Below are 71,790 nucleotides of genomic sequence, written 5' to 3' on the forward strand. Positions count from 1 at the left end.
CTCAAAACGACCCTCTGAGCAAACCGGAAATCACTTCTGATTTGCTCAGAGGGTCATTTTAAGCGCTCCGAAGACTTCAGGGACCGTCAAGAGGCTTCCCTGAAACCTTTGGAGCGCTCAAAACGACCCTCCGAGCAAACCGGAAGTGCCAGTTTTTTGCACTCCGGAGGCTTCAGGGAAGCTCATGAAGCCTCCAGAGGGCCTCCGGAGGCGGGGGGCCTCTTTTCACCCTCCCTAGGCTCCTATAAAGCCTCTGGAGCCTGGGGAGGGCACAAAAATGGCTTTAAAAAGGGTGAACTTAGCTGGCCAGTGCATACATGCACGCTGGCCAACTAACAGGGCAGCACCTAGCGTGCCCTGACAAATGGCTCCGCGTGCCACCTGTGGCAGGTGTGCCATAGGTTTGCCATCACTGAGCTAGAGCCTGTTCCCAATGTGCGCATCTGCAGAGCTGCCAGAAGAAAAGAACAACTCAGAAATCAGGGTCAACTTGGGAGTAAAGTCACTGGTGGAAGGTGACTGGCCCCTCCCATAGGAAATAAAAGAGGAGCAAAAGGAGAATGGGATTTAGCAGGAAACAATTCGTTCGTTCGGTTGTTAGATTCGTTTCAGGAGTGTGAAAATCTGTCCATTAATCTCAGAGACTCTGTGCCCAATCTATCCTTGCACAGCACCCCATTTGGAAAATATTTGCATGGCAGCTTTCCAAGATAGATGAGGTCTGTAGTCATAATTACTCCTTTGAAAGACTGTTTGCCAGGCCTTGCTGAATGTGAATGAGAGGAATTCACATTTGTTTAATAAAAGGGGTTTTGTCGGGACTAGGATTCTGCTTTGTGCTTTTTGGGGAAGCCTAGGTCGGAACACAGTTGTAGACTTGCTCTTGGCGAATAGGCTCCAAACTTGCCCTTCATCATCCCATTCCTGACAACAGTGTAGAAGAGGATAGGCGGAGAGCAATGAAAGTTGCAAGCAGACCCCAAAGAAGTAAGTGTAAAATGAATTTCTTTATATCTATTTCTTTGAATGTTCAGGAACAGAGATTCAAAACAAATACAGCCTCCAGCCGAAGATTCAGACTGTGAAACCACAATTCAAACTATAATTTCAGCTAAAAAGGTGGACTGACCGCAGCAAATCAAACTCAAAGTTCTTTGTATCTTCTCCTCCACCCACAGTCAAGTCTCACTGCCCACCTCAGCTAAGGAGGTTTAGGTAGTCCATTTGCCTTCCAGCTGACATTCTTTTGAAGGAATGGCACAGAGTCTAATTGTGGGATGAATTCTTCCAAGACTTCCATTCTTTGAGGAGTTTTATAGGCCTGAGCAGAAAGTCCAGGAGGAGAGTTACTTTGTCCTTTTGCTCCCAATAGATAGCAAAAGTAATATTTTGCAGTTCCTCAACAGGCAAACTCAAAACAATTCAGGCAGTTTCAAAATCTCTGTTAATATTTTTTTAAGCAATTTAATACTGTTACTTTTAATGTCCCATTAGTCTGTGAGGATGTGAGTCAATCTGAGCAGTCTTCTCAAGGACCCATAACTGAGACCAAATGGGTATTTTCATCCCTCAACTCGAGTTGGATCTGATACCTCGGTAAACATTTGCAGCATGAGATTTAATAGCCATAGGCATGCCTGCTGTTTCTCAGGTGGCTCTTAAATAAACAAGGTCAGCTAATCTCAAATGCTAAATTCAAAAACTGTCAGTCAATCCAGGAGGTCTTGTTACAGGGTCAGCTATGTTCTAAAAACTTTCAAGGTTGGGTTTGACATGTCAGTCTTTTAACATACAACAAAGCATTGTTTTTATGTCAGTGTCAAATATCCAACATTAGGGATTAGTAGCCAAGAGCCATAATATGTTTGTTTTTTTGTTATTCCTTATGTCTTACCGAAAAATAAATAAGAAGGCATGATACAATTCATCTTATTATGACACAGTAATGCAAAAGGATATATTCTGATTACAAATTGTCCAGCAAAATATAAATAAATTCTGGCTAGAAGCAGATGTGCAAGTACAATCTATAAAGTTATATTTAAACATTACTGAATTCAGCAGATCTTATTTGTTCCCAATAAGAAGTGTATAGAATTAGAATCTTAATATTCTTGACACTTTCCTCTCTGAATTATAATTATTTAGGGCCATTTGGAAACTTCTAGAGGTGATTTAATTTGAAGGAATTCGATTGAAATACCCCTTTCAACTGAATGTTCAGATTTATATAATATGCCAATTTGAATCAGGGGATTCAATAGCAATGTGCAATCTATTTTTTAATTTTTTTTCTCCAGTCTCAAATAGTGCTTCATTTTTGTTTCCATATATTGACAGAGTTGTGTGTATTGAGGGGGGGGGCAATTCTGTGATGCTCTGATAATTTAAATGAGTACTTAGCCAATTCTCATTCACAAAACCAATTAGTAGAGGACATGGAAGAGTGTTGCTCTGCTATTTGTCCCTTGCTCTTCTACTAGTCTGTTTAGGTAGGTTCAGAGATAAACATACAAATATGCAGAATGAAAGCGATCCCATTGCTGCTCTTTTATTACCTGGTCTGTGTCTTTCTGTGTGTTTTTATGAGCCCGTATACATGGGATCTTCTGCTACCCCCAAATCCATATGATCTTCTGCCTTTAAATACTTTCTTAGCTATTTATATAACCTATGGCATAGTTCCTGTTAATCTTTGAGTCCAATCTGTCTGCAGTTCCTCAACTCTTTTCAAAAACTTTCTTTCATGCTCATTCCCACAAGTATTCATCTGGTGATACTGAGTTTGGATTATCATTTCTGTCATAGCCCACTTAGAATTTTGTTTAAAAAAAAATCACACAAATGCATTGGAATTTTTCATGGCGGTTTATGGAAAACATTAACTTCTAATATTTAAAAAATGGTAAATCATTGTGTATGTACTGTGTATATATACACAGTATATACATACATACATACATACATACATATGTGTGTATGTATTGTGTCACAACCCCTGGTATGCCCAAATATGGGAGGGAACACACTGCTTCCTTTTTCTGTCTTTCGGCTCACTCCAGGAGACCATCCAGGCAGAAAACCATATTTTTAATGTTGCCTTTGTTACATTTGTGTTGTATTTGTGCTGATAAATAAATAAAGGGAGACTAGCATAGATCTATTTCAAGCTATTTAGCTCTCATCAGCTAGCCATACCCTTACTGAGATTTGAACCTGGGCTGTATTACATATTAGGCAGATGTATTAGCCACTAAGCCACAAGCTCTCCTCCTTTATCAGCTAAACCAGGGAAATAGGTATGTATTGTGTCACAACCCCTGGTATGCCCAAATATGGGAGGGAACACCTGTGGCTTAGTGGCTAATACATCTGCGTAATATGTAATACAGCCCCTGGTATGCCCAAATATGGGAGGGAACACCTGTGGCTTAGTGGCTAATACATCTGCCTAATATGTAATACAGCCCAGGTTCAAATCCCAGTAAGGTATGGCTAGCTGATGAGAGCTAAATAGCTTGAAATAGATCTATACTAGTCTCCCTCTATTTATTTATCAGCACAAATACAACACACACACACACACACACACATACACACACACACACATTACATTACATTACATTACAATGTATGTATGTATGTATGTATGTATGTATGTATGTATGTATGTATGTATGTATGTATGTATGTATAAATGGCTATGTGTGTGTGTGTTCAAGCATAACTCTGGAACTCCTCAAGCCATTTCAACCAAGCTTGGTACACAAATGACTTACTCTCTGGAAAAAAAATATTGTGGGGGTAAGACACACCTAAAACCCCTCGAGTTGTGTGTTCTGTTAAGATACAGCCTGTTATGCCTTAAAATGGCATCTACTGAACTGCCTTAAAATGGCTTTTACTATACAGTGCAGTAGAATGGCCATGGTAATGGCTTCACAGTACTCTACAAGGGGGCTCCCTCTGGCAGTTGGGGGATTCAGCCAGTTCCCGCCACTTCCGGAGAATCCGTTGTTAACTTTCTGAGCAGTTTGGTGAACTGATTGTTGGAAGAAATCATTAGGGCAGAGAACCAGTTGTTAAATTATTTGAATCCCACCACTGCCCTCTGGTAAGGGGGAAAATAAAACATTAGAAATTACGTTTGGTCCAGACATTTTCCACCCATAAATAAATACCCGGGCAACGTCAGGTTATCGTATGTATGTATGTATGTATGTATGTATGTATGTATGTATGTATGTATGTATAATTTGCATAATGTAGCTAGCATTGTTTCTCCAATAGGAATGTGGATATCCTGTTTTACTGATATATGCCAAATGTATGCAATAAGGCAAACTCCGACATCCCATTTCCATCAATGGAATGTTTTCCATCACCAACTAGAAAATGAGAAAAAGAATAATTCTGCCTCAGTCATTCATGCATCCTCAAAATCTGCTCTGAAAACGTTCCAAAGCAGTTATAGAGGGTGCCTAAGTGGATAGCAAGAATGATATTGCCAGGATAAAGTATTTCTATTTCTTAAATGAAAGAAAACTAATGGTTCCATCTTTTTGAAAACAGACCTGCCGTTTTAGAATTTCCTACATTTTGGTTTTTAAAATCAGAAATACTTTTCTGAAAATATTTAAATTATTTTGCAATGGCTGCTGAAATAATTAAATCATTCCTTTTAATTTGTATTTGGTACTGTGAAACTTACTGAAGGGTTAGTTTTCTAATATGCCATAATTATTCTATCATAAAAACACTTATTCCAAACAACATGGGTCTATCTGTATATGAGTTTTCCCAACTGTGCGATGTACTTCCCTTGGGAATGTACAAGCAGAATCTGGGAGGAAGTATGAAGAATATTGTTTTCCAAGTTTCACTTGTATTGTTTTCATCGTTCATTTGTGTTTATTTTGGAGTTTGGATTTTTAGGGGAGGAGTGTACATTGAGATTACTTTAAAGGGAGGTATGATGACAAAAATTTAGGAATCCCTGATCTACATGGAATGATGTATTTAGATACCAATAGTGCAGCTGAAATGCAAACCACTAGGTATTCTCCAGAGGAAATACCTGGAAATGAGGAATATTCCCACAAATATATAGTACCTACAAATGACCTGTAGAACTCAGTTTGATATCCACATCACATTTTGAATACCCAATTTTAGCTCGTGAAGATAAGAAACAGCAGTCATGTGTGTCCTTCCACAATTGAACAATGGACCTGTAATTCATTGTTGATTGTAACAGTATGATTGGGACTACCCATGTTCCATCAACTTCATGATTGAACAGAGCTTTGTTGAGCCTCTATTTCAAAAGTATACAAGGCTCAAAAAAGAAAAGCTGGTATCTTTAAATGGCTGAAATGATTGTCTTCACCAGGGGTGGGTTCCTGCCAGTTCTAACTTCTTCTATAGAAGAGGTTCCACAAATCTATAGTGCTGTTTAGAACCGGTTCCAGCTCCCTCCCTCCACCCGTCCGCACATCATCAAGATGAAGAGCGAGAGGAGGAATTCTGGGAGTTGAAGTCCACAAATCTTAAAGCTATCAAGTTTGAACACCCCTGGGGTTTTTTTTCTAAAGGTTTAGGGGTGCAAGGGTCTTGTAACTTGACAGCTTTAAGACTTGCAAACTTCAATGCCAGAGTTCCTGAGCCAACATAACTGGAGGAGGAATTCTGGGAGTTGAAGTCCACAAGTCTTAAAGCTGTCAAGTTTGAACACCCCTGGGGATTTTTTTCTAAAGGGTTAGGAGTGCAAGGGTCTTGTAACTTGACAGCTTTAAGACTTGTGTGCTTCAAATGCCAGAGTTTCTGAGCCAACATTTTGGTTGCTAAGCAAGAGCGTTGTTAAGTGAGTTTCACCACATTTTACAAGTTGGCCATGCCCACCCAGTCACATGACTGCCAAGCCACTCCCACCTGGTCACATGGCTGGCAAGCCACTCCCACAAAGCAGGCCACACCTACGGAAGAGGTTCTAAAAAAATTTGAAATCCACCACTGGTCTTCCCCCTTAAGGTGGGTATTAGATTTTGCAAAACGAATGTTTAGCAGGCTATATGCAACTTCTAGTAGGTGATACTTTTTATACCCCTAAATTAGATTTTCTTCATCCTGTCCTCAAGGCACAAAAAAACCCTATACCGAATTATAAGGTTAGGTTTAAGACAGATAAACCTGGAAAAGTCTTTCTGTATGGCCACTAAATGCTGACACTAATACATTACTACTGTAACAAACTATAATATATAACCAAAGAAATGAAAATATTATAACAAATAATATTTTATAGCATAGACATGTGTCCTGTTATTATTTTTTCTGTAAGGACAGTTTATTATTTGCTAAACTGATACTGTCCTTTCAATGCAGGCTTACAATGTGATTTTAGCATAAAACCGATCAACAATATCAAAGGAAGTTGAAATTAAAAATTAAACCAGTAATATATAAAGCTGAAAATCAAACAAAATAGTCCTCTACAAATGTGCAGAGGGAAAAACTCGGAGAGATACATTGCCAGTATCTAACTTATTCTGAAACACAGGAGACTCACTTTGTTTTATTCTGCTTTGTTTTCTCCTCAAAAATGCTGTTTTTCACAAATTTGGTTAGGCACAAGCAGCAGTCCTGGGCAAACAGTGAAAGGGGAAGAATCTGACAGTGACCGGTGACCGGAATGCACAGTCTCCTTCGCCCCCCGCCCCCACTTCCCCGCAGCCATCTTTTATTAAACGAGAGAGAGAACAAGTATTGAGGAAGACTTAAAAGATTCTGGGATGTGATGACAGCTTTTATTCAGGAGAAGAAAGAAGCAAGGTGATGGGATTTGGGTCCAGACTAAATCTTTAGGGCAGATAAGTCTTCAATATAAACCGAAAGGCCAGAAATAGAGAGCAGCTCATTTTAGAATAATAAAAAGCTTTTGACTTTATTAGACTTTTATGACATCTTTCTTCCCAGAGACATGAGGAGTGCACTTGGATAGCTTTCTTTATGGAATTTGGCCTGCAGCAGCTTGTGACACCACACCTGAGAGACAGTATCAGTTCTGCACACCAAGGACCAATTTCTGGTTCCGTACTGCCCACTTAGCCCCACCCTACCTTTAAACATGCACTCTTTAAATCACAGCAGTACATTGCTGAACTCCTAGCGCATCTCAGAGGCTGTGTTTCATGCTTATCATGTTATGTCAAACAACTTTTCTTCAGAGAAATAGGTACTTATACAATTAATATTTAGCATTTCCTTCAGACAGTTCCAGAGATCAAATCAGAAAAACTGCAAAATAACTTGTAAGTGTAAAATACATCAACGGAGGTACTGAAAGTGCAGTTGGATCATGGCCACATGATCTGAGAATGATGATTCCAGCGGGTTTTCTGGGATTCAAGAGCCACAACTGGATTAGAGGAAAAAGAAAGCCAGAGGCAAAAGCCTTAGTAATAACATTTTGTGCCAACGTCTCAGATTACCAAACTCAAGAACTGCAGAGAGAGAATCCCAGAGCCTTAGTGACATAGACTAGACTACTAGTATTTCTGGAGATAGATAATGAGTACATATTAAGCCTATTTAAGGCTGAATAAAGTTCATAGCACAGGCAAGAAATTTGCCAATGAAGTGGCAGATTGTCTGTTAGACATGAAACTATAGCAATTTCTATGTTTTTCACACTGCATTTATAGTTGCCTGGTGCAAATTACATCTTCAAATGATGCAATTCATTTCTGAAAATGCAGTCTGATATCCTTTGGATGACTGCTTAAAATGAAATGATTATAAATGCTGTAAGGTTCAGCTACCAGGGCCAGTTGGTGATTTCAGTTCTCACCATTCATCATCTGGATGCAGCCAATCAAAAAGCCATCCAATCCCAGAAGTGTAACACATTTCTTGCTTATGAAGTTCCTGTTTTAAATTATATTACTTTTATGGGATAGTGAGCATTAACATGTTATTTCCGTGGGACATGAGCACTAAGAACCTAAGGTTTTTCCTTTATCAGCTTAGTCCTTTCAATACAAAGCAAGTACTCCTCCTTGTGGCCAACTGTAGCAAGGAAAGAGCACCTACATTTTAATCAGGTTTGCAATATTCATGCCTTTTTTTAAATGGCAGCATGCTGTTCTACAAACTAATATTTTTTCCCCACAAGGCTATCATACAGGAGTGGATTCTCTTTTCCTAGAGATATTTTAGTATATTTCCTTAAAATGTTCATTGACTAATACCTAGAGATGGATTATGAGCCATCAAGTCATTTTCAGCTACTAGTGACCATATAGGTAGACTTTCTCCATGAAGATCTATCCCCTAATCTGTTCTTTCATGTGTCCTAATGATGCACTCATTGCCACATAACTGAGTCCATCCACCTTACCGCTGCTTCTCTTTCCTTCCACTTTTCCAGCATTAGAGCTTTTTCAAGACAGCTGGGTCTTTGCATAATGTGTCTGAAGTAGGATATATTTATACCCCTAAAAATCAAAAACAGCAGCTTAAATTGTGCCTGAAAGACAATTGGTAGCCAATGCAGATCTGCACATTGAGAAGTGACAACTGGCTTGATTTGTTCAATCTATTGGCGTGTTTGAAAGGAACCTAAATATAAAAAGTTATGGGGAAAAAATATCCCTCCCCCAAAATATTCAGTTGTGTCTTCTCACACAGAAATTTTAAACTTTAAGGGCGCAATCTCACATGAAATGAGGAAAGATACAAATTGTATGTTTTATACCCAATTATTTATTTAAAATTCGTTTCTCCTACCAGTACAGCATTAAACACATACGTTGAATTAAAAAATAAAAGGAATCATTTACATTGGTCAAATTATATCAAAAGTATAATTGAACAAAACCTTCAAGTGATGCAAAATTATTAGGATAAAACAGTCACAAGAATATTACCTACAGCCAATCTCAAATACTTTAACTTACAGAATAAATAAGCAATTTTGTTACAAAATTCCTCATTATTTCCCATGAAGCAAAATAGGTGGCAGAAGAATGTTGGTGTAGTAGCTGCCGTCAAACATCAGATTGCAAAATTCTACCTAGTCTTTGAGTATCACAAATACTCAATGCCCATATAACCAGTAAATACGTGTACAAATAAATGGCACCTACATAATCTGCAAATTCAATCTTAAACGCATTTAAACACACTGGTTTGTAGTAGCCTATCTCAGAAAATGACATTTATACTCCACTGAAATAATGAGACTTCAAATACCTATGTCTCCCTGTGATCTGTATGAACCATTTCTGTTAAACCCAACCCAAGTATTGGGTCTGGGCTGTCTATTAGTCTCTATGATCCTCATATTGCAGCATCCCAATAAGTTTGGCAAAAGAGCCACTCCCGAAACACACAGGAAGTTTCCATTCTGTGGGTTGAATGACCACTTTTTGGGAGGTCTTTAGCTAATTCTTTTTCATTTCCTAGCAATCCTTTAAGCAAAAAGTATGACATCAGAAAGTATGCTATGTCTAAACTGAAACTTCCTTCTTGAAAACAGCAAATATGTATTAATTTTTAAGCAGTACAAAATAAAACTTCCTCATACAACTTCCTATATTTGGTACAAAACTATCAAGAAACTAAAAGGGTCCTCTCATTCATATTTACAATTTCAGTTTGTGGGATTCTAAAAAACAGCATGGCTTTTGGCAACAAGGAAAAAAACATGCTTTCCAGAAATAATGTGTTTGCTATTTGATTATTATTATTATTTTCCTAAAATTAAAATACTTTCCTAACTTCAAGTCAGTGTCAATGTTGGTATTTTAATGAGCCACTTCCAAGTCATATTCAAAGGCTGTTTGAAATATTTTTTAAAATTATTTTAAACACACATATTTTAAGAGGCATATTTCATTACTATTATAAAATGGACTATAGTAGCAGCTCTTAAAGCAAGATTCAAGCATTCTAGAAGGGTGTTCAAGGAAAAGGCTAGCCTTCTTTTTCAAAGATGTTGACCACTTTTCCAAAAACCTGAAAGAGATATTATGAAACAATGTTTGTATATAATATCAATAAGAACACAGGATACATTGTGAAAAATGAGCAGCATATCAGAGTTTACAGAGAAATTCTGCATTCAGTTCTTCAATTCTTCTAATCACTCTGCACATTGCACTTTTCTATTATGCAGTAGTACACCGGCATAACAACCAGCATAAGATAGTTTAAAGCAATGGTGAGTTTAGTTTGGAAGCCCTGTCCCGACTTGTTCAAATAAAGAAAAATTGATTGCCGCTGTTGGATATTATATTGTACATTGGGTAAAGAAATGCATTTCATGAAGTGTTTATTAAAATAAAATAATGCATTCAACTTCAGAGCAATTTGTATTTTAAAAATACTTTAATTCTTTTTTTAAAATTCTTAATGTGAAGAAGAGACACTTTATAGAAGCATGTTTTTTATTTACTATGTTTCTGTAAGCCAATAACTGAAACTCTCTGGTCAGATTTAAAAATACACATAAATTGCAATGTTTGTAAACATGTAAAAAAGTAGACAACACATACACAGATAAATATATACATACACATACATCCCTAATGTGTTTAAAATAGTCAGTTGGGTATAATGTTAAAGGAACAAGACTAAAACCAGGAGATTATGAATTCTAATCCTGTCTTAGGCACAAAGCCTGCTGCGTATCCTTGGACCAATCACTATCTCTCAGCCCTAGGAAGCAGGCAGTGGCAAAACTATTCTGAAAAAGTTGCCAAGAAAACTTTCAGTTTGACTCAAAGTCAAAGAAAAAAGTGGACAATTTTTAAATATAGGTGAAACAAAACTTACTGGTAAAGTAGCCTTTTATTCATCAATATTTGCATCTGTCAATCACAGAGAGATAGAATCTCCATCTTCACCCTTATCAATTGTCTTCTCTGTTAATTATTTGTTTACCATTTTGAATTTAGACTGTAAAAGCTATGATTTTTTTGAATCAAATAGTGTGATCTCTTTCCAACTGTTAGCTACAGAATAATATACCAAAGCTCTTTGTTTAGATATTAGGAGCAATTTGTTCTTCTCCTGTATATCATCATTTATAGTGATCCCAGAATTTTCAATAATGATGATGAATTCCACACATCTGAAGGCTAAATTTTACTTGGTATACAAGAGAAGCAGGTATTTGAAATATACAAAACCCCAGGAGCAATTATATATAAAGCATTAAGCAATTTGATCCCAAACTTTTTCTTTTTGCAACTTACGTCATCAACAGATTTGGAGGCATCCACTTTCCTAACTTTTCCCATTGTCTCATAAAGGTCTATTATGGGCTTAGTAGACTCAAGATATGTATGAATTCTAAGATAAAAATAAATAAAATAAGAAATCATTTAATTGAAAAACATCGGAAAACCAAAACAGTAAAATTCTGAATGCATGCTCTACCTTTTCTCCAAACTTTCCCTGTTATCATCACTTCGGCCACTGCTTTTTCCTCTTTCAAGACAACGATTAATACATATCTGTAAAAAAAGTAAAAATAGAGATTAAAATTCTATTTCAAACATTTTTCATACAGAAACTTAAATCTGACATGTGAGATCAATTGCCTAATGGTTTATGCACAGTATTTAGCCTATCTACACATCAAATCTACACATCAACAATGAATGCTGTCCATGTTCTTCTGTAATGCCAGTTCTACAGGGTCATTTGTCATCAATTTATTACTCTTTTATTTAAATTTGTGAAACACTCAGATAGCTCTCTGTTAAATAAATATGGTAATTTTTCTCTCTATAAAAATAGCAAAACGTTGCTACATTATGTGTAAACTTCACCCACAAATGGTTGCTAATAGTTCTTGTGCCAGGATGGCCACTATATTATATAAGAGTGAGACCCAAATAATGGAAATTGTAAAGAATAAAATGAATCAGAGAAAAAGGCAAAATGTAACTATAAACATCTTTTTTGCCATAATACCACAGTATTTCAAATTTAGAACTGACTTCTTCATACTATTATTTGATGCAAAAAGATAATATCGCTGAGTTTTACAACTAATATCTGGTACAGTAATTATTCCAGGAAAGCATAACATTTTTCAGCTTGCCAAATAATTACATACACATCCTGGGGAAAAATACCAAGACATTTAAATATTAACTAACTTAAATCCTGAAATGCAATATGTAAGAGAGAAACATAATAATCTATAAAAGGAAATGTATTAATGTTACCTCATTATCACAGTCAAAAAAGAGAACAAAAGATACATCTACTTTTCCATCCATTGTTTTATTCCAGCCCTGAAGATTATCTTCATTTCTGGGAAATCCATCAATTAGGAATTTATTCCTCTGAGAGTTAGCTGCCATAGTTTCATCCATAGCCTAGAGAACAATAGCTCAGATTAAAACATGACATGAGACAATAATATATACAATCAAGAAAACAGTTCTAATTGGAAACCTTATTTTATTTTTGATACAGCCAAATAAAATACAATGTTCTTGCAATCATGTTTTAATATCTGAACACACACAGAAATGCGTGTGCGCGCACCAACACACCCACAGCGGACTTTTCATTAAAAAAAACACCAACCCATCTTCATTAATTTCCACTATTTAATTATGAGTCAAAGAATCTGAAGGGTCTGTCAATAAATTATATCATGATGAAAATAACCCACTCGCCATTGTATCCAGTGCCACATGAACAGATTTCTTCATAGACAACAGATCATGTTTTCATTCAGTTTCATTAATCGATGCCTTGTGGAGCTCCAAGGACTGTTTTCAAGGGGGGTTGAAAGTGAATGGGAAGAAGGAAGAGTCAATTTCATTGGTAGATAATGTGGCATCAATAGATTGTCATATTTGGAGGATCCAATCTTTTGAATTTCATTATTCTTACAACAAATAGAGAAGCAGAAATAGAAAAAGTTTAGAATCAGTTTTCAGGTTTACAAGGGGCAATTTGGGTTCAGAACCAATGATCTGCAGCAGGTGGTTACAAGCATTAGCAACACTTTTCAGGCTTTGTCAAAACTTTCTGAATATTCCTTTATTGTCTCTCCCGAATGTATTGATTATATCTTTATTTGGTTAGAAGATAATCCTGTCCCTCACAATACTACTGTCTCCTCTGTCGTTTGGCATTTTTTTCATTTGAAGAAACTGGAAAGATTCAAAGGAGTTTACAAAACGCAGCACGCTTCAGGTCTATTTTAGGTCAAAGTATATCAGAGGAGATGCATATGTCACCGAAGTAGAATGCTTCAGCCCAGAATTTTGTCTTTATCATGAAAAGAGATGTAACACATATCTGTGATGAAATGTAATAGGTTGGATTCTCAGAAGGAAGGGGTGCATTCCAGAGGAATAAGAAGCAACTCAGTCCAGACATTTTGAGTGAAACCAAGAGGGTGAAAACAGCCTCTCCCCAATAGTTCTCAGAATATATGCTTGCTATAGATAGTAGATACCTATAAGTGTGGAGCAATAAAGAATTCTGCTTGGAAGAAAGTGTAACCCATCTGTCATATACATTATTTCACTACTAAAAGTCAAATTAAAATATATAAATATCTTAATATTTTGTTTTAGATTTATATGGGAAATGGAATTAAACTTACCCTCTTTAACAAGCTGATTGTTATCTCAACAGGTACAATCTTGCCATCCTTAATATAATTTTCAATTAGTTCTCCATACTGAGAGCCTGGTCTTTTTCTTTCATCTCTAAGGAGGTCACCCGCAGAAAGATGGGTATAACCATATTTCTAAAGAAAAAAAACCATAATTAAGTTAAATCCATATAAAAAGTTGATTAGATAAATGTGCTCTATTTACATGATGTAAAGACCTGGCTGTTCTCTCATATATTTGGGCTAGGAAACTAGATGAGCTCTGCTGTGATTGGTTTTATTACTGTTCTTTTCAGTTATAAGTTGGAAATGATTTCTTTGACTTCAAACATTTGTTGTTTGGATAATTGGTTTCATTTGATTTTCTTGCCACCCAAATTCATTGACATGCGATGGATTCATTTATATTAGAATATTAATTGAGACCAAACTCACTCCTTACTAACACTGATGATGTTACCTAATTTGAGTAATGAAACATCTGCAAAAAAACAACCAAGTTCAGAGAGCATCAAGGGTTCTTCATTTCAACCTTGAGCTGCAAATACTCTCCTTTATAGATTTCCTTTGAATATTTGGGAAATAATTTAAGCTACTTAGAAGTTATACAATATAAGATTCACATAAAGGCAAATATAAAATGCAGGCATTGGCACTTCCATCACATTTCTTTGAAAACAGAAAATTCTTGAAAAGCTTCATTAAAAAACAAGAATTTTTAAATAAAGAACTTTGTGTATATATTAGAAGTTCTTAAAATTTACTGTATAAATTATACAATGTACCAATATATACCAAAGTTAAAGATACAAAGAACAGCATGGGGAAAAGGGGGAAAACCTGTTTTTCTTGTGGTTAACCTAGTGGTTAAGACACCAGGCTAAAAAACAGGAGACTGTGAGTTTTAATAAGGCTTTAGTTATGAAAGCAAGTTGGGTGACTTGGGGCCAGTCACTCTCACTGAGTCACTCTCAGTCCAACTCTCCTTACAGGTTATTGTTGTGGGGAAAAGAGGAGGAGAAGGAGGAAAGTGTGCTGGATATATTCACTGCCTTGAGTTATTTGTAAAAATAATAAAGGCAAGATATAATAAATAAACAAACAAATACACAAACAAACAGAAATAAAGCTAAAATATAAAATAAGTGTAAATGTCAATCTTCAAAGGTTTAAAGCAGAATTACTAAGTTACCGGATGAAATAAAGTTCTAGAAAACTAAAATACAAATTTACTAAAATGTTAATCAAAATACTAAAACATAACCTAATGTCAGACCAATGTCAGAGATTCACAGTATTGCTTCAGATAATAAATATAAAGTCAAATAAAAGGGAAGACCACATATTTTTAAAATCTGTCTATACTTTGTAGGAAGGCACCATGTTCTTCTTTCTCTTGTTACACCTGCCAGGAAATATTACAACTAAGAACTAAAGGAGTTATGATATACTGTATAATTTAAATACCCTGAAAGCCAGTTCAGAATAGCAATAGCAATAGCACTTAGACTTATATATCACTTCATAATGCTTTGCAGCCCTCTCTAAGCAGTTTACAGAGTCAGTATATTGCCCCCAACAATCTGGGTCCTGATTTTACAATGGTTTCTCAGTTCCACACATTTTAAAAGGACAGAGTTGATATATCTTCTGGTTTCAAACTTTAATCTACGTAAAACTATCAAACCAAATTTCCCTAAAAGTTTTTATCACAATTATTGTTTGGGGAAAAACTAATCATTAACAACATTTCTCATGTTCAATGTACACTGCTGAGATACAAAAATCCAAGCTTTGGCAAATTATTTTAGGAGGACTGATAGAAACCACTGCAAATAACAATATTTAGCCTGTCGTTTATTTCTCTGCCAACATGGCAATACGCCTAACCAGTAAGGAGGAAGGAAAAAAATATCCAAGGTCATAGCCAAGGCAAATCCCATGCAGAATAAGGATCGAAGTTTGATTTTTTGTCCAGGCATTTCTGCGTTTCCTCAGTACCTATTTGAACTTTACTATACAAGCCTCAACCCAGATGTGTATAAAAAGGGGAAATCATTTACAAAAAGAGAAGAGAGAAATGCCCTATAAATTAAAAAAAACGACAAAAATGAAGAGAATTTGTAAAAAGAAAAAAAAAACTGCCTGAAGAGCAATAAAGTGCCGCATTTCCCCAAAAATTGAATTTTCTGAGTGCATTTAATTATGCTTTTTTTCTTTTTGTAGTCACCAAGCCCTGATAAAAACAGTTCTCGGGGAGAGGGGGCGCTTTATAAATCTAATAAATGAAATGATGAATGAAATGAGTTCTGGAGCACCCGCTTTCGATGGCGTAGCTGAACCGGTCAGATCCGGCATCAGATTCATTTGGAATACAGTATTGTTAAGAATCTTCCGGACCGCAAACCATGAAAGAACTTCAGGCCCCATCATTCTTTGCGCTCCGACTAGGCAAAGTTGCCGGCAATCTTCGAAAGGCACCGCCTGCTAGAAATTGTAGTTCTTTCCCGATAGAAAGGAACAGAAACGCGGGAGGGGAAAAAAAGCCCACGAAGCGCTATCACTGTCCCTTTTACCTCCACAATGCGGGCGCACTGGGTTCCCTTTCCGGCTCCAGGCCCGCCGAGAACGAAGACAACGACCGGCTTCATGAGGAGCAGCAAGCGAGGCGAAAGGGAAGAAGCAGCGGCGAAAGCGTGGAGGCGAAAGAGCGAAGCAGTTACGCGACCGGCAGTTGCCCCAGAGAGACAACGACAAAACATACGCCGCCAAGAAAGAGGGAGGGAAACGGGAGGAAGAATCCGGCCACGACTACAGTCAAGCCGCCGACTCCTCCGGCTGAGCTGGCTTGTAATGTCACCAGGAAGCGAAATCGCTTCCGGGTTCTCACTCTTTCCGTCGCTGTTCCTGCTGCGGGAGGGAGGGGGGGCGGAGAAAGGCCTGGTGTGGGCGGGCCTGTATTAGCGGTTGTAAAGGCAATTACAATAAGGTTCCCTTACTGTGAAGGCAGGCAGATGGGCGGGTGTCAAGGAACCAGTAAGGTCGCTTTGGAAGAGCAGCTTCGATTTTCTTGATGAAATTAAAAAAAAAAAAAAGGGGGGGGGGGCGTTGGCTAATGTCGATTGCATTGAGAAACAACCCTTGTGTTGTATTACATCTTATATTATCTCTACTGCGGTGGGGTGGGGGGTTCTTATGTTTTTGTGTTGTGTGTTTTTTTTAATATTGTAAGCCACCCAGAATCACCTGTGTGAAAAGTTGGGCTGCCGTATAAGTTTAAAACATACATACATACATAGCATACATACATACATACATACAATAGTGTTTGTTAAAAACCTAGGTGGTGGATTTTTGCATGCTGCAATTTGGTCTTCCAAATTTTTACTTCTGGTTATTTCTTGGCAAAACAGCCCAATCCTATCTTACTATATGGAGATTAAAAATCAAGACCCACTAACTTTAATTCTATGCTCCAATTCAACTTGGCCTGTTTTAAGGGCATAAGAACACATTGAAATAGCAAACGGATCATTTAGCAGATATTTGGTAAGATTCTTGGAAATTGCCATTTTTCAATTCGGTTCTCTATTCAAAATGTTGAAATAAATTTAAAACGTCTATCATTGAGAAGTGAGTTGATTTTAGAGAAGTCACTAAGTTGAGAGATGTAGATAAATGTAACTCATAAATCTTTTAAAATTCAACGCTAGAATATTTTCAAAATATTTTTATTTTAAAGTTCAAACAATAAGCCAAGTAAAGAAAATTGTAATTGCCAAAACTTCAATCAGTTAAGTAGCCACAAGGCTCTTCCATAGCCTAAAATTCATAGTTTTTTATTAAGAATTTTTTTGTTCAATATGGCCAAAAAATACTTTTTCTCTAAGTCAACACAATGACTATTTTTATTTTCATAACTTCTTGTGTAAAAAGACACAATTGCCCGTTATGTGCAGCAATATAATTATTGTAGGGGAAATAATTTCCTTGCTGCCTTGTGTATGAAAACCTACTAAGGACACAACAAGCTGTAAAAATTAGAGCAGTCTTCCTCAACTTGATGTTTTTCAGTTGGTGGTACTTTCACCTAATGCCATGAAATGTTTTTGGTTGCATTAATGCTGCTAATTTCAGAACCTAGTCCAGTGATGGCTAACCTTTTTGTCGTCGCGTGCTGAAAGCACGAGAGAGCAACAGTGTGCATACACCCATAATGCAATGTGCACGACCCCCGCGCCGCCCTCCCACGCATGCGGCCCACCCACCCCTCACCCATTTTTGGTTTCCAGGTTGATGCGCCCCGTTTTGGGCCTGGAAGGCCTCCTGAACCAACCTGGAAACCAAAACGGGGCATAGGGACACTGCTCAAGGCCCCAAAAGTGCCCCCCTGCTCATGTGCCCCGTACCCCGCGCATGCGCGTCAGAGACCCGAAGACCAGCTGGCTGGCAGGCACATGCACATGTGGTGGAGCTGGACTGGGGTGATGGCTGGTGTGCATGCAGAAAAGGCTCTGCGTGCCAACTGTGGCACCCATGCTATAGGTTCTCCATCACGGACCTAGTGTATTGTAATGCCCCTGGAAAACAAGGATAGATCACTTTGATGTTTTCTAGTGGTAAACCCTGTTGATTTGTGACTGAAATGCCACCAGCTTTAGAGTAGTGTTTTTCAAGTTCAGCAACCTTAAGAGATGTAGCCTTCATGTTGGCTAGGGGAGATTCTGGAAGTTTGAAGTCCACACCTCTTAAAGTTACTGAGGCTGAGAAACACTGCTTCCAACCTTAAATGCCAACAGTGGCACTACTTGACTGATTCTCTATTTTGGCCCGTCTCTCAATCAGACAAGTTATTCCAGCGTTATAAACCACATAACAGTGTTGCTTCCGTCCTTTAATTATCTGACAGTAGATGCAGAGAAAGTAGATTAATAACTATCAAATTACTTCTTGTTGCTATTTACGGAGCTGGTTTCGTAGCAACTTGAAAGAGGCTGCAATCCTATACTCACTTACCTGGGATTAAGCCCCATTGAACTCGAAGGGCCTGAGTAGGACGCTCCTAATTCCAGCCAATGTACCTGAGATTTACTTCTGAGCCAGTATCTAGGTTGTAAAATCGTTAACAGTCCTTTCCTAATTATGTTTGCTCAAAGGTGTTCGCCATTACGGCTGCTGTTTTTGCTGGAAGCCTTAGAAGCGATTACTATGGCAACAAAAAGAGCTACTTCATCTTGCTTTAACCTTGGCGCTTGCGTAGTAGCTGGGCTTCGTGAGGCCGTTTAAAAGAGATCTGTTTTTAAAATCCCACCCTTAAGAGATGCGCGCGCGCGCAAGCTTAAAAGGCGGTTTTAATTTCACTAAGAAGCTTTGTCATTGGTTACGACAAACCGTTAGGCGGGAGCGATGGTTTTGATTGACGCTAAAGGAACGATTCGAAAAGGGTGGTGGGCGGAGGAAAGGTCTTGTTCGAAGCGTGGATTGGCTAAACCGAGTTGCCCTGATGGACTTCGGATTGGCTGATTGTGCCGCCATTGGAGCCGCCACAACAGGAGGGGAATAAGAATTCAGTTGCTTTGGTTAAGTAAATTGTGTCTGGCTCTGGCGACCCGGGAATTAAAACGGAGTCTGAATGAAAGTTGTGAGGTAAATGGGGCGATATTGATCTTGAGGCGGGTATCTATCTTTATTTTTTGTACAAATGCTCTTCATTTTTATCGTTTCGCTTCTTATCTATAAGTCGTTTGTCTTTCCTCCTTTTGTAAATAATTCTTAAGTCTCCCTTTTTTATGTAAGCCTGGGTTGAGGCTTGCAGTAACGGTTCAACTAGGTTACTCGCCGCTGAAGTTGCCCGGGGAAATTAAACTCCGATCTTTATTCTACGTGGGATTGCCTTGTTTTATGGCCTTGGATACTTATTTTCCCTCACTTCTTACTGGTTAGGCGGTGTTGCCGTGATGGCAGAAAAATAAAAGAGAGGCTAAAATATTGTTATCGGCAGTGGGTTCTGTCAGTAATTCGCCAACATATGGATTGTTCCTCTCTCAACTATGTACATTGAACATGAACAATTTTGTTCATAATTAGCTTTTCCGCAACAAATAATTATGGTATACGAAATAAAAATTTCGTTGTATTTAAGTACAATGACAATAAAGATTATACTTATGGTATAAACGCAAGGGGCTACGAATGAGGTTACCTAATCAAAAGTGTTCAGAGTATGCTTTTTGTTATATATTTATTAGATTTTATTTATTAAATGTATTAGTTGCCCCTCTCGTATCAAAACAAGCCTTGGTGCTTCAGAAATAATCTGAAACAATTACCTTAATAGTTAAAGGTCTGGAATCGGGGGACATGTATGTTCATCAATGTTTCTTATTTGGTTAGATTTTGTAGCTGTCTTGTTATCTCTCTACAACTTGTGATATTTGGGAAGCATCTTTCTTGTAATTTCAATGTGAGGCTTTTATGTCACTGAATTCAATCTCTTGCTCAGTATAGCTTCTAAATCAGTGTTTCTCAACCTTGGCAACCTTAAGTCCTGTGGACTTCAACTCCCAGAATTCCACAGCCAGCTGGGGGTTTCTGGGAGTTGAAGTCCACAGGACTTAAAGTCACCAAGGTTGAGAAACACTGCTCTAAATGAAAGCATTCTTCCTAGGTGGATGTCCAGCCTTGGTCTGAACCCATCCAATTGAGAGGTTATCACATTTCTTACTAATTGGTTTCACTATTCAATTCTTCCTTTTGCTAAATCGTAATTTGGTTCCTAAACTGAACCAAAAGTTGCTGCAAATATCTCATATTTATTCAACTAGATGTAATACCTTAGATCAGCGATGGCAAACCTTTTTTGGCTTGGGTGCCACAAGTGGGGGGAGTGCAGGGGGCTTGTGTGTGGGTGTGCCGCACCCATAATGCAATGTGTGACCCCCAGTGCGCATGCGCACACAATAGGCACAACCCCACCCATTTTTACATGCTTTTTTCACCCTCCCCAGGCTCCAGAGGCTTTATAGGAGCCTGGGGAAGGTGAAAAGAGCCTCCCCTGCCCCCCCGGAGGCCCTCCAGAGGCTTCAGGGACCATCCGGAGGCATCCCTGAAGCCTTCGGAATGCTTAAAACGACTCTCTGAGCTCGGAGGGTCGTTTTAAGTGCTCCAAAGGCTTCCCTGACACCTTCGGAGTACTCAAAACGACCCTCCGAGCAAACCGGAAGTGACTTGTCCGGATGGTCCCTGAAGCCTTCGGAGCTCTTAAAACGACCCTCCGAGCAAACCAGAAGTCATTTCCAGTTTGCTCAGAGGGTCATTTTAAGCGTTCCGAAGGCTTCGGGGAAGCCTCTGGACGGTCACTGAAGCCTCCGGAGGGGCGCGGGGGAGGCTCTTTTCGTCCTCCCCAGGCTCCTATAAAGCCTCTGGAGCCTGGGGAGGGCGAAAAAATGGCTTTTAAAAACGGTGAACTTAGCTGGCCACCACGCGCATGCGTGCTGGCCAGTTGACAGGGCAGCGCCTCGCGTGCCCTGACAAATGGCTCCGCGTGCCACCTGTGGCATGCATCCCATAGGTTCGCCATCACTGCCTTAGATGGAATCTGACCAATTGAAAATGTAGTCATTTGAATCAAGAACTGCACATCACTTAGATAAAAAAAATAACGTAGCTAATAGTATTTCCGTTTTCAATAGCATGGCACATTACTGACCCATATTCTGCTGATGGTTAAACACAATTCCAAATGCGTTTTCATATAAACTATTCCCAATCTTAATATTCCCTCCAATAAGCATTCCCATCCTATTTGATTTATGGTACTTTTCCTAGGAGAAGAACCAGTGGTGGGTTCAGAGCTGTATGGCCCGGTACGGGCATAATGGTGGCCACTGGGAGCAGCGGCCACCATACCAGAACAGTGTTTCATTGGGTCCACCCCCCTGTCCACATTCCTTGCCTCTTTTTGAGGGAACTGGGCCAATTGCGCATGCGTGCACAGCGTATGGCACCTACGCGACCTCGCCAAGCAGCTGGGGCGTTGCAGGGCAGTGGCGTGTGCATGCGTGCACAGTGTGTGTGCCCGAGGTGGACATCCGGCCCTGTCGTAGCATACCAGTTATGACGGGATCTGGAACCCACCACTGGGAAGAACTTTACATTTGTATCTCATCTCCCCAGTTTTATAAAATTTTGAGTTTTGTTTGAATATTAGCTTCATAATTTGAACAAGAAACCTGACATGACTATGATAGCCTATATTAAAGTATTTTCTTTGTGCATTAGGTTTAATGATGATTACAGAGCATTGTTGGATTAGTTTAATTCTTGTTACCAGTTGGTTATAAGTGAAGCCAGTTTATATTCTTGAGTAATTAGAAATCTGGAAAATCACTCAACAGTCTTTCACAATGAATCCTGCTTTTGGTTTATTGTCCATATTTCCTATTCATAATTTATATAATGAGCCGCGGTGGCGCAGTGGTTAGAATGCAGTTAGAATTTGGCAGTTCGAATCTCACTAGGCTCAAAGATCACTCAGCCTTCCATCCTTTCAAGGTGGGTAAAATGAGGACCCAAATTGTTGGGGGCAATATGCTGACTCTGTAAACTGCTTAGAGAGTGCTATAAAGCACTGTAAAGCGGTATATAAGTCTTGAATGCTATTGCTGTGTGAATAGGAAATAGGGACAATAAACAAAAAGCTGCAACATACAGATATAACTACAATTTATAGGAATTGTATATTGTAGTTATATTTGCTGAAGCCTAATATGCTGAAACTAAAATATCTGTCTTAGTATTAGTGATACTTAAAAATAAGTTTCTGCTGAAAAAATAAAATTAATGCCAATTATTATTCCTTTATTACTTTTTTTACAGAGTAGAAAACTGGAATTTCATACATATATATCATGGAAACAATTTCTCCTGAATCTCAAAACCAAAGGTATTAATATTTTGTTCAGATGCAATGGTTTTAAATACTACTGATATGGAGAATGAATATTTGCACTGAAGATAATTTGTTTCTTTTCTGTAATATTGATTTGGTAGTTTTGTTTAGTAGTTAGGTAGGCTATCTGGAATTTGCAGACTAAATAGTTCCTTATTTACAGTATATAGTTATGGACACTGAAATGAAATATCTGAACATACGTCATCACTTTTTCTCTAACTATACCCAAATCAAAAGTGGTAAATATAAAATTGTTTTATCTTTCAGAGGGGTTTGGGGAAAGATGCCATCCTTTAGTTTTCCTGCATCAAAATTTGCACTTTGGAATCCAGCTCCTATTGGAGAAAGCACTGTTTGTCACCTAAGTTATAGGTAAGATGTGTAATCCTTTAGGCTTAACACTATAGAGAGTGTTTGGGAGCACAAACATTTTAGCGATTTTCTTCATTTCATCTATCAAAGATTGGGAACTTTAAATAATACTATATTTGTTTCTGCCCAGTTTATTATTTATTATTAAGTAATATAATGCAATGTATCATTACATATGCATATGACTATGGTAAAATTTCCTTTGTTGTGTGTAAAGGACAGAATGTCATCATTAAAACAGGGATTTTCTTGGTGTGTAACTTGGAACAAGTGCATATGACTATATTTAGGTAATAAAATGAATTAAAAGTTAAATTTTGGAAAGAATCAAAATGATGCTCTTAGACCCTTTTCACTTTATCAACTTGCATGCCATTTCAATCACTGAAATTGTTCTGAAAGGCTTACTTTTTTTTTTAACTAACCTGTAATTTAATTCGGGGTAAAGTTGGGGCATCTGAATGGAACTGAACCCGGATGACCTTCATGATGCCTATGCGGAGTTCACAGCAGATATTTTGTCTTAAGAGCTGAGAAATACCTGTTTCTATCTAAAATTGAACTCTCAATTCTTCCAAATGGGAGGCAAGTGTCTTTACTACTAGGCCACCTCTTCTGAGAGGCTTACCTATTGGTGTAAAATATCAGCATAAGAAAAAAGCAAACAATAATAAATGCATTATATCAGTGGGAGAAAACATCCTAATCAGAAGTCAAAATATTCTGTCAGGAAATGCATCACCTCATCCTACTCAGGGCCTATTGAAAGAGCTGTGGTTTTTCAATTTTGTCCATACACAAGCTTTGTGCCATACAAACCACAGTGAAAATGCTGTTCTATAGTTGGTGTAGTTGCAGAAGATGTATATTTCCTAAATCCCACAAGATGATAGCATAAATGTGCCAACCATAGCACATCTAACCAATTGGGCAAAAACAACAGGAGAAATAGGTCCCAAGATAATCAGACTGCAATTCATGAAATGTTTTATAGAGGACAAATGGAATCTTACTAGTAGCCAATGCAGTTCAGTGGGTAAAGATCTTACATGGGATGCCTGCATTTACTATCTCTGCAGCTGCTTTCTTGACCAATTGTAGCTTCTAAGTGAGTTTCAGGATATGGAATGCATTGTGGTTGATCAAATTGAAAGTGACTGAGATATGACAGCCTGAAATTACTTCTTCAACTTCTATCCCATTGTTGTTGTTTTTCTCTGGTGTGCTGTTTTTGCTTGTAATTAATAGTTTTGAGGGATAGCGGAATGTCTTAATTTGGTATGTTCATAAAGAGTAAATTCTGTGTCTGTTATCTCTTAGAAATCCCAAAGTAATAATTGCTGAAAAAACACTGCGGCTTGCCCATCGTCATGCAAAGCAAAGTAGAAAAAAACCATTCACTTGTTTTTTAGTTGGCACCCTTGCAGTAGATGAAAGTAAGTGTGCAATTATTCTATTTTTGATTGAATAAGTAAACCTTACGAAATTATTTCTTCTTAACATGATTTTTGTGACATAACACCAAGGAATAGAAAACATTGTACTGAACTTAGAATCTATTATTTATGACTATGTGTTTCATGACTAAGCTGATTCTACTTAATAATGAATGACCATCTTGAATTTCTCAGTCCTTTGGGCATATAAATGATTCAAAGATGCTTCTCTACAGCTTAGATTTATTTGAGAATTATATTCTCCTCTTATATGGAAAGGAATTGAAGGTTTAAGTAATTAAAGCAAGACTATTTTATTGGACTTTGTGGGGCATCAAAATGGGATGGTTTACAGTGCTCAGGACTCCACATGGTTGCTTTGAAAGCTGCTTCAGTTATACATAAGTCATATATAAGAAAGAAATGGAAGCAGGTGTATATACTAAGACAACAGGAAACTGCTTTTGAAACAACCATGTGAGTCCTGCAAAATTGCATCTCCTTTAATGAGTTGGAGAAGTGTCTTCATTTGTATTATTTCCTGTTGTAGAGTATATTGAGGACCTGTTGTGGAGTACATGGAGTCAAGATTGGACCTTTTATTTTTTACCATATTCTGAGTGCCTTCTATCTGCAAAGTTATAGTCATTCCAGTTCTTTGGAGCAGAGTTTGTCTAGATTTTGACACTGGTAAACTTTTAGGGGTAATAACTATGAAATAAAAAACTGTCAGCATACTAATTGTCCTAATTTCCTGGCATAGATGGTGAACGTGTATTGCTAACAGTAGACCGTTTTGATCCTGGTCGTGAAGAACCAAATGGTTTGGGGAAAATTCCCACAGCACCTCTTCCTGGAGACTTTTTCATTCCATGCAGAATTGGTTCTTGGGAATGTTCATCAAATGATACTATAGTACACACCTTTGAGGATTTTAACTTAGCGTTTAAGGTAAGAATTTGTGGGACATTTTTTTAATTCTTTAGGATGATACCTCTTCTTGACTGTATAATATTTCAGTTTCTAGTTATACTCCTATATTATTTAAAAAATGATTGCATAATTGAACAATCCTTATAGACTCTTCTCAATATTCTGCATCATTCATATTTTCTGACACTCTTCTTGGTGTCAGAAGCAGAGATAAGAACAATTGAAATATCATCCCTATTGTTTTTCTTGTTCTTTTCAATTGTGTTGAAAACATAGAAGCATGCCTAAGAAATTGTGCTATTGGTGATGCCGTTCCCTGTTTTAAACATCATCTAATGATATTTCTATCTGAGATTCATTTTGATACTTCCTTACTATAGATACTGCATCAGAGTCTGAACAGCCAAGATTCTTTGGAACTTTCCAAACTGCTAACCTTAAGAGTTCACATCTCTTCAGTGGAGAATATGGACAACTTAAATTTTGATTTTCACTGGGCAGCAATTACAGTGGCCAATGTTTTAAAATGCACTCCTGTGAAGCCTATCCCAATAATTCCTACAGCCCTTGCTAGAAACCTAAGTAGCAATATGAATATTGCACATATCCAAGGAACTTACAAATATGGGTGAGTTAATTTGATTTTGGCAATGTCCATTATTTGTGATTCATTTAAGAGTGCAGTTTTTCATTAAATGCTTTCTAAGGGTTCCGGTTCTTAAATGAAATTAAACAGCCAGTTTGAAATAGTAGTTAAAGCCCTGGGCTAGAAACAGCAGGCTATGTGCTCTCGTTCTGTCAAAGCCATCTGGATGGCCTTAGGCCAGTCCTAGGATGTTGTACAGGCAGACTCATGAAATGCTTCAAAATAATATTGCAAGGCTTTATTCTTTTAGGGCAGGTTCCAGTGATTAAGGCATCAAACTACAAACTGGGAAACTGTGAACTCCAGTCCTGTCTTAGATACAAGGCTAGCTGGTTGACTTTGGGTTACTTGCTTTCTCAGGCCTAGAATGAGGCAATTCTAGGATTACATCACTACAGCAACTGTATAAATAATTTAAATGTTTGGTCCTTCAGTCAGAAAATGTGGGTGTTTTTTTTTTTTTTCTGGGTAGATTTTTTTGATCTTTTTAACCATTTGAAGGCTGCTGTAATTGTTTTCATAGGATGATGGTAATGTTAAATGCATTAATTAATGTGTAAAACTGCCAGTTGCCTGACTTCTCCATTTTTAAGAGTAATTTCCATCAATAACTTAATTAATACATTGTTCTATTCCTTTTGGGCAAAATATATGCACTGACCATTTTTGCTTTAGAAGAGTACTGAAAAAATTGTTCTCTTAACATTGTATGTATAGTCTATTGCAATGATGGCGAACCTATGGCACGCGTGCCACAGGTGGCACGTGGAGCCATTTGTCAGGGCACGCGAGGCGCTGCCCTATCAGCTGGCCAGCACGCACATGCGCGTTGGCCAGCTGAGTTCACCCTTGTTTAAAGCCATTTTTCGCCCTCCCCAAGCTCCAGAGCCTTTATAGGAGCCTGGGGAGGGCGAAAAGAGCCTCCCCCCCCCCCCCGAAGGCCCTCCCGAGGCTTCATGAGCTTCCCTGAAGCCTCTGGAGCGCAAAAAACTGGCCCTATGGGCGAACCGGAAGTTTGGGAACGGACTTCCGGTTTGCTCGGAGGGTCGCTTTGACTGCTCCGGAGGCTTCAGGGAAGCGTCCTGAAGGTCCCTCAAGCCTTTGGAGCGCTCAAAACGACCCCCCGAGCAAACTGGAAGTCACTTCCGGTTTGCTCGGAGGTTCATTTTGACAGCTCCGAAGGCTTCAGGGAAGCGTCCTGAAGGTCCCTCAAGCCTCCGGAGGGCTTCTGGGGGGGGTGGAGGAAGCTGTTTTCGCCCTCCCCAGGCTCCTATAAAGCCTCTGGAGCCTGGGGAGGGCAAAAAAAGCATGCAAAAAATGGGGGGTCACGTCTGTAGTGCGTGCATGCGCACCGGGGGGTGTCGCGCATTGCATTATGGGTGTGGCACGCCTGCATACTACCCCCCTGCGCTCTCCCCCCACTTATTGAGGTTCGCCATCGCTGATCTATTGTGTGAAGCTTGTACATTTCTCTTACATATAAAATGTGAAGAATTCATTCCTGTGTTTGTCTCCTTTATTTGCTACTTCTCTGGCAAAAGCTTTTTGCTAGTTTGGAAATCTCTCATTTCTTTAAAATCATTTTTTCTTTGTAAAAGAAACCTCATTTGTTTTACTTGCAGTTATCTTTCAATGGATCAAACAAGGAAACTTCTTCTAATTCTGGAATCAGACCCCAAAGCATGCACATTGCCACTGATTGGCATGTAAGTATTTGGGTGATGAACTTTTTTCCATAAAAAGTTTCTTGATTTGAATTTGTATTAAAACAAATATTTGCAGTACATTTGCAGATTACCTCAGATATTCAGTCCAGATTTTATTTCTATATGATATGCAAATGTTGTAGTATGAGTGTTAAGAAGTATCTTTCCTCCTCTATTCCTCTAGTTGGTTGAGTGGATTAGTTCATATTCATAATCCACAAGTTTGGGCCTTTTGTCTGCGATACTTATACAGCTCATCAATCCAAGAGAGGTAATTATAATTAAAATTAGTTCTTCTCAATTAATAGTAATAGGGAATTTTTTCTTTCTGTTACAGTAATAGAAATTTTAATTTATTGGCTTTTCATATTATTTTATATTTTATTGTTAAAATACCCAAGATGTATAATTGAAAAGGTCATTAAAATAACTAGTTAAAATACTGTATTTTTGGAGTATAAGACGCACCAGAGTATAAGACGCATCAGAGTATAAGATGGTTTTGAAGAGGCAAATTAAATAAAAAAGCTTTTGCACTCTGCAGATGTCCCAAAAATGGTCCATTTTCCGCAAAAATGGGCCTGTTTTTTTTAAAGGCATGAATAGCCTTTAGGAGGCTTGTAAAGTGCTCCCGGGGGGGGGAGCAAAATATGGGCCATTTTTTGTGAAAACGGGCTCATTTTTTGCCCCAAAAAGGGCATGAATAGCCTTTAGGAGGCTTATAGAGTGCTCCAAGGGGCTGCGGGGGGGCGGGGGGGGGGAAATTGAGCAAAAAAAAACAACGGCCCGTTTTCTGCTCATTTCTGCCCTCCCCAGCCCCCAGGAACACTCTGCAAGGCTCCTAAAAGCTCTGCATCACCATTTTGTTGAAGGGGGCGGGGTTTCAGGAGGCAAAAAAATGCTGTATTCAGTGTATAAGACGCACCCAGATTTTCAGCCTCTTTTTTGAGGGAAAAAGGTGCGTTTTATACTCCGAAAAATAACGGTAAATAGTAAACAAATGGGAATTGGTAGATAGCATAAAATACTATTAAATATTTGGGCAATTTTAAAAAGTCCCTCAGAAAGAACAAACTATAGTTGTCATATATAATGTATAAATATTATGCAAGAATAAGTAAAACAGATTTATAGATCATAGAAATGTCCGGTATTGTTTTTGTGTTATGCTGTTTTAGAAAGTGGGATAAAACTTTTTACAAACCCAGCCAGATACCCATGCCCAATATAAAATCTTATTGGATAGGTCTTATAAAACATGATCTGAGCTAAAAAATTTAAATGGTTGGAGGCTGTGTCAAAGAGTTGAGTATTTTATATGAACACAGAACAATGCTTTGCTTGCCCCATTGCAAATACAGAGTAAATTCATTTGGGATTAGATGGCATCATCCAGCATTCTATTTGCATGCATTTATTGCTTTGCAAAGTGTAGGAGAAATAATAAGTTTTGCACAGTAGTGCAAGAATGTAATGTAACTTCTACTGTTTAATCATTTTATGATAAACAATGACATGCAATACAGACAGTGATTGAGACTATAGCATGATTAAATAAATATTGTACTATATTTTTTAAAAACATGCTAAATTCAGCTCAACATTTGTAATTACTCAATTTGTATAACCATTTCATTCACTGACACTTCGCAGTGAACAATTTATGTTATTGCATGGAAATTCTGAATTTGTGTTTTTTGCTTTGCTTTGTATACAGAATATTTTTCTTCTCTTTAGGGTATTTTCTGAAACGGGAAGGTTTCTTGTAGTTCTTTTTGCTCTGAATCATAAAGATCCAAAGTTTTATGAATGCTTGCCTTATGATGGGCGTACTGAATTAGACTTCCAGCTACTTACATGCAAAGAAACATTACATCTGTTCAAAGTAAGTTGCTTGACTTCATATCATGCTGAATATGAAATAGCATGGCCCTACTTTGTTTATAAGATCAAAATATCAAGAACTAAAATGCATATATATTCAAATTGTGAAATGGTATTGTTTATGGCTTCAAATGTCCTTAACACTCCAGTAAAAACAATCTTTAGAAAATTTAAATACAACTTTCTTCCAAAAGTAACAGCTGCTGTTTACGTTTCACCATGAAGGAACAAATTTAGGATTAAGACTGGAGATCTAGATTTAAATCATTACTTAACCTGAGATATTTACTCTTGAGCTAATCATTCTTTTTATCCTAATTATTTTGTAGCCTTAAAAAGAAAATAATATAGGTGGAGAATTTTGGCAACTACCAGATTTTTGTGTGGAGAAAAAAAAATGGGATCTGAAAAGAATAGTTTAGTTTTTTTGATTTCAAGACTAATCATAAAAGATGTTGGGCCAACCAGATCTTAGAAAAATTGTATTTTGAATAGTTTACATATTCTAAAAGGTTTAACTATTTCTTTTACTGAGCCAAACTGAAAACTAAGATTGTGGGATGCTTGCTGTTGATGAAAAGGGTAAACAATTGTTCTCAATTTGGAAAGATTAATAGATAGTTATTTTAACTATGATTATTTATCTTGCATCATTTTTCTGATTACCAGCATAGTAATTATAACTGCTGTAGAGAACAACTTAACAAGATTGGGAAGCAAATAAAAATACTTCAGTACCTCTATACTATACCTAATATGATTATTAGAAAATTGCAGCAATAATGTTCTTTAAACTTTTACTTCTGGCATTCTCTATAGTCATGAATCCCCTAAATATAGGTACAAAAATCTTTCAGGCAATAAATACTCAGCACCACAATTGTTCCTGAAATGAATGATGTGCACTTTTGTTGTGGCTTGACTGTCTGGCTATCTATATCTATTTCATTTCAGGAAGTAGAACCTTCAGATAAATACCCTATCCAGTTTGAACTGAACTCAAAAAATATAAATGCAGAAACAGAATTCTTCAGCAAAATTTCAAAAAACATTTCCCTAAACAAGTGAGTCATTTGTAAAATTCTCCTTGCAAATAATCTGTAATGTTTGTTTGCTTTAGTACAATTCAATCACTTCCAACATTTTTACAGTATCTTGCATTAATAAAGGTTTTCAATAGGAATATTTAGAAGGTATCAGATAGGTGTTCCTGTCTGCTGCCTTGTGAAATATATCTTCCAGAAAAGAAGGAGATAAGACAAGATAAGATAAGGTAAGACACAGTATAGGTGGTACCTTCCTCAGTAGTAACTGTGAGAGGGATCTTGGAGTCCTAGTGGACAACCATTTAAATCTGAGCCAGCAGTGTGCAGCAGCTGCCAAAAAAGCCAACACAATTCTAGGTTACATAAACAGAAGAATAGAATCAAGATCATGTGAACTGTTAATACCACTTTATAAGGCCTTGGTAAGGCCACACTTGGAATATGGCATTCAGTATTGGTCTCCACAATGTAAAAAAGATATGGAGACTCTAAAAAGAGTGCAGAGAAGAGCAACAAAGATGATTAGGGGACTGGAGACTAAAACATATGAAGAACGGTTGCAGCAACTGGGTATGTTTAGCTTAAGAGAAAGAAGGACTAGGGGAGACATGATAGCAGTGTTCCAATATCTCAGGGGCTGCCACAAAGAGGAGGGAGTCAAACTGTTCTCCAAGGCACCTGAGGGTAGAACAAGAAGCAATGGGTGGAAACTAATCAAGGAGAGAAGCAACTTAGAACTGAGGAGAAATTTCCTGACAGTTAGAACAATTAATCAGTGGAACAGCTTGCCTCCAGGAGTTGTGAATGCCCCAACACTGGAAGTCTTTAAGAAGATGTTGGATATTCATTTGTCTGGAACGGTATAGGCTTTCCTGCCTAGGCAGGGGGTTGGACTAGAAGACCCTCAAGGTCCCTTCCAACTCTGCTATTGTATTGTAAGACAATAGAATTTCTTAGATTGCTCATTTCATTAATACAATATGTTGTAATTTATTATCCAAAAGTAAACTACCCAAGAGATATCAGGCAATATGTGTGTATTTACATTTTTGTAGATTTTACTTTCTAATCTCACAGTATACATTTTCTTTCATGAAGAACTATTAGGAGAAACACTATTCCTGTAACCAAGAAACAAATGTAATATTTGTTAATAAAATAAAATAAAAAAAATTAAGATACAATAAAATGTATATGCTTTACCTGACTTGTTTACAAACAGTTGTTCAGTTTTCTCTTGTTTAATAATGGTCATAAAATGTGTAAATTGCCATGACATGTCAATGAGTTGCAGACACTCTTTAAAACTGTTATATTATAAAATGGCTTATTGCATATAAGAATATTTAAAAATCTGTGTGAAACCCATGATTATTTGTAATATGTTGCAGGAATAAAAAATAAATTACAAAGTTATTTTTTACTAGCTTTATAAAATTTTATTTTTTTATAGTTTATCCCTAGATTGCTCACCCAATAAACTTTCTGTCAGTGATCATGACTCTGGTGTGGAAGATGATGCATCTCCAAGACCATTTCCTCGTCCTCATCCCATCAATCAACCGGTATATTCTAGATTTCTTGTCTGAAACCAGTCACAGTAAATTAGCTTTACAGTTTTTATTTTGAGTAATTAATATTACCCATATTCTGGTTCAGAGTTCTTACAAATAAATGTTATGTCATAATCCTGCCACTAGGTTGTACTACAGGACTCTTAACCCTTTATTGTTGCTTTATCTTCAAATTAAGTTTGAAAAAGATACTTTCTTAGGACTCTGCATAATTATGCTGTGGGAATATGCAAAACGTAGTAAACTAGCTGAACCATGGCAAAATTACTTGACTCAATTAAATAGGGAGGTGTTCTCACACCATATCGACACAAGAGCTAGCAAAAGTGTGGATATACTGATATGCTTATTAAGAACTTAAATGAATGCCAACTGAATTGAACTGGTGTTGTTTTTTCTTATTTCTAAACTCAAAGTGAATCAGTAATGGAAAACCAAAAGCTGCAAACATTAGGTTTTATAGTGTTACATTGGATAAATCGTTTTTACAATCTTTTTCCTCACATTAAGCACTTGCACTTATTTTAGGCCTCATGGTAGAGACATACTTCTTTTTGTTACACCTTATCTTATTTCTCTTTGCACTAAGTTCTATTCAGGGTATAGCTGATGAGAGAAAAATACTTCAGATTAATTTGGTAAACTAAGAATTCATAAATATTTTTATTTTTGAACTGTTTTGGTTTCCAGATGACTGAGATCCATCCTTCAGTTCCTGAATTGTCCATTGTACTTGAAGGCATCTCCACAGAATCTGTACCAACATCTAAACATGCTGTGATTAAAAATCAATCTTCATTTGTAAACCAACCTGCTAAGATGGCATACTCTGTAGCGCATGCTCCCCAGCACTCTCAGAGCTCTGATGCTGGAAGACAGATCTTTGCTTCGGGTGCCAGAGAGCCTCCTCCAAAGCAAGTACCAAATCCTTTGAAACACAGGATTGCATCTTTAAAGCCTTACAAAGGAATGCAGTCTGCACTACAACTGCAGCCCAGCCCAGCTGGCTCGCAAGCTAAAAGGGGCTGCGTACCTGCTTCTTCTCATTCAATATCCTGTAATGAACTTCCACAAAATACATCCCCGCATCAACGTGCAATTCCTTCTGAAAGACCCTTGGCAAATAATGAAGATGTTCCACAGAAAGGAGAACTTTCTACTAATGGCTTTTCGGCACAAAAATCTAACAAACCTCCTCTGGTTTCCCAGTATCCCTGGCATGCTTGTACACTATCACCATCTTACCTGGGAAGACCCCTGGGAGTTCGGGTACCAATTCAAGGTCCATCATGTTGTTCTCCTTGTATTTGCAACTGTCAGCAGTATGGCCATATACAATACAGTCCAGCAAATGTTTGGCAAGGCATATGTAATGACAGCCCTGAAAATCATTCAGGTCCTACCCAGGAGAGTACAAAATTAATGTTCCATCAGAATCAAGAATATGTAAATGGCGGTTGCAATCCAGGGTATGCCGCAAGTAGCCCTATTAATGTAGGCCATCATGGAATAATAGGGAATTGTTCTCCTATTAATAATAACACATCCGCTGCAGTAAGAATGTCATCTCCAGTAAATCATGGTAATGCACAGTCACATACAACACATTCAGCTTGTATGAACCTTCCTGCTGCAAATACAGTATCAGATAATGAAATGGTCGAATTATCTTCAGATGTTTACAGAATTCTTGGTGAACAGCATAGACAAATCAAGCTGCTACAGGCTCAGGTTGGTTGGGTTATTTCAATGATCTATTTCCTTACTGAAATATATAATTATATTTGCTCTTCGACATTATTGGTGTGACTTTCAAGCTGGAATTTGGGAGTTTCTGTTTCAATCTCTGAAGAAAGTAGAAGTTTTAATGTAACTTGTGTTTTTATTGTTAATATTTCTTATGCTGGAAAGTCAATATTGAACAGAAGCCAGCTAAATTAATGATTTTCTTTAATTTCAACTACCTGTTTCTGTGTGCTGTGGTATAGTGCCACATAAGATGGTATTATCTTCTTATATGTATATGAAAGGGGCTTTAAAACACTGCCTTATGTAGTTCATAGAAAGGAAAACAGTCTTAAATATATGTAGGATAAATTGTTATCAGGTAATTTATACTAATTGGTTCTCCTTTTATCCAGGCAGTTCAATTAATGCAGATTTTGTTTACAGATTCAGCAGCTTTTAGAGGCACAAACACTTCAGTCCTGTGCTTCCAGATCCCTAGAAAACAATAGTGTACAGTCTGAGAAGCAAGTAGAATTTGTTGCCATGGAAACCCAGTCTTCTCCAGGGTTACATATGAAGAAAAGTATCAGCATTGCAGTGAGTACAGGTAATGTTTTATTGTACATTTTCTTTAAATGACACTAAACTCAGGGGAAAATGCTAAGCATTGGAGCCATTTTGTTCTGGTTGTTCATAGCTCATGATGAAGCTGCCCATTAATTTCTGCAGAAACCTACTTAGTGATCCATACTATAATGTAATATTATGCTTCAAATTTACAATTTTGTAAAATAACTGGCTCGTTTAACTTAGTTTGCTCATGACTAGCACAAAGCAAATATCAATGTGTTTTTTTTAAATCCAGCTATGATATTTTCACCTTGACACATTGGGCCTCTATTACTAAAGAGGTATTTTGTAATGGGATCACAGAACCCTCATCCCTGGTTAGAATTATTTATGCCAGTTTTAGAATTACAAACCAGCACTGCATACAAAGACAAACTGGTGATAGATTGCCATTTTTCACATTAACAAATGTTGCACATACAATAAGAATTAGCTAGTATAATCAGATCAGTTTATATCAGTAATGGAGTAAGTGCATTGTGAATGGTGCAAAGTTGTTTCAAGATATTCATCACATACAGCATATAGTGCAGCAGCCTAGTTTAAATTGCACAATATTTTTATTTGACTTCCTATAGGTGCCAGCTTGTTTTGGAATACCCCTTTGGAAAAGAAGAAAGAGTCTGTGAAAGAAGATGAAGTTGAAATTTCCAATGAAGACATCACTATTTCTATGAGTGCAGAAAAGGACAGTAGTCAAACAAGCATTGCCTCTTCATTAAAAGCTGTTGATATACCCAGCTTTTTTGATAGTGTCCATATTGTTGAAGGAGTAACTAATCAGTCTTCTGCTGGCCTGTGGTAATTTTTTTATAAAGTTGAAATATTCTTTCTGACTTCTTTTAAATTTTGCATAAATCTTTTGTTATGTTTAAATCACCTGTGGGGTTTTTTTTTCAGAACTGAAGCTAGTATTTTAATTGACTTGTAGTATGAATACCAGATTGGCTTGGTTTAGCTCTATTCTTGTGCTTTCAGTAATATGCTATATTGCTATACCTATATTCTAGAATATATTGCTCATAGATAGCAGCCTGGATTGTCTGAATTTAATTGTTCTGTACTATGACATCTTGTGCATTTAAACCTCAAAATAAGTTGCCTATATATTTTCTATATTTGCCTCCTATTGAAAATCTAACATTTTAATCCTAAGAATAGGATTCAAAAGCAGCTTGATTCAAAAATAGTGTTTGTATTTGAGTTGAGATAGCTTATTATCTTCATACTAGTTACTTTAAATGAATTATATAACAACTTCTATAGCACATAGATTCAATATTTTGATTCTATCTCCAACAGAGTCAGTTTCTCAATTTGCTTTTAAAGGTTGTGTTCCATTTGTGAAGATCTGTTCCAAAGTTGTCAGTCTCAGTAGGCCTCAAAAATTGGAATGGCATCAATTGTGAAAAATGTGGGGGAGCACAATTTAAACAGTTCATCTCATGCATATCCTAGTCATATTTTTGGTACTATAGTATGTTCATAATGAGAGGTTTTACTCACATGAATCCTTTGTGTGATTGTGAATGCTCTGGTTTCTAGTCTCTTTTTCTTGGAAGTCTGAACTTATAGTCAGGAAAACACCAACAGATGCAATCTGAAGACTTTTTTCAGTATACAGGCATTGATAATGGACTTGCTTTGCAAGAAACTGTCAATTCATTTTCCTTGTTCTGGTCAGGAATAATACACAAAATAAAATTATTTGAAAAATCAGAGTAATTAAAAACATATTTTTCATGCACAGATAATCAAAATGAATCCTGTATACACCCCAGAAGAAAAAAATGGATTTAAATAATTGTTTGACACATGCAGTTCCACATAAAACATTCAACAGAAAATATGAAATTCACGTTTATTTTAATAACTGGAATATGTTTCATATATTCAAGTAATATACTGATGGAGATACTACTGTTACCTTCTAGTCATGATTATGAACATATTGCCTGCAGTAAATGGAGATGAACACTTAAGTCATTTCCGATCTAAAAACATAAATGTTCTGAAATGTGAGAGTTTGATCATAATTTTAAAGAATTGGGAAAATATAAGATCTAGTTTAAGATGTAAATTCTGCTACAATGATAAATGTATTGATAGTTTAATTAAAATCATATATTTTTTTTACTAATAGTAATGGACCACTTGCCATAGGAATTGACCAAGCTTCACTGCAGAATGAAAATGGTAACAAATGTTTGCAAACCAGTCCGTCAGAAGAAACTGACAATAATTTTGAACCATCTGATAAACAAAATTTTGACTGTGCCATTACTACCCCACCAAATGTATCACCAGATGATCAAAAAATGTGTCAGGATTTATTAGTAAGTTTTGTTTGCTCAATATAACTTTATTTAATTCAACTGTTAAATAGTGCTGGCCCTATAAATTAGTTTATTTCTGATTTTTTTAAAAAAAAAAGTACTTCATAGTAAAGTCTTTATTATCCATGCATCTTGAATTTCCATGCTTTCCTTAAAGTGCTCAATAGGATATATCCAGCTTATTGTTAATATTTCAGAACTGCATTCTACTGTGTACATGATTATTTCTTTTTAAAAAAGTGGTGTGGGACAAAATGGTAGGTTAGTAAGTATTTGATTATATAAAATTAAACAGAATTATGATATTTCAAATGTAAACTTGAGCAGATTATTTCTAAATGTATACATTCTAAAGACATACAAAAATCTGTTTAACTATCAGCTAATGACATTAGTTGTGCATCTATGATAAATCGCTAACAGGTTTTCCTATGGTGATATGAATACATTGTCAACATGCTGTGATTTCCTATGGAGATGTCATCCAGCAATTTTATTCATCTACCAGTAATTTTATGTTCTTCTTTGTAATATTTCTATAGGGTCAGGTAAATCGATTTTTGAAGGAATCCTCTGATGAAAGCGGTCCCTCTCTGAAAGAGGATCTGGCTAAAGACGAATGCACTTCATCTTTAAAAATAAACAAGGCACAAAAAAGAAGCTCAACATCAGACATGGTCCTAAGAAATAAAGATAGTGTTCTGAATGCAACCTTGAAGCAATTAAGAAACCTTGGAGTAAATTTTGATTCTCCTGAGAAGATGAACAATATACACAAAGTGGAGAATGCTGGGTAATGGCAACTTATTGATTTTTATTTATTGCTAGGTTTTATATAGTACCTCAATCAGTACAGTTCTGAGCTGCATATAACCAACAAATCAGTTAATGATGTCTTTTTTTTTCTTGAGCAAAAGTTTGTAATATCCAACCCAGAAAAAAGTTTGGATAGCCTTGACTATTAGTAAAAAGTTTGAAGCATTGTTACTGTGTTCAACCTTCATGGATTGAAATTTGGTTTTTACTGCCCAGCATTAAAATTATTTCCAGTTCAGGATTTGGATGCAATATTAAACCATTGTTAATTTGAAATGAGAATGAAAACTACATTTCTGATTTCTTTCCTACAGTCTTGTCTATGCAAATCTGGCCTATCTATATGAAAAACTAATCAAAATTAACAAAATTTTAATATTTAATAAAGCCACAAACGACTGAGTATCCATGCATCTATGTCTGCCTAATAATTTGAAATATCTGTGGCAGGTGTCTTTTGCAGATAGCTATCTAGAGATCAGGGTTACTGTTGAGCAGATTGTAAATTCTCCTTTGCACAGAATTGCTTAAAAAGCTTACAAGGCTAGATGCATGTCAATGCTACCTATCTATTTTTGTAGATGAGATAATCTGGACAAATGCATTCTTATTTCAATCATGACTTGCATTGTATATACCGTAGTATTTTCTTTTCTTTTCTATGTGTAACACATCAAAATGGTTTTCTTATGGACAGGAAGGCATTATAAAGGACAGAAATAAAAGGCTGCTTCCCAGACATACAAATCAGACCATCCATATTAAATTTCCCTGATAGAGACAAACAATCTCTACTAAAGTTAATCATTTTATAAATTTCACTGACAATATGAGAACAAATTAATGTGTCATATTAAAGCTGTCAAATTAAGAAACTGCATGGATATTAAAACAGATGACATTCGTAGTATATTCACACTTTATGATCAGCTGGTTAATAAATTGAATAAATGGTAATGTGCAGAATTATTTAAATGTGTCTTTTTCTTTTCTAGTGTATTGGCTTGCATTAATCCTGAAGCAATAGTACCAGGACTAAACTATATCTCTTTTGCTAATGTTGGTATGAGTGGCTTAACTCCCACTGGAGCAGACCTGAGCATGGAGGCAAATGCTATTGCTCTCAAGTACCTGAATGAAAATCAACTGTCACAGCTTTCTTTAAATCATTCAAGCCAGAGAAATTCTGTGACTTCATCTTTACAGACTCTCCTGCAAACGAATACAGAGAAGTCTTTGATGGGCCTTGGTTTAATTTCACCTGGCAACATGTCTTTTGCAACGAAGAGATATATGAAGAAGTATGGCCTTCTACAAAGCAACGATGGTAGTGATGATGAAGAAGAGGAACCATCTGGGAACTACAAGAGCAAAGAGAGCTTAGAGCCTGTTCTGCACTTGGATTTCAACCCTGTTTTAGAGGGCTTTGCTTCCTGGAAAGACTCTTCTGAAAGAACTGGTGAGAAGCAGATTAATTTTGATCCAACACAAACTGAATCGTCTTGTCACCTGCTGCATTCAGAAGGGCCCATCTTAAGAAATGTTACAAACGCTGTTTTGCCACCAAGAATCCTGCACCAAACTAATGAAACTCTGCGCCCTTTTTTAAAGGATTTAAAGCCAAAAATGAAACTTTTGCCTGGAGAAGCAGAATTTACACAGCATCCAGGCAAAGAAAATCTAAATGTTCACATTGTGACTGGAATTCCACAAACTCCCTCTGTTGATAATTTAAATCAAGCAGAAAATGTTAACTTAGTAGGAACCTTTCTCGATGTAAAACAACTCAGACAGCTCCCAAAGTTATTCTGACTTATTTACAAATGACTGGCATCCTCTTTTCTTCCTTTTCTTGTGGTTCAGAAAAATCAAGAGATGCTGCTGGCTAAATATAATTTAAAAATTTTCTTGGTAATCAATAAATGGGAGAGTGGTTTCTAATTGTATATAGAGAAATACAGCAGGTTGGGTCACACAATAAATTTAGGTCTTTATGCATATTAGAATACATTTACATTCCAAATGGTCATTGAATATAATCAGGATACTACTGGTATGTAGGGTATTTTTAAAGCTGTTGATTTATTGTTTATTAAATGCAACAAGAATGAAATTATCCATGGTGAAGCAGACAGTGAGTTTAAAGCAAGTTTGATTTGAAGTGTTTACCAATTTTAACTCTTATTTTATGAATTTGAAGTAAAATGTCCTATGATTATTTGTAACAAATGCAATTAGGAAACAAAACTAGGATGACAAATAATAGCATCTTATGTGTTTGACTTGCCATAAACATCAAACATTATATTCTGTAGTTCCTGGTTTGTTTAATACTTTGTTTGCTGAAATAAAATTGCTAGACTATTTTTGTAATGTGCTAACTTTTAGAAAACTCTCTTATAAAAATATAATTAAATATAACTTGGTTTAATTTGTGTCTCTATAAACCAAGAGGCTTCACATTTATATTACATATGCTTAAGGAAGACGGGTGAACAAGGGATTTGAACAACCAAGGATAAGCTCTCATCACTACTTTTCCTTACTTCTGAAGAGTGGAAATTTTCAAAATTATAAGTCAAACTAAATAAAACATCCTTGGTTTGGGAAAACAGCCTACTTTACATTCAGATCTCCTTAGGTGCAGATACCTTATATTCAGAGCATATTTATCATCCTGTCAAATTATAAAATACTTATTAAAAGTAATCCAAGGAGGAATAGATTAGTACATTCTAAAGAGATAATGCTCACAAGCATTATGCATATGTTATTGAGTCTTTGGCTCCCACTATGCTCTCACTAGCTTATGCTGCTTACTCATGTGTAGATGCATTTGCATGATCAGCCCGCCAAGTGAGCTAAATTGTTTCATGTGATTCAAATCATAATACACATGAAAGTGACAGAGGAAACTCTCCATCCTATGTGGCTTTAATCTGCCCATACCCATTTTACTGGAATTTATGAGGTTTTTGACATGTCTTGATATGCATTTTTACTAGAAGTTCAAGTGTGTTGGGAAAGCATTCTCATCTCTCCAGATATTAGCCTCTCCTGGCCAAATTAGTGCGCAGCAATTGGCTTCTACATTAGTTCTGTTTCTTGAATCCTTTCATGCAATTCCTCCTCCCCCCTGTCACACATACACACTAACAACACAACTTTTCGGAAAACTTGGTTTCTAACTGGAGGAGAGTTGGAGGACAAAACCACCAATCTTGTATTTGGAAACAAGGTACGTTTATACAATTTTATCTTTATACAACTCTAGAATGGAGTCAATGGAGAAACTAACATTAGATGCAACAGCAGCACAGCACACTTTTGCAGTGGCAAGAAAATGATATGGAATAATTGGAGTTTTATTGATGTGCCCATTTTCTTGTATTAGTTGGCTTAAAATACTTCATCTCTCTGTAAAAGTGTTTACTTGCCTCTAACCATCTATAGGGGGAAGGTCTATGTCCCTCCTTTCTGAGATTACATCTGGGTATTTTCATGTACCTCTCTACTGTCTGAAGTAAATCTGAATCTGGTTGGGTTTTTTGCTAACTTAATATTATTGAGAACTGTTCTCTAAATTCTTCACATTATTTTGACAGTATCAGATGCCCAAGTGGGAGTGGAGGAGGGGAAGTCTGCCAGAAAAGCAAAGACTTAGAATTACACAATAGAGCCAAATCTTCACCCTATTAATGCTCCAGTTGTTGGATATTTTTCTTGCTGGCTGACAATATGCTGAAGTGGGTCGGTAACAAAGCCAGAGCAGAAAACCAGTTAATTGCATATTATAAGTGGCACACACATTACAACACAATTTAGTTAGGAACCACATCTTACACAATGCAAACAGCCATTGTTCAGTGGTGCAAAGATGCGGCAGATGGCAGTTTAAATGAGAGAATAGGTCCTCTAGCATTGCACTATGATTCCTTGGCATGCATCAAGAAATATTTTGAGGATTGCTTCACACAAAACTTTCAGGATCCTAAACCCTTGCTTCCGCAAAATAAGACATGTGGTTCAAAGCCATTAGATCTCTCCATAAAATATTAATCCAGAATTAGGCAATTTGGTATCCTTGGTGACGTTTCGGGCTTCAATTCCTTTCAGACCAGCCAACAGAGCCAACTGTAGAGACCTGGAAAGACTATTGTCTAAAACAGGGGTCTCCAACTTGGCAACTTTAAGCCTGGTGGAGTTCAACTCCCAACAAAGCTGGTTGGGGGATTCTGGGAGTTGAAGTCCGCCACGCTTAAAGTTGCCAAGGCTGGAGACCTCTGGTCTAAAAATACTCTATTCAGGTTTCAAGGTACCAGGTTGTCCTATCCTGCCTTGACCCCAGATACAGTATGTGATTCCTGTCTGAGACTACCGAATGACCAGACCAGGGCACTCTGCTATGATCTCAACACAATTCCTTCCACATCTATATGGGATCCTGACCCTGCACACAGAGAGGCCTGTTTATCAAATGAAGGGCAGGATGAGAGAGATGGAGGAGGCAGAGGAGAAACGTGATCTCCATTACTGTGCCCGCCCGGGCAGACGACTTCTGTCTTTCCCATTTCCTGCCTCTGGTGGCTAAAGGAAGTGGCGCTCGTGTTTCCTGCCTCTGGTTTAAAACACAGGCCGAGCATACAGTCGTGACTGCTTGGGGAACTGACACTTCCAGCCGTTTCCCCTCCGGCGTGGTGAAAAACCTCTCTGGGGAAAATCCTCGACCCCCCCCCCCCCTTCAACCTCCAGATCTTGGCCCCTGGGCAAAGGGGGGGGGGCGGATACTTAAGCCCGCCACTCATCTTTCATCTGCCCTGGCATTTACCCTGTCAGTCCTTCCGTTTCCTTTGCCGATTCTTTGACCGAAGCTTTTTCCCGTTTGCCCCACTTCATTTTGCATTCCCCGGCTAATCGCTCCCTCCTTTAGGCTGGGACACTCCAGAAATGGTTTATTCCACGGCGGCAGGCGCAGCGAACAACACACGCACGCGGCTGTGCCACTTTTGGACCCTCAGTGTATCATTGCCGGAAGGTCCACATATTCGGTTTCCCCTTCCCACCGAAACTTCATTCCCCATATGGAATAAAAACCGTAGTCTTAAACATATTCTCTCCCCTCCCCCCCCCCCCGCTCTCACGCATGGGGAGAGACCCCAGAGACTACCAGATTTAATCAGTTTTAATCGATTGCAAGGGTGCTTTGAAATAAGAGGACGCAGGTGGTAAGTGGGAATCTCGGAATCTCTCCAATCAATTGCATTCTGTGGGAATTTCCCAAAGATTCATCAGATAAGTAATCTGGAACAGTGGTGAAATCTAATTTTTTTTACTACCGGTTCTATGGGGATGGCTTGGTGGGCGTGGCAGGGGAAGGATACTGCAAAATCTCCATCTCCACCCCACTCTGGGGCCAGCCAGATGTGGTATTTGCTGGTTCTCCGAACTACTCAAAATTTCCGCTACCGGAACCTGTCAGAACCTGCTGAATTTCATTCCTGATCTGGATGAACCTTTAGGAAACTCAAATGAATTCAAGTCTTATGCCATAGCGGTATGAATTCGGTGTAACCAACAAGATCTGTAAACCAGGAGCAGTTAGTCTACCTTAAGGGAGAGGCCGGGAAACATCATTGTTGCAATTGATGATACTGTTTTGCTGTGAATTGATTGATAAGACCTTACTGTACATGATATTCCATTTTATTCCAGCAGAGTGAGTCGACCTGTTGTGAGATCAGATGCTTAATGGATGTGTTTGTGCACACCTTCAAGTCTCTCTCTGCATCAAGATGGGTCTCTGCTCTAAGGACACAACCAGGCTATTCAAGAACTCCTGCCCTTCTTCCCACAAGCAGGTTGGTTTAGAGATGGTGGATAGGATTGGCTTTCCATACCACTCAAGGCCATGATATGAATTATGTGGTTATGGCTTCGCATCTAGTGTGACCATAGCCAAGGTGTCTTGGAAATTTATATTAAGCTAAGATTTGTAGCTCAGGAAAAATATCTGAACCAGCAGTAGGGTAGACAATAGACCATGATTAACCAAGCCATGGCTTCCTGTGATGGGTGAATCTCTTTGTCACGACAGTTTGGTTCTGAGGATCCTTGGTGCTCTCTGAGATTGCTTGTTTTCTTGCAGATGCTTCATTACCCCAACTAGGAAACATTATCACTTTGGTTTTGTTGTTTACTATTATTACACCAGAAAGATTTTAGTTGGAAAATAAACATCCTCCCATCTCCTTACTCACCATTCTTCCCAGGGAAGTGAAAGTGGGACCTGTCACTGAGCTGATCAAGGAAGTATTCTGGTATAAACTGTGCTCCATTATCCTTGGAAGCCCAAATTCTACCACAAAAAGGCCACTGAATGATGCAGCCCTTTCTGGAGCCAATTTATAGAAGGGGTAAGTGGAAGGATCCCCAAGCATCATCAGCTAATGGAGAAACAAGCAGCAAGCTCTTTCACTTAAGGTGGGGTGCAGTACCCATAGAGGCACAGGCCTTTATGGAAAAAAACAAAACAAACCTAGAAAAAACAGAAGATTCTACAAAGGATATACAGGACACGGGAGGGGCCGGAGCTCTGCCAGCGGGGGGAGAAGGGGCAATACCAAGAAAGCTCAGATCACAAAAATGAATAAGAAAATCTCATTGTTATAAACTGACCGAAAGTAGTAATGGAATTATATGTGGATCATATACTACAATGTATAAACTGATTGAAAATATTATTAGAATTAATATGCTGATTATATATGATTATGTATTAATGTTTTATACTCAGATGTATTCTATGAGTTTGGAGGGAGGGGGCGCCTGCCACACTTTGCAACTGCCAAAATTTGTATGCCTTTCCATTTACCTTTTCCCTTATAAATGTTAAAAAAACCAATAAAATTCTTTTTTAAAAAAAGGTGGGGTGCAGTGGAATGGTGGGATTAGCCCCCTCTCAAGTTTCCCTTTTGCTTTAATCCTTTGTTATTTTATAAAACGCCTGGAATTGTTCAGAACAATTTATGAATGGCCAAATGAATTGATTGATTAAACTTAAGAGGGGGAATTGGGCGAAGCAGAAGGAAATGCTTCAATGTTGCCAATCAGTGCACCTCCTCCTTTGTCCTGGCAACGTTACCTGGTAATCAGGCAATGTAGGAATTGGAAATCAGCCCAGCTCTCAGCTGAGAAGCACAGAAGAAATCTGGGATGAAATGAGAGAGAATCATTAATAATCAGCAAATTCAGTCTTGACCTTATGGTTTAGAGAGGCATAAGGCTTGGAGAATACAGATGCTAGACCAAAATCTGGAATCAAGCTGTTGTGATTACAGTTATCATCAGGGCATCTAGTTGGAATGGAAAATACCAAATACTACCACCATCTCTCTCTCTCTCTCTCTCTCTCTCTCTCTCTCTCTCTCACTCTCACTCTCACTCTCACTCTCACTCTCACTCTCACTCACTCTCTTTTCTCTCTCTCTCTCCCCTCCCCCCCTCCCCCCCCTCTCTCTCATTCACACACACACACACACACACACAGACAAGAAATTAGAAGTTTCAATTGCACTAGAGTTGTTGCTAGGTTAGAACGACACTTCTTGCACAAGTCTTCAGAAATATTAAAATTAAATCATAAAAATAGTAAGGGGAAAAAATAGCCATGCCAAATCCTTGTCATCATTATGTGATACACCTGCTGGTGACACAATTAGCACAAAATTGCCAGAAACTGGTTTCTCCATTTGGATCAATTTGGGCAGCAAAGAACTAGCACTCTTCCAGAATGCCAAACTTATATTTATAAGGAGCTCCTGTAAAACCTAACACGTTCTAGGGAAAGTGCCAGTCGGGCACTTTCGTGGTGACCAGCTGCCTGGTCTTTCCTCCAACCCAAGCCAAAATTCCCATGGAGGCTTGTGCCCAGGCACCCAAAGGGAGAGCGTGTGTCAGCAGTGACCCCTATGAACTGGATAGGCCCCAACCCCTGATCACACAGCGCTCAAATAGGCAGCCAAAGGTTTCAGGCCAGATCCATAGCAAACGCTGGTGTGGAGTGGAAACTATTACTTCAAACCTGGAAAAAGCTAAGAGAGATTTTAAGGGATGAGACAGAGGCGACATCCCAAGAACATGGCAGAAAAGGGGTGGCCAGAATTCATTGGTCTCATTTGTTGAAGTCCATATCATTCAAATTGTAGCAGCAAATCCTGGCAGGCAATTCCAGCGTTTCTCAATCTGGACCCACTTGAAGAGGTGTGGCTGGGGAATTCTGGGAGTCTAAATCTATCCATCTTCAAGCCCCTCAAGGTGATTCTTATGCTTGAATAATTGTATGCTCAAAAATATTTTTCTAAAAATAATGCACACATGTATTTTATTGACAAGCTGCTCTCTTCAGCCGTTTATTTTTAAGCGACCACTCGTGTTCCCATCCCCACCCTCTCTTCCCTTCAGCGGTACCTTACCTGATTTATTTTGGCTCATTAAATTTAATTAAGAAGAGGGTATGTGTTCCCTATTTAAGTGGGGCATGTGTGTGTGTTTGTGTGCGTGGAGGTGGGGGAATGGATAATCACCTCCAAGAAAGCTAAAAGAAAGGATCTTTATTCAAAAGTGGGCAGTCGTTGGGAGCATTTGATTATTCTCGCCTCCCTCTCCCCACCCATCTCTTTGCTGTCTCTTTTTAAAGTGCACCTGAGCGCGCAAACAGACACGTCTCGAAAGCTCTAAGGCGAGCGATCCAAAATTCTTCCCCCACTCTCTTTCTCTCTGCATATCCCTGCAATAATTTTCCGCTTTCCCTCGATAAAATTGCCAAATAATAATGAATCATTTCATAAATAATGGGTTTAGGGGCTTATCAGGGCAGGCGGGCCAGTGCCAGCGGCTTATCTCGCTTGGCCACGTTGCTCCAGCGATCCGCTCTCCATACTAAATAGGAAACTGGACGTGATGTGGGAATGAGTTCCCGGCGCTGCGAAGCCGCCCAGCACTTCTCCTCCTCCTCCTCCTCCTCCTCCTCTTTTAAAAAAAAAACTATAGGAGGAGAGGGGGGGGGGAATACCAGCCTCCATGAATAGGCCGCAAAATGGCTCCAGTCATTTTCACCTACGAAAAACAAGCGGTGAGTAAAAGGGGTTGTTTTTCCTCTCTTTTTGTTTGGTTTGTTGTTCAAGAAAGAAAATCGCTTCGTAGGTTAGCCTACCACGGACACACGGACACGCACACAGAGTGCCAACCGATATATATATATACATGAGTATAGCGGTAGAGGAGGTATTCTCCTTGAACTAATTTGTTTCAAAAGAAGAGACAGCGAACCACACAGGAAAGGCAGAAGGAACAATTCCTCGCTCCTCATATCACCCACTTCTACTCTTTCTTTCTCTTATTTTTACACCCAGATAGCAAAGAAGGGCTTGCCGCGCGGGGGGGGGGGGGGGGAGACGGGGAGACGGAAAGGACGGCCAAATCCTGGGGTGAATTGTTGATCTATTCTTATTTTGCTCACTAGCGGGGGGTGGGGACCTTGTAGGCTTGTAGGAAACCTTCATGCTGATCCAGAAAAGAAAATACTGGCGGAACTGGGCTTGCTGAAATGGGGAGAGGGCAGCGCCGGTGCCCCGCGAGGCCCATGCGCGGGTTTGGAGGAACCCCACGTCTCCCCCTCCAGTTTTTGCACCAGACGAGTATTGGGGGGGGGGGGCCTCCGGGAATAGCGGCCGGGCGGGTCGCCCCCTAAAACTCGATGGCTTTGGGGAAGATTAAGACGTCGGGAAATCCGATTCGGCGGTCTTGAGTCCCTACCCGCCCCGTCTCCTTCCCCGCCCCCCTCCATAATTCGGCGTGCAGGAATGGAAATGAAGGACGGTTTTCAATTGAAGTTGAAGTTCCAAGATATTAGCGGGGAAGGGAGGGAAATGCCGGGAAAGAACGGTGGCAAAATTCGGATGCGAGGAGGCCGCTGGATTTCTCTGTGGCTAACAGGCCTTTAAAAAAACAAAAAACAAAAAACAAAGGCTTCCTTTGTAGGCTTCCTTGAAAGAATTTGAAAAGGAAAAGAACACAAGAAAAGGAGAAAGGAAAAGAATAGCTTGGCGAAGGACATGGGTGTCTTGTCAAATTAAAAAAAGTGGGGGGAGAATTGTGCAAAAAATATATTTTTTATGATCTAAGAGAGAATGTGCTTGCAGAGATCTCATGTTAAAGGACTAGATGAAACGGAGGCATCCATTAGTACAGCAAAATGATGTAAATTGGGACAGCCAGAACAAGCTGGACTGAAGGTAGTAATCAGGGAACTAGATTTCAAAAGGATTTGTTGAATAATGTTCTTTGATATAATTAAATAATATTTTTGCCCCATGAGTCAATAGAATGTTCAATAGAATGTCAAATATAAAACAGCTTTTCCTATATTGGGTGGTCATTCCTGCTGCTTTTCTTCTGATTTCCATTGAACACTATTTATGGTGATCATTAAAAATCAGGCTAGTAAATGAAGTTTGCAATCTAGATTGATAGATGGCAGTCAAATTGATAGGCAAAATGTAATTTCCTATAACTATTGTGCTAGTTCACCAGTCTTCTGATCCTTAATTGTGGTATCTATACATATCTTGTGAATAAAATGTAAATAATTTGGCTATTAATACAGAGTGGCATATCTTAATTCCACAATAGGACAATATTCCACAATAGCACAATAGGACAATATTAACACAAACTGAAGTTTGTAATAAAAGCAATCCCTCGGTGCCTGCAATCACTTTATGAGTTGAAAGAAGAGACTGAAAATTGCACAAATCAGTAAGACACATCACAGCTAGTCCTCAAACAATTCTGGGAATGGAGAGAGGCCTCAGAACTGAGATCCAGGCTGGTTCCTATTTCTAGTAGACCTGTTGTAATGAATGGGACTTGTCAGTCATAGCTAACTTGGATGACATCATTTCAGTAGGATTATTTGTATTTCTGGATCTGATATTCCATTCTTAATGGGGAAATACACATTATGTTCCTGGCGTCTTTGTCTGTTTCAGTCTCATAGTTTAAAACTATGGGGCTCATCTTGTTAAGACTTCACTCCTGGCAACAGGAAGGCTGCCATAGGTCGCAACACCAGTAGCTTATGGGTTGTCTTTTAAAAACGATTGTATTGATGTTCATATTGTGAAGTCATTGGCGTCCTGTGACATGTTTATTAAGCTCGAATCGTATATTATTATAACCATTTAAAATGCCTTATTATTTTTAAACTCCTGATGTGCTGACCTAGATATCTCTCCCGCTGGGAACTCTGGGAGTTGTAGTACAATCAACCCCGAAGCATAGGCTTGGGGGAGAAGGAGTGTTCTCTCGCATAGCCTCGCTTTTTCCAGCAGGAACGTGAAGATCTCTGACTTGCTCTGTCCCTCTTCTACAGCAGGCAGGCTGCCTCTTCCTCCAATTCCCCGGACGATCCAGTGGTGCTTTCGGCTGCGTCTGTCCGCTTTCTCACAATCAAAACTCTTCCAAATGAGTACAAGATAGGGCGCTTTTTTTTGTACAGGTAAGGAGTTACACAAGGAAGACGCAAATATTTCCGAGCCGACCAAGAATCCTCTTTGGCGAGAGGTCTAGACCGCAGAACACTCTGAGACACGCATCCTTCGACTAAGCCACGGTTCACGTTACCGAGGTTCGCTGGCTAAATTTCAATGGGAAAGAGGTGGTCGCTACACGCTAAACCAACATCGCAACCCAAAACTAAGCAATTCCTCTCCTACCATGGCTTAAAGAATTTCATGATCCCAGCCTCCAAGGAAGTGCACGGGAATACCAAGGAAGTGTATGTGTGTATCCTAAAGACCAAACGGAGAAATTCTGAGCTTTCTTTCTAGACTGAAAATTCTCTAGGCTGCCTGAAACGGAACGGAAAGCGCCGCCATCCTCCCTGTGGCCTCTTTTTTTGGGTGGGTGTGTTAGGGGTAGGTTGGCAGGGTTCATTATTTCTGCTTCCCAGTCCCTGCGTCGCCCCCATTTCTTCCACCAGCTGCAGAGGTATGAGGCTGCAAGAGTTTCGACGTTCCCCAGGAAGTCTCGGCCGGACCTTCGCTCAGCGCCTTAGGGAGGTGGAATAAAAAGGCGGCGGCCTTGACAGGGAGAAGCACTTGGCTGAGCCGAAGTTGCTGCGTCTTCAGACTGACAGGTGTGAATGATGTACTAAGTGAGAAATTTTATTTTTTTTAAAAAAAGGAGGGGAGGGGGCAGAGCAAGCCACCCAGAGACGCCAGATCAGAGATTGATGACCGACGAGGAAGATTTTCTGATTTACCCGCTGCCAGCAAAAAAAAGGGGGGGAAAGAAAGGAAAAAAAAACACCTCTCGCCTTTCCGAGGCCAGAGAAATCAACGTGATTGCTTTTGGGTTCTAAAGATCTTCAGAAAGATACATCCCGAGTCAAAAGCCCGGGCAGATCTGCAAGTTAAAGCTGTGGGGATGGGGTGGGGGGAAGAAACACGTTTCCCAGAGAGGAGAAATTCGTTGTGGCCAGCGGGGCCCCCCAAACCCACTGGATCGAGGTCGCTTTGGAGCTAGGTGCTCTTTAAATAGCCCGCTCCTAACATCGAAAACTGTTCAATTTGGGGCTTCTGGATCTCCGTTGCAAAGCTCCGGTTAATCCCTGGATGGCAGCCAGGTGTTCGAGATTTCGTTATCGGTGCTCCCATCTACCGACATCCGCAGCTCAAAATTGATGTTGTTTTCCATCAAAAAATTCGAACCTAAGCCAAAAGCCAATACTTCGCATTTTACGGACATTCAGCCAAATACAGTCTGCAAAGTCCAGATATCTCTGATTTATTCACTGAACAAAGAATGGCCGGTGCTAAACTCAGGCCCTCGCCAGCATGCTGCTGACCTTCCATTTAAGTCGGAAGACTGTAGCTTCATAGATGAGTTACAGCACAACCATGTATAGTAGCTTGAGTCATATAACCGGTGAAGCCACAACATAATTGGTTTGTCTTTGTCTTTCTAGGAACACTGTAAAGCTAAATATGACAGTTTCTTAGTCATAGTGGTGGATTCACAAGAAAACAAAGCAAACCTCCCTTTAATGTTTCACACACACTGTTGTACAAAGAGGACATTTGCTTAACTTGACATATGGGTCAGTTTTTTTTTTTTAAATTATTTATGGAAACATTCTTTGTGCGCTGATAAAGCCGACTCGGTCTTTGCTTCACCTTCAGTTCATCATAAATTTTGCGTCCATTTAACACCCCACCCCACCAACAAAAGAGAGCCGAGCCCCGCTTGGTTTTATACGTGAGGCGTGAAATTAACCGGGGAAGCTCAGTGGAGAAAATCGAACGAAAATAATTTGATTGCATTTAAGCAATCTCAAATTTTAGTTTCTTTAAGTCACTAGTTAGTCGGAATATAAATTTGCTTCGAATGACCCTCTGCAATCAGAATAAAGGTAATCACAACAATAATAATATGGCCTGATCCCCAGCTCTCTCTTAAATTGAAACAGCAAGGCGGAAGATTAAAAGTTTAATCCTAAATGCATTTTTAGGGAATGTTTACTAGCAATTAAGACCCACTGGACTGGTTTCTTGACCAGAAAATGTGTTTGGGATTGTAGCTATTAGGACGAAATCGGGAAAAAGTGGTTTTAGCATTACGCTCCCATATTTGATGTGAAAAGTCAAAAATCTAGAAAAAACGTTTCGGCTATGAAATCCTTTTTCCTCCTTACCTCCCCAAACTGACTTCAGCTGATCTTGCAGAATCCCAGGCCTCAACATTTCCCCGTTTGTCCTCTCATCCTTTGAAGCGATTCTTTATCTCTCTGCCTAGCCGGAAGCCGGGCATCATCTCTCTGCCCTGGCATCTAAGAAAAGGGCTTTAAAAAAAACCGTTATTGTCTTCCGCAGATCAATATGACGAGGGTAACCTTTCCTGGGAGTAACCTCGCCGCTCTACAAGGGACAACTCGTTTTTTAAAAAGTTTTTTAAGCATACATTTTACAGGTATACATTCTCATAATTGTTATTCTTATTATATTTTAACACTTTTAAACTTTCATTTTTCCATATAAAAATCAAGATATATAATCGAGATTGCTTTGTTTACCATCCTATACACCTATTTTATTTTACTGCCACCTTACTTTTCCTTCTTTTTCTCCCTCCCTCCCTTTCTTTTCTACTTCCTTCTTTCCTCCTCTCCTTTCCTTCTCCTTCTTCCCCTTCCTCTCCCCTACCTCTTCCCCTTCCCCTTCATATCCTCTCTCCTCCCCTTTCTAACCCTCCCAGTCTTCCTCTCCTTTCCTCTTTCTTCTTTCTGTCTCTCCTTTCCTCTCTTCTCTCCTCTTCCTATCTACATTTCCTCTTCTATTGTTGTGGTTGCCTATTTTCCTCTTCCCTCTGGTGTATTTTTGGGCTGGTATTCCAGGAAACCCGGTTTAATGTGGTGGGGGATAGCCGTTAAAAACGGTTTTGGTTTGATATGAAATTTAACCGAATCAATATTTGATACAGCCCCGACCACAAATACTCGAATACCGAGAGGGACGTTGGAACACAAGTGATTTCCGTGCTTCGTTTGGCAGGAGGTGCGTGCGTCCGTGTGTGTGTGTGTGTGTGTGTGCTCAACGTCGACATTCGGGGACGAAAGTGCGGCAGCGGTGTACTGCGAACCTGAAATCAAGCGCCAGTCTCCGCAAACGCTTTCTGCCGAGATGTGCCGCTTTCCAGGTAGCGGATGGAGGCTGGGTACCTCGCCGCCTATTTCCACTCGGCGCAGATTGGGAGGCGGAGCTGCGCGGTTCTCCGTGGGTACCTCCGTGGGGCATTGATTCTCAGCGCCTTTGCGACTGTTTCTCGCCTTCGTTTTCCTTGCAATGCCGAGGGAATAAATTCGACTTCAGTCAGGGCGCTGTCACTATTCTACACCATTCTAACTCCCCTACACTTCTTGTTTGGCATTGTTGTTCCTTCTGCCTTGGTATGATTTCTGATGTACACACGCTCCCACGCTCATTATTAATAGGAGTGAAGCCGATTTCGGTTTTTTGTTTTTGTTTTTGTTCCCCCGAAGGATTGGGCCGAATAATAAAATAACAATTCCGTTCTAACCTTCGGCTGAACTGTTCAGGTGGCCATCTTGAAGGTTAACCCCACGGAGCGTTTGAATTTTCGGCCTCGACCACACCTCTCCCACGCTTTGGGAGCCCGCCGGCCATGGCACCCCCAGGCTGGCCGGTCAAAGAAGAGCTGAAGAATTGGGAAGGGAAAGGAGGAGCTCCCCATAAGGCTTCTTCCCCTTGTGAATGGGTGGGTTTTTTTTTTTTTTTTTGCGTGTCTCAGAGCCCCCGGAGGAAGGTCTCCTTGCGCCCTCCTTCGGGCCACGTGGGTATTCCCGGGACTGGGAGCTTGGCGCTTCGAAGGAAGCGCAAAATCCGCCGAGCCGAGCGCAACACAGCTTTCCGGGCGTCCAACCTCCAGCAGGGGCCCTCCGCCTCTGCCCGTGACCGGAGGGCCTCGCTATCCTCCACTGGGGCTCTTTGGCGACGCGGGGTTTAACTCTCCCTCGGATGCCACCCTTCCTCTCTGCCCCCCCCCCCTTCTTTCCCTCCTCTGGCATTCCTGCTCTCCTTCCTCCGGTTTTCCCTCCCTCCCGTCTCTCCCTTTCTTTTCCCTGCTCTTCTTTTTCTTTCTTTGCGCTTTCTTCCTCTCTCGGGCTTTTTCCTCCTTCTCTCCCTTCCCAATTTTTCCTCTCCTCCTTTCCCCCTCCCCCCCATCCTGCCGCGCCCCTCCTTCACCGCTCTCCTCTTGGCTCTCCTTTCCCCCCTCCAGGATGCTGATGGAGAGGTCCCCCAGTGACCCGCCGCGGGATGCGGCGCACGGAACCGGAGTAGGAGCGGAAGGCGTCGGCGAGCCGGATTTGGGACTGGGTTCTGGCAGCAGCAGTAACGGCGGCGGCGGCGGCGGCGATCGGAGGCGCGGAGGAATGGCCCTCCCGGGGGAGCCGGCCTTGCTCGATGGGGTTGCCAAGGAAACGGGTCGGCCGCCCCCCTCCCCCGGCCCGGGGCCCCCTGCTGCGCCGGTGCCAGTGATCGAGCTGGTGCGCAACGGCCGCTCTATAAAAGCCAGGGACGCGCCGCCCGGGGCCCTGCAGTGCCAGAGAGAGCCAGACGCCAGCAACAGCAGCAGCATCCGAGCTCCGCGAGACGAACCGGCCACCGCCACCGCCCTCACCCTCGCCACCACCGCGGGCACCGGAGCGGGCACGCCCCCGGCCGGTGGTGGCATCAGCATCGGCAGCAGCGACGTCCGCATGGTGCACCTCAGCCCTACGGCAGCCCCTGCGCTCCCGCCGCCGGCCAGAGCCATGCTCTATGGCCTCGGGGCTCCGCTCAGCGCCGCCAGCAGGTCCGTTGCGCAGCCCGGCGGGGCTTCGGATGGGGGGCTTTGTGGGGGGTGGGATGGGGTGGGGACAAACCGGGTGGGAAGGAGGGAACGGTTCTCCGTTAGCTTCTGCTTGATTCCTGTTCCCAGAGGAAGAGAACTTCCCCGCTGCCCGCCTGAGTTTTGTGGCTCTCAGGCGCTGTTTCTCTCTGCTTTTATGCTTTCTCTTTGTCGCCCCGTCCCGTCCCCCGATTTTCCTTCTCCGGGTGGGAAGGTTGGGCTGTGAAGCCCCGCTAGTGTCTCTCTTTCTCTCGGGATGCGTCCTCTAAATCTACCCGCAATGGACTATATATATAGGTAGATGTGTGAGGCTTTGTGAACGTGCGTGTGTGCCCATGCGCGTGTCTGTGTGCTGCCGTGCAAGGAAGTCAATGCGATTTTCCTCCCTGAGACGATGGGTCAGAAAAGAAAAGAAAAACCCGATGGACAATCGAAGCAAACCGATCTTCTCTTCTTCCTGCTGTCGGTCTGGTGTTAAAGTCACAAACAACGTTTTCTGCTGAAAATAAGGCAGAGAAGACTAGGTTTAAAACCAGCATTAAGTGTCCCGTTATAATCTATAGGCATCAGCCCATATAACCTGATGCCTTCTAGATGCGTGGGACTACTTCTCCAATCACCCTTTGGCACATTGGTTGGGCGATGATGGGCATTGTAATCCATAGATCTTGGAGGCACCATGTTGGCAAGGTTGGTACAGATCATTTATCAAAATGTGGCAGGTTTGCGGCAAAGACCTTTTAAAATGTTGCCACCCTCCCTTCCACCCTCTTGTCAAAAGAAACACAAAATACTTACTTGTAAGAGATGAAATACTTGTAATATAGCATAAAAGCATAAATTTGGGGGAAATGCCTGAATCAAGGGGTAAAAATCATTCTAGAAATTATGTTTAGTGTTAATGGAGGTTTATTCACCTGTTGTCATTATTATTTAGGCAATCATTTTTCCCCACTGCAGAAATGCAGTACACGTTAACATACATGTGTTATACATGCTAGGAATGAACATGGTTGGGAAAAAGAGGACCAAGGTAGCTTAAAGGGTTAGGAAAGGTATGAACAACGTATCTGGAAGCTAAATATTGTAATCCTAGTAATTGTCTGATAGACCAGACAATGTGAAATTGAAAATGTGCTTCAAAATGTATTTTAATTCTTCTGTTAGGAATGTTTGACAAGTGTCGAAGTCAATCGTGTTAGGCCTCTGGATCTGAAAAGCATTTATTTAGATTTCTTGTTATAAAGTGGTTTCATGCTAAAAGTGTGGTAAACATTGCCCACACATGGTGCACAAACGGCAACAACAGGCAACATCCCTATTGTGGGAATTATGCTTATTATGTACATTTTCAGCAGTAGAAAATGATGTTGAGACTCTAATCCTTACTGGTGCACCAAATTCACCACCAAATTCAATAAGATTTTTCTTTTTTGAGATTGGATGCTTGTTCAAATTGCAGTTGAATGATGGATTTCAGCAGATGTCTGCAGAGCTAATTTCTCTTCTTCCCACCCCCCCCACCCCTGCTTTTCTGCTTTTTCTTTTGTAGTGGATATTTTGGTGAAGCCGAAAACTTTTCAATGTATAACAACAACCGAGTGAAAAGAAGACCATCCCCCTATGAAGTGGAGCTCTCTGATGGTGAGCTGATCCCCATCACCACAACACCCCCCCCCCCAAAGTGTGTTTCTTTGTGGATAGTATGGCAGCTAAAGACTAGCAATTGCTATTTCATTCCTTGTATTGCCGGGTGATGATGCTGGGGGAGAAGGGGTTGGGGTCTCTAGAGGCAGCAAATTCTTGCATAGGGCAATTTATAGCTTGCAGCAAAACGTTGCAGTATTGTGTGCTTTGGTTTGGATTTCTAGCCCTCTTCATAGATAACCAGAAGCCAGAATTCCATGGTTAGTGACCAGTTATTTTGTACCCTGGGCTGTTTTACATTTTGGATGGATGGATGTATAGGTAGATAAAAGGTAGATATAGATAAATTGGTAGATTAGATAGATGATAGATAGATAGATAGATAGATAGATGATAGATAGATAGATGATAGATAGATAGATAGATAGATAGATGATAGATGATAGATGATAGATGATAGATGATAGATAGATAGATAGATAGATAGATGATAGATAGATAGATAGATAGATAGATAGATAGATGATAGATGATAGATAGATAGATAGATAGATAGATAGATAGATAGATAGATGATAGATAGATAGATAGAAAGAAAGAAAGAGACGGTAGATAGATAAAGAGAGGGAGAGAGTTGATATAGGCTTTATGGCTCCTTTAGAGCTGTTCCTGTAATCCGTAACAACTGTGAACTAAAATCACAATTTTATTTTATTTTTTAAATGTAATCTGTTAATGTTGAAGGAGGGGCAGTGCTTGGAAGCTAGAGGTTGCAATTCAAATCTCTCCTTATTTTCTTCAACTGTGTTGCTTAATTGCAATGAATTCTCTCTCCTGTCATATAGCCATACCTGGTCGGCCTGCTGTGGTAGGGGAATGGATAAATCACCAGCTTTTGTGCTGGCATTTTGCAAATTCCAGAACAGAGAAAGCCCAGGTAGAATCAAAAGGTAGATTAGTTTATGGTTTGGAATTGCAGATGGGAAGGAAATAAAAGGGAAATGGGGCAGCCTCATTTCTCAGTCCAGAAGGAATCTGATTGCACCTTTTGAAATGATCGTATTTGATTAAAAAGCATTAAAGCTACAACTCCCTTCAACAGATCCATGTGGTGGCTAAAAGATAGCGGGAGTCTTCCCACTCCTTCCCTTCTCATCTCACCCCAATTTAAATTCATTTTGCATGAGTTTTGCTACCTCACACATTTGATGAAATGACTTGTCGCTTATACCTTGTTAATCTGAAAAGATGCTACCAAGTTACTTCTGGTTTTTACGCTGCCCTAGACTTACACAATTCTCTGTGTGTACAACCACATTTGTTCCATAACAAATAAAGGTAGAAATTGGGGAAGGTGTAGCATCTGTGTTTTAAAGTCTCTCTGCAACTCTCAAGCCACGTATGTATTTAGCCTCTCCTGGAGTTTGTTTATTAATTCTGGAACTTACTGAAATGTAAACACAAAGATGTCATTTTATGCTTTTGAAAGTAAAAAATAAAAAGGGATAATGGTTTCATAAATGTATTACATTCTACATTACCATGTAGAATGGCTTCCAGACATTCAAAAGCAGAGCAAAAAATGAAGTGGGGGGTCAATGCAAGTGAAGATTTAGTTTAAAGCCATTTTAGATTATATATTGCATTGTGGCTTTTCTGTAATTTGTCTTTCATTTTGATGAAAGCATCGATCCAGCAAATGTGCTACATGTATAACACTAGTCATTTGTATTCATCTTAGTTATATACTGTATTAGATCTATATGAATATTTGATGCTCTGAATCAGTTTGGACTGATTCACAGGATCAGATCAATGGATCCTTTGGTTCAAACCGAACCATGGGTGCCTGGAAGTATAGAAGGCAGCTGCAAATGAAACCCCTTTTTATGATGCATATACCAAAGGCGCAGGGCTTCAGCCACATGGTTGTGGCTGCCAGTTTTACTCTTTTGATCTTCCTTTCCGTTTCAGTTCATTCTTGAACTGAACACATTTGAATCAAATCAGACCAATGTGGACATTTCCCACACATGGATGTGTACATTTAATGGTCTAAATGAATCTAATTGGATTTAGTGAATCTAATTGGATTTAGTGAATCCAAGTGAATCTAATTGGATTTATCTAAGACATGGGTGTCAAACCCGCAGCGTCATGTTGCCCTCACATGATGTATTGTGATGTTTTCCTTTGCGGAGCTGGGGTGGGCGTGGCCTGCGCGTGACGCATGCAGCCCGCGGGCCCCCAGTTTGACACCCCTGATCTAAGACATTTGGTTGAACTGATTCAATGTTTATGTTTACATAACCCTTGATCCATATACTCAAGATGTTAATATCAGTCTACAAAGTCTGAGCAACTCAGATTCTGTATAAGTAAAGTCTGGGCAATTAAGATCTACATTAATTATCTGGAATATATTCTGGACCGACCGCCTCTTGGTATAGGTACTCCTCGATTTGCCCCAGTTCATTTGGGGACCATTCAAAGTTACAATGGCACTGAAAAAAGTGACTTATGACTAGTTTTCATCCTTACGACTGTTTTAGTCTCCCTCGTGGTCATATGATCAAAATTCAAACATTTGGCAATTGTTTCATATTTATGACAGTTGGAGTGGCGTGATCCCCTTTTGCAACCTTCTGACAAGCAAAGTGAATGGGGAAGCCAGATTCACTTAACAACAATTTGACTAATTTAACAACTATAGTGACCCACTTAACAACTGTGTCAAGAAAGGTCGTAAAATGGAACAAATTCACTTAACAAATATTTCACTTAGCAAAAGAAATAGTAATAGCACAAAGACTTATATACCACTTCATAGTGCTTTTACAGCCCTCTCTAAGCAGTTTTACAGAGTCAGCATATCTGGATCCTCATTTTATCCACCTTGGAAGGATGGAGGGCTGAGTCACCTTTGAGCCTGGTGAGATTTGAACTGCCGAACTGCAGCTAGCAGTCAGCTGAAATTTTTGGACTGAATTGTGATCATAAGTCGGTAAGGCAGTGACTTCAAAGAATGTAGATAGGCTCTGGAAGGCTAGAAGGAAGAGTGGACAATGTTGGAGGCTTGATGGGTCAGAGATTGTACAGGTGAGGAGTGAGAAAGCCAACATCTGGATGAGGCTTTATGAACGTGGAGGAAAAGCTGTGGTCGTAGCTTTAGCCACTGTTATTGAACAGGCCCTGACTGTCATGTATTGCTCATTTGTTCAAGAGCAGCTAAGAAGAGATTCAATTATTATGATGAGGCCGACTTAGTTATCCCAGAGCAGTCGTGCTGAACCTAGTGCTCTTCTGATATTGTGAATTCAGCTCTCCTAATTCCTGGCAAAAAATGCCCTAAGGATAATTAATTGGCTCAATGCCAAAGAATGGTCAGGACTTTTCCCCAGTAAAAGATTGTTTTAAGAAAATGGGCAGGAATTTAAATAGATTTTAAAGCAATACAAATGCCTAATTTATTTGGTCATGATTTTTCCATATATAATAACCGATGTTTAAACTGCAGAGTTAAACTTGAAAACCTCAGATTCAGTCAAATTCTTTTTTCCCCCTAATTTTGTATCATCAAAATAGGGTTTCAGATTTTGATCCTCTGATTTTGGCATGTGTTGGTGATTTTTTTCTTTTAACAGATATGCATATTCCCTTCATATTCCTTCATGCTTCTTTACTACTCATTTATTAACTACTGATACTTTAATAGTTCAACTTTTAGATAGCTCAATATCAAACCCACAACATTTATTAATAAGCACAGCACATAAATATTTCATGATACTTTTTAGAAGTTCATTTAATAACTGAAATTTCAATGCTTTACAGTAAGTTATATTTTGTGTGGCTCATCCATTTAAAAGAGCTAGATTCAATGCTAAGCTGTTGGATATGATAGTATAGCAGAAACAACACTTCACTGACTCCTTTTTCCATTTAATAACTGATCACCATTTCCTATAAATTTGCCTTTTATATAGCATCACCAACAGGAATAGGAGACCAATATTTGTATTATTCTAAATAAGTTCACTGAAAACAAATGCCCCATGCTTATTGGCAGCAAATCTCAAGTAGATAAGACCTGTCCTCTGCAACCTCAGAAGTGAGGTGATGTGATAATAATTTTAAGAAACAGGTAAGCAGATTTTAATTGAATGTTAGAGCTATTTAACAGAATAGAATAGAATAGAATTCTTTATTGGCCGTGTGATTGGACACATAAGAAATTTGTCTTTGGTGCATATGCTCTCAGTGTACATAAAAAGACAAGATACATTCATCAAGAATCATAAGATACAACACTTAATGATAGTCAAAGGGTACAAATAAGCAATCAGGAAACAAGCAATATCAATATAAATCGTAAGGATACAAGCAACGAAGTTACAGTCCTGCAGTCATAAGTGGGAGGAGATGGGTGATAGGAACGATGAGAAGACTAATAGTAATAGTAATGCAGCCTTAGTGAATGGTTTGACAGTGGTGAGGGAATTATTTGTTTAGCAGAGTGATGATGTTCAGGGGGAAAAACTGTTCTTGTGTCTAGTTGTCTTGGTGTGCAGTGCTCTATAGCATCGTTTTGAGGGTAGAAGTTGAAACAATTTATGTCCAGAATGCGAGGTGTCTGTATTTTCACGGCCCCTTTTTTGACTCGTGCAGTGTACAGGTCCTCAATGGAAGGAAGGTTGGTAGTAATTGTTTTTTTTCTGCACTTCTGATTATCCTCTAAAATCTGTGTTTGTCTTGTTGGGTTGCAAAACCCAGCCAGACAGTTATAGAGGTGCAGATGGCAGATTCAATAATTCCTCTGTAGAACTGTATCAGAACAGTGGGACCAGTAAAGATGTTGAATTTTGCTTTGATGGGCTAGGTTTAGTAAAGACTGGACAGGCATCTCTTGGGAATGAATTACATTGGATTGCTTGATAGTATGATTGATGGGCTAAATGGCCTCTTCCAGCTTTATTAATTTTACCTTTTAGAAGATACCTGAAATTATTTGACCACGATTTTTGATAATAAAAAAATAGGTGAGACTTGTGCTTTAAAACTCTTGAGGATGGAGAGTTACAATTAGTCACTGCTTGCTAAAATATACATTTTATTTTATAATTTATCAGCACTAGCATTCAAAAACCAGCATGCGAAAAAGTAAATGGGTCTTTTGGTGTCAAAGCAGGAAACTTGTCATTCGGTGCATTGCTGAGCTCCATTTTCTCTCTGATGTGGATAGAGATTTTTGTGTAGCCAATGCAAGGAGTCTAAGTGAGACCAATTTGAAATTAACTTAAATTAGAATGAAGACAATGCAATGTCCCAGGGAGTAGATTTTGAGATAGAGACATAGATGGATGGATGGATGGATGGATGGATGGATGGATGGATGGATGGATGGACGGACAGACAAACAATGGAGAGAGAGGGGGGAAGGAGGGAGAGAGGGAGAGAGACTGGCCACCAACTGACTCCTAACTAGGTTTATACATAATGTATCTAAAGTAGGATAATTTTGAGCCTGATGATTTGTGGCTCCAGTAAGAACTCTGGGTTCATTTGTCTGATGATTCATTTGTTTGTTTCCTTAGCTGTTATAGTATTCTAAGAAGTTCTTCAAAAGGAGTGGATTTGCAGGTTTATTGTCATTTTAATAAATGTTTCATTTGCCTTCTAATATATTTCTCATTGGTCTGGAAATAGAGAAATTCAGAGTATTAATGCCCTCATTTTTCCTCTAGCTCCTCAAGTGTCAATAATAATAATAATAATAATAATAATAATAATAATAATAATGATGATGATGATGATGATGATGATGATGATGATAACAACTTTCTTTAAAAACAGAGAGATTTGTTTTAAACTGAGCACAGCAAATGTTGATTTCAAATGGACATTTATTTCTGTTCTCAACTTCTCTCCAATTCCAGCCTTTTTTGATTTCAGCAGTAGGATTTAAAAGGCAGGAGACTAATTCTGTTGCTGTTGTAGTTTAGAAAAGAGAACAGAAATCCTTCTGCATCTATTGCTGATCCTCGCAACTCCTAGCCATAGTCCTAATCTATTTACTCATCATCTGAAAATTCCATTAGTATTTTAATATTGAGATTTAGAGATAAAACCCTTATGGCCATTTCATCACCAGTAAACTTGCCATCAACTTTCTTGGTGAAATGAAATAAAGACTGTTCCTCATTACTGCCACACTGGAACAGCTGTGGCTGATGATACTAGAAAATAGAATGTACTAAAACTTTATGGCATACATAAATTAATAGAAATTAATCTTCTAGCATCATTGCAATCAACAGAATTGCAGGTATGGTCATTCATACCTTTAAGGCCCATGTCCCCTGTAAGTTCCTTTTGTTTCTGATTAAAAATAAGAATTAAAAACACAAGTGCCAGTATTTACTTTGCCCATCTTACCACTGAATGCTAAAAATCAGTGAAATGTCTTTTTAATAGTTGAGTATGAACAGGTTAAACCTGATTTGTCTACTTTTCAGTCAGCAAATGTGATATTTAGATGAAAAATGTAAAATATTGTCCAGGTTTTCAAAAAAAAAATTTTTTTTGCATTATTTAGTGATAAAATTTAAAAGCATCTAACAGTGACATGTTGAGTACCAAAGTAGAAGGCATACAGAGCCACTTTTAGGGTTTCTCATAGCATTTCTTCAAAGTATTTAGAGCTGGACTAGACTCAAAATTATGGCGTTTGAGAGGGATTGGGGAAGTACATAATTTGGAAAAGAAAGAAAATTCTAACATACAATTAAAATGTTAGTGAAATAGTAAGCAAGCTTTCAGGACATTTCAATACTGACTTTTGGTGCAATCTTGGGACAATGGATGATTTACTACTTTGCACCGTAAATGTCGACTCAATTAACCCAAGGCTTTGGAACAGTGGAATGGCCCCAGGACCGATCAAACTAAATCAATATTAAGATATACATACTGTGAAATGTTAGTTCAGGAGAAGAAAAAAGGTACAGTAAAAGTAAAGGTTTCCCCTGTCCAGTCATGTCCAACTCTAGGGGGTGCTGCTACTCTCTGTTTTATAGCTGAGGGAGCCAGCATTGATAGAAGTTGCTTCTGTGGTCATGTGGCCAGCTTGGCGATACGCTGCAGTACATGGAATGTTGTACTTGTCACTTAAATGGTACCTATTTATCTATTCACATGCTTTCCAAACTGCTAGGTTTTCAGGAGCTGGGGAAAGTAATGGAAGCTCACCCTATCGCGCAGTGCTCAGATCTTGAACCCGAGGCTGTCAGTTTTCCAGCTGACAAGCTCAACATCTTTAAAGTAGAAGCCTTCTTCTAACTCTCCAGTACCCCTCCTCAAAATAAGCCTGTGCATTCACGAGCCATCAAATGCCTAAATGAAGGTTCACAGCACAGATTCTTCTGTCCCTGCCAAGCAACATAGAATAGTGGACCGGAGGAATGCTGTCGATATAATTTACTTGGACTTCAGTAAGGCATTTGATAAAGTAGACCATAACCTACTACTAGATAAAGTAGAAAAATGTGGGTTAGACAGCATCACCACCAGATGGATTCGTAACTGGCTAACCAACTACACTCAACGTGTAGTCCTCAATGGAACTGCATCTACATGGAGGGAAGTATGCAGTGGAGTACCCCAAGACTCTGTTTTGGGCCCAGTACTCTTCAACATCTTCATCAATGGTTTGGTTGAGGGGATAAATAGGGAACTCATGAAATTTGCAGATGACACCAAGCTGGCGGGAATAGCCAACACTCCAGAAGACAGGCTTAAGATACAGATGGATCTTGACAGACTTGAATATTGGGCACTATCTAATAAAATGAAATTGAATAGTGAAAAATGTAAGGTTCTACATTTAGGCAAGAAAAACAAAAAGCACAGGTACAGTATAGGTGGTACCTTGCTCAACAGTAGTAATTGTGAAAGGGATCTTGGAGTCCTAGTGGACAACCATTTAATTATGAGCCAGCAGTGTGCAGCAACTGTCAAAAAAGCCAACACAGTTCTAGGCTACATCAACAGAGGGATAGAATCAAGATCACGTGAAGTGTTAATACCACACTATAATGCCTTGGTAAGGCCACACTTGGAATACTGCATTCAGTTTTGGTCGCCACGATGTAGAAAAGATGTGGAGACTCTAGAAAGAGTGCAGAGAAGAACAACAAAGATGATTAGGGGACTGGAGGCTAAAACATATGAAGAACAGTTGCAGGCAGGGCCGGATTTAGATGAAAAGAGGCCCTAGGCTATTCCACTTATGGGGCCCTTTCACCTCCCATTTTTAAGTTTGTAAATTACATGAGAGATAATAAAATACATCATTACTGTGATATATATCAATATATTAAATGAAACATGTTGTGATTGGTACTAACCTTTATAAAAATGTGGCATGGATAATAAATAAAAATAAAAGGCCCCTCTTGATCTTGAGGCCCTAGGCTGAAGCCTAGTTAGCCTATAGGAAAATCCGGCCCTGGTTGCAGGAACTGGGTATGTCTATAGTTTAATGAAAAAAAGGACTAGGAGAGATATGATAGCAGTGTTCCAATATCTCAGGGGTTGCCACAAAGAAGAGGGAGTCAAACTATTCTCCAAAGCACCTGAGGGTAGAACAAGAAGCAATGGGTGGAAACTAATCAAGGAGAGAAGCAGCTTCGAACTGAGGAGAAATTTCCTGACAGTTAGAACAATTAATCAGTGGAACAGCTTGCCTCCAGAAGTTGTGAATGCCCCAACACTGGAAGTTTTAAAGAAGATGTTGGATCACCAACATCTTGTCTGAAGTGGCGTAGGTTTTCCTGCCTAGGTAGGGGGTTGGACTAGAAGACCACCATGATCCCTTCCAACTTTGTTATTCTAATACACAGGATTATTGGATATAAAAAGGAAAGAAGATACAATACACAGTTACAGGAAAGGATGTACAACAATGAGAAATCTAAACCTGAACTGGCTGTACAGGGCAGTGGTGATGCCCCCTCAGAAATGAAGCCAATGAGAAATGGAAGAAGCAAAGGCAACTAATAGCAATATAATATAAAATTATAATTTTAATATGGAAAGAATAATGCTGATACTTTACAGAAAACATAATCTTTAAAATCCATTTATTTTATAATGCAAGAATCTCTTCTGCTTAGACCTCATATCCGAGAAGGGATGATGTGTGATGTTGTTCTTTTAGAATAAATACTGTGAAAAAAGTTAACCATGAAATCCTTATAAAACCAGAGGGATTAGAGAAAACCTATTGTAGAGTAGATAGAATAATCACATAAGAAACTGACGAGCAAATAGAGTAAAAATTGATTTTCTCAGTTCATTAAAAACCTATAGACTACATCCGTGTCAGCTCAAGACTATGATGATAACACATTTCAGTTTAAATACCAGATTAACGAAGAGAATATTATAGAACATCGAAGTACAATACAACACAGAATAACATCTCAGATAATTATGCTTTCAATATTGGATTTGGTTCCTTTTCCAGAAATTTCATTACTTTTCAAAATTAACAAAAACCACAATGATAAGGATACATTAGAAATGGCAATCAATCATATGAAGAAGCAACCCTAAATTGTATTTGATTTCTACAAAAATCTGTTTTGTTATATGGGCAGTTATACATAAGAGTCTCAAGGCTTGGATCATTTAAAAACTTAAAAATGCTATAGTTATATGAAAAGTATTTACTAGGAAAAAATACATATTAAACTTCTGAAAAAAAAGGAGGCCGTCTCAATATTTTCTGAAAACATCTGTAACTCTGGTCAATTGATGTCCCAATGCTTCAAAGAATCACTATTTGTTTGTATTTATTTTTGGATCAATCCTTTACAGAACACTCTTTGTCATACTTTCACATTGCCCATTCATGTCCTTTTATATTTCACTTGTCATATAATCAAGATAAGTGGTCAACATTTCTAAGATGTGCACAAATGATTCCAGGACGTAGCTACACTTTCAAAACAGATTTTTATTCTAGTTATCTTAGACAGATGGAACTTCTTCTATTAAATATCTAACAGATGGATCACTGATTTGGTGTGTTCTCCGGTGTAGAATAATATCAAACTCACATAGTCCTACGACGAAGCTGAGTTTTGCATAGTTTTCTAGCACCAATGTCAATTCAAGCTACTAGTGTAACTTTGCTTCTATTAATTATCTCTATTCCTCATAAAAATTGAATTTAGAATAAGGATGTCATAGGAACAGGATGTTTCTTCGCAAACAATATTGGTTATTTGTTTTCCTACCAAAAGAATACATATTCTAATGGCAGTGTGCTACTGGACAGAATGTGTCTTGCAACCATTTAAAGCCACAAAGGAATACAATTAGTACTATAAAGATACCAAGGCAATAAATATACAGAGGGAAGCTAATAGATAAACAGCTTTTAAACTAGTTAGGCAAAAACCTGCCAGAATAGAAATATCCTTACCAGTTTGTGAAAAATATTTGGAGAAGGACTATCCATTCTTCAGAGGGCAGAGAATTCTACAGTGTTGGTGGAATCACCAAGGAAGGTCTTATTGGTTATCACCAACCATGCTTTCATCTCAAAGAAACCTTCCTAATAATAGAAAGCAAGCAACTGGTATGGAAGAAAGCTATTTTTCTTGTAAATGGACCCCAAACTATTCTGCCAGACAAATTATGAAACTTGCAGGAGAGGTCTACCATGACCCCCCATGCTTGCTTAATCATTCTTGACCGATTCTGGTGAGTGATTCTAAACCAACTTGAACTTTGAAAAGTTATTCAGATAATCAACAAGAAACCAGCTCTTGCCTTAACCGGTTAATGCATATGAGGACAATTTTACTTAAATATTTACATATTTCTGTCCAAGCTCAGGCCATCTTTTGGCCTCATTAAAGGGCTATTGATATTGCTGGGTTTCTACTGGCACTAATATCTAAAACTGCCATTTACAATTTTCACCAATATTCCCCATTTCATTAAGGAATATTTAGGGATGAAAATTTACTGCCTTTTCTTTTTTTTCAGAATCCAGCCAGGGTGTTAATTGTTAAATTTAATTGACTATTTTTCCTCTTCTTTTTTTTGCACACTATTTTTTTTCTTTGTTGTTGTTGTTGTGAGGGTTGAATGTATGCTTTTATTTTATTTGTTTGTTTTACTGTTTTGTATTTTATTTTTTTATGATAAAATAATGAATAACGTTAAAAAATGATCATTTAGGCTCATTTTTAACTGTTTTGAAGGGCTCAGAACAGTCCATTTTGGGGGCCTTTGAGTAAAATTCAAAATGGTGGGTTATTATTACTCCCAGGAGATATGCCTGCAGCTGGAGGCTCACTGATGTAGGAGGATACTTTGAGAAAGGTATCAATTTCTGCAAGCCAAAAATGAAATGTCTTTTTCATGGCTGGCAACCCTCCTAACATCCAAATATCTTGTTATTTTGTTTCCACGAGGCTTTAACATTTAAATTATTCTTACAGAACAAAATAACAACAAAGCCGCTTTGTTTTCATATTTGTTTTCTATATGTATCAGATGATCTGATCCCAACTTATGGAACAACATTTATTTAACTTTAACCCCATTATTATTTTTTAACTAACAGATGCATGTGTGCCAACTAGCTGGCATTCAGGCTGTTTTTCTGTAACTAACTTCACGTTTCTGTTCTTCTTTAGGCCCCCACACAAAAGTGGTCCGTCGAATATTCACAAACAGCCGCGAGAGATGGAGGCAGCAGAACGTCAATGGAGCTTTTGCTGAACTTCGGAAGCTCATCCCAACTCACCCACCGGACAAAAAGCTCAGCAAGAATGAAATATTACGCCTGGCTATGAAATACATCAACTTCTTGGCCAAACTGCTCAATGACCAAGAAGAGGAAGGGAACCAGCGGGGTAAAGTAAACAAAGAGACTGGCACAGTGCAAGAAGACCTTCTTCAGGACATGTTGTCCCCAAATTCAAGCTGTGAAAGCTCATTAGATGGAGCAGGAAGCCCAGACAGTTTCACAGAGGAACATGAAACGTTAGATCCTAAGCATACAAGAGGCCTCCATCATTCCCTTCTTCCCATCGAGAACAATGCCCAGCGATGATGAACCAGCAAAGAGCATCCCAGAACACTTGATATCTGGATTGTATGCATGTCCTCCCTTTCTTCTTCCTCCTTCATCTAAGACAGAGCGAATAAGGGGTACTTCCAAGTTTCTTTTTCAACTTGATCAAGTTGATTCAAATAAAGAATGAGCATCCAGAACAATTTCCTGCTTATGTCACCAGTGAAACATAGGTCTTGCTAGTTGCATTTTTGAAAAGTTTAAAACAGAACGGCTGAAATATGCAGGCAGCTCATTTTGTGTTTGTTCGAGGTTTACAAAAGGATTGAACTGAGACTTCATCCTTCTGCTGATTACCTATGCTCTTGTTTTGCCTTGTCTCTCAGCTGTTTGGACCCAAGCTTCTTCAGTTCTGTGTGGCTGTTGACATTGATTTTTTTTTCCATGTTGTATGGTGTTCTTTTTTAAGGTATCTATGAGGAAATGTACGCAACTCATTTACCTTCACACCAGAGCTTTGATGAAGTACTATTTGTGAGCAACACATAATTTGCATTCTGGCTTTTTTTTTTCTTTTTTTTTTAAAGAAACACACACCTCCATTCATTTTACACAGGTTTGAATCGTTTGAGGTATTTCTGATGTGGATTTAAAAGAAATTCTAATGTGCAGTATTTGCTGAACAATAAAGGTACACCATTTAAGATTTATTTCTCCACTTTTGACATTTCATCAGAGGGATGTTTCCTTCAAGCTTTGGCTGAGGTGTTACCTTCAGTTTCCCTGGTTTTATTTTCTCCTGACAAAAGTGTAATGAGAAATGTTGTTTGTGTGTATTTATATGTAAGGCTGGTACAAACAATGTTTCAGTAATGCACTTTGACTTGCTTAGATTTACATATATTAAGGTGATAATAAGGCACAATCCAACTGGAGCTTCTTCTTCACGAGATCCATGGAAATCAATGGGAAATCTCCATGGAAAATCCATAGAAAGTTGTGTGTTACGTGGTTATTTAATAAATTTGGTACATGCTGATTGCTCCAAATTGTACTTTGCTCCATATATAGGAGTTTTTGCAGAAGAAGCTCCTGGAGGACAATGCTCAAGTGGTACTTTTCTTTCCAAAAGTTGCTTGGTTCCAGAATGAATTTGCATTCTGTTGGGGATTGTAATTCTGTGAACAGTGGTATATGCAGCAAACCATGATGATGCCAAAACAACAATATGAACATGATGTTGCATTATGCAAATGTGTCCCAATGTCTGATACAAGTATGTTAGCCACAGTTGTGTGATGACAGTGTCACACGGTTTTGTCAATTCCCTTCCTTGCTTCTCTGCAGATGCCTAAGTGTCTGTTTTCTGTGCCATGCACTCTCTTCCCCCCTCTCTCTCCAGCCATTCCCTCATGCTGGGGCAGCTAATGAATCTGAAGTACCTGTTCCATCTTGTTTCCCCTTTTACCATTTAAACAATGGCAGTCTACATTATCAAAGGAAGACTGCTGAAAATTGTGAAATTAGTTTGAGATTGATTTTGGCATAATATTTGTTGGTTACAGTCAACCTTTTTTTTCTGTGGAGTTTGTGAAATCATGGTTATTCATTCTTGGATAGTTTTATGGAAACATTATATTTTTCAGATGTGCACCTGAGATCTTAAATATATAATCACACATAAACAAGTGGAATGTGAATTTGTTAAACAAAGTGTCTGCAAATGCAGGTATGATTGAAGTACCTATGCTGCGAAATTACATTGGGTTGACTTTTCTAGATTTGACTATGTTATAAAGAACTACAGCAATTTTAGTGATTCAAGGCACGATTCAGAACTTAGTATGTTCATCCATTGTTGACTATGAAGGATGCAGTGTAGAAAATTTAAGGAAGACTTGTTTTTTCCTTCTCAGTTGTACTGTTTGCCTTGTTAATAAAAAAATATAGTTTCCTGGGCATTCAGACAGATGTATACAAGGTTTTTCCCCCTGTCCCAGATTGTTCATGAATTCCCTGATATGTGTATATATGTGTTTGTTAAAGTATTTTTCTATTGAGCAAACAGTTTTGAAAAAAAGAAATACTGTCTTTTGTTGTTTGTATGGGTGGGAGTGAAAGACACATTGCTTCGTGAGCTGCATGTTGCTCCAAAAAGATTCAAAGGTATTGTGAATAATGTAAAAGTTATTGCTGAGGAATAAATGGCTTATTAACCATTGCTTATTATTAAAGCCTCTCCCTTCAAAAATCTAGAAACAACAACAATAATAGGAAAGGGATATGTAGAACTGGAAACAGTACTTGAAAGTCAAATTAAAGCAATTGGAAAGCATCTGATTGTGATTTTTAGGTTACAGACCAAACTGATTTACACTTACTGAGAAGGGCATGTTTAACCAGTGGTGCCCACTGGGGTGTGTTATGTGTTAAAGAAGGTGGTAGCTGTATGATCAAACTCCTGCTCTTATCTATGTGACAAAATATACAAAGGGATGGGGCTTTGATTTTACTGTGTAGCTGCCATCTTGTTTTTCTTTTTTTCATTGCTCCCATGAACACTGTGCTCTATATGTCCAAATTCTTTCAAGAACTACTCTGCTAACCTGTTTCCTTCATGATCTTTTATAGCCTAGCCATCATAGTTAGGGTGAGCCTCAGATGTTTCCACCTTATTTGTGCTTTCTTTATTTTTTATATAATGTTTCCATCTCTCAGAAGTGGAATCACCTGGAGGTTCCAGACCAGTGGTGGGTTGTAGGCGGTACGCCCCGGTACGGACGTACCGGAGCCTGCCCTGAGCACTGGATACCGTTCTGGTATGGTGCTCCGGAGGGCCTGCCCACCCGCCCGAGCTCCTTACGGGTCTTTTAAGTATTCAGTGCTTCCGCGCACACGCACGGTGTGTACACGCCTGTGTGATGCTCCACTGAGCAGCTGGAGTGTCACGGAGGCTTGCAGAAGCAGTAAGACACATGCGCGCATTGCTCACATCCATGTGGATGCCGCCAGGCCCATTCCAACCCGTACAGTTGGAACGGAATCCGGAACCCACCACTGTTCCAGACCTACCATATCCCTCAAACCTACTACAATCTTGGCCAGCAATAGATTGTTTACCTTCTTTTTGTGTTCATTTTAGATACTAATCAACATTAAAAAGTAAAAACAGCTTCTTCTGGTCTTTTGGCCAAGGGAAATTGAAAGATACGTTGCTCATCCTAAACAAATAGCAGTATTGGGTTTTCTAGAATAGTTAATGCTGTGAGAACAATTCCAGGGGGAAAAAACTTTTAAATATAATTTTTGTACAACGCTAAAGATTTGTTCTTCTTTACGTTCCCCTTTTCTTCTTAATCTAGAAAACACTTCTTTTAGCAACTTTATGCTTCACAAATTTGTAAAATATTTCTAGGGAACTTCAGATATATGGGTTACAATGCTAGTAGGCCAAGCCAAAAAAAAAAATATAGAATGAAGAAGATTATTAAGGAGAACATGGTACTCCTTAACAAGGTCAGAAGTGGGACAACGTAAGGCCCGCAGCTGCAAAAGAGGCAGGTCCCAACCCCTCAGAAATTAGGCCCTTGAAAATTGAAACCAACTACTAAAACTAGACACACAATTTCATGCTGATTTGTATGCTTCTTGAAAGAATAAGCAACTTTAATGCATCTAAACAATACTCCCAATCCCCACCCCCAGTGTCCCCTCAAAAATGGAAATGTCTGGCTCTTTCCACAAGTGTGACATTATTGCGCTGTAGTTTTCAATCAATCCCTCTTCCAAAATACATTAAATTAGTAGGGCAACAACCTCTCTACCGAAAGGTGCCTGCCTCTGTTTTAGATGCTATTGTCTGTGAAGTGAA

The 71,790-nt window shown here is 38.9% G+C and overlaps 3 protein-coding genes across 6 annotated transcripts; 2 read left to right on the forward strand and 1 right to left on the reverse strand.

Annotated features, from left to right (window-relative positions):
- Positions 1-8,749: 8,749 nt before the first annotated feature.
- Positions 8,750-16,501, reverse strand: CMPK1 (cytidine/uridine monophosphate kinase 1). The gene is made up of 6 exons (XM_081946507.1): positions 16,228-16,501; positions 13,640-13,786; positions 12,240-12,392; positions 11,443-11,519; positions 11,259-11,355; positions 8,750-10,017 (listed from the first exon to the last, which is right to left on the reverse strand). The coding sequence occupies exons 1-6, from the start codon at positions 16,411-16,413 to the stop codon at positions 9,976-9,978; spliced, it is 702 nt and encodes a 233-aa protein (XP_081802633.1). The 5' UTR covers positions 16,414-16,501; the 3' UTR covers positions 8,750-9,975.
- A 2,528-nt stretch (positions 16,502-19,029) lies between these two features.
- Positions 19,030-40,077, forward strand: STIL (STIL centriolar assembly protein). 2 transcript variants are annotated; one of them, XM_081946505.1, is made up of 17 exons: positions 19,030-19,297; positions 22,529-22,595; positions 22,872-22,976; positions 24,297-24,412; positions 25,176-25,363; positions 25,726-25,973; positions 27,614-27,697; positions 27,882-27,968; positions 29,435-29,582; positions 30,536-30,645; positions 32,081-32,192; positions 32,892-33,932; positions 34,374-34,536; positions 35,138-35,357; positions 36,703-36,895; positions 37,438-37,688; positions 38,707-40,077. In XM_081946505.1, exons 2-17 carry the CDS (start codon positions 22,561-22,563, stop codon positions 39,521-39,523), a joined length of 3,918 nt encoding a protein of 1,305 aa, XP_081802631.1. In that variant the 5' UTR covers positions 19,030-19,297; positions 22,529-22,560; the 3' UTR covers positions 39,524-40,077. The 2 variants fall into 2 exon arrangements, with proteins under 2 accessions (XP_081802631.1, XP_081802632.1); XM_081946506.1 differs by having other exon boundaries at positions 19,030-19,235.
- A 6,605-nt stretch (positions 40,078-46,682) lies between these two features.
- On the forward strand, positions 46,683-68,499 carry TAL1 (TAL bHLH transcription factor 1, erythroid differentiation factor). 3 transcript variants are annotated; one of them, XM_081947751.1, is made up of 6 exons: positions 46,683-46,841; positions 49,143-49,907; positions 51,643-51,739; positions 53,567-54,142; positions 55,731-55,822; positions 67,540-68,499. In XM_081947751.1, the coding sequence occupies exons 4-6, from the start codon at positions 53,568-53,570 to the stop codon at positions 67,956-67,958; spliced, it is 1,086 nt and encodes a 361-aa protein (XP_081803877.1). In that variant the 5' UTR covers positions 46,683-46,841; positions 49,143-49,907; positions 51,643-51,739; position 53,567; the 3' UTR covers positions 67,959-68,499. The 3 variants fall into 3 exon arrangements, with proteins under 3 accessions (XP_081803877.1, XP_081803878.1, XP_081803879.1); XM_081947752.1 differs by having other exon boundaries at positions 49,146-49,907; XM_081947753.1 differs by lacking the exons at positions 49,143-49,907; positions 51,643-51,739.
- The last annotated feature ends 3,291 nt before the right edge of the window (positions 68,500-71,790 follow it).

This window comes from Natrix helvetica, assembly GCF_964273705.1.
Source record: "Natrix helvetica genome assembly, chromosome: 3".
Lineage (NCBI taxonomy): Eukaryota > Metazoa > Chordata > Lepidosauria > Squamata > Natricidae > Natrix > Natrix helvetica.

Bases quoted from the DNA above. Each gene is read 5' to 3' on its own strand.
- CMPK1 (XM_081946507.1), bottom strand. From the start codon at position 16,413: ATGTTTTGTCGTTGTCTCTCTGGGGCAACTGCCGGTCGCGTAACTGCT. The intron at 13,787-16,227 runs GTAAAAGGGACA...TTTTTTCTTTAG, and splicing joins AGTGCGCCCGCATTGTGGAG to AAATATGGTTATACCCATCT. The intron at 12,393-13,639 runs GTAAGTTTAATT...ATTGTTCTCTAG, and splicing joins CAATCAGCTTGTTAAAGAGG to GCTATGGATGAAACTATGGC.
- STIL (XM_081946505.1), top strand. From the start codon at position 22,561: ATGGAAACAATTTCTCCTGAATCTCAAAACCAAAG. The intron at 22,977-24,296 runs GTAAGATGTGTA...GTTATCTCTTAG, and splicing joins GTTTGTCACCTAAGTTATAG to AAATCCCAAAGTAATAATTG. The intron at 35,358-36,702 runs GTGGTAATTTTT...TTTTACTAATAG, and splicing joins AATCAGTCTTCTGCTGGCCT to TAATGGACCACTTGCCATAG.
- TAL1 (XM_081947751.1), top strand. From the start codon at position 53,568: ATGCTGATGGAGAGGTCCCCCAGTGACCCGCCGCGGGATGCGGCGCAC. The intron at 54,143-55,730 runs GTCCGTTGCGCA...TTTCTTTTGTAG, and splicing joins CCGCTCAGCGCCGCCAGCAG to TGGATATTTTGGTGAAGCCG. The intron at 55,823-67,539 runs GTGAGCTGATCC...GTTCTTCTTTAG, and splicing joins TGAAGTGGAGCTCTCTGATG to GCCCCCACACAAAAGTGGTC.